Source organism: Mesoplodon bidens, assembly GCF_964165515.1.
Source record: "Mesoplodon bidens genome assembly, chromosome: 1".
NCBI classification, from domain to species: Eukaryota; Metazoa; Chordata; class Mammalia; order Artiodactyla; family Ziphiidae; genus Mesoplodon; species Mesoplodon bidens.
This window is the reverse complement of record NC_138176.1, coordinates 50,833,008-50,904,388: the sequence shown is the minus strand read 5'-3', so window position 1 is coordinate 50,904,388 and position 71,381 is coordinate 50,833,008. Positions and strand designations below refer to the sequence as shown.

Sequence of the window (71,381 nt, the reverse complement as noted above, 5' to 3'; positions counted from 1 at the left end):
TTTATATATAACTACTATAAAATAACAAGTTCCCTAGTTGACATAATGTTACATATTGTAGGCCTGGGATTAAAATACCTACATATTTCGTCAAAAGATGTTTTTCGTAGCATTTGAGAAGTTTGGAGCTCCTAATGGTTTCTCATGTCGCAAACATTTTTACAGGCCCTGGAAAAACTCAGAGGACCTGCATTCTGGGCTTGCAACAGATGAAACAGCCCTGCCAGCGTTCTCAGGAGGATGGTGGGGACCAGGCTTGCTGGGGGAGGGTCAGCCGATGCCCACCACACAACAGGCAGGGCATCATGCCACAAGGATCGGTTTGTTGAGCACACCAACAGCAGGACTGAGCCACAAGCCCCCAGCGAGTGGCCAGTGAGCAGGGCACAGCAGGCTACAGCATCTGGGGTATCAGCGGGGTGAAATCCTGGCTTTGTTGCCTTCTGGCTTTGTGACTTTTGTCATGTTACTTGCCTATCCTGATCCTCAAATACTCTAAGGTCTTTTTACCTTTAGAACCTTTAGGACCAGAACAGCCATGAGGCTCTGGTTTGTTGGTTGCTGCCCCTTATTTAACTCCTTTTCTCAAATATGGGCGATTGGGTTGGCTTAAAATGGGACATTTCTGGGCACTCTCCTCACCCTGACTTGGAGGCTGTGAGGAAACCCACTGTGCGGAAGGAATGGGGGGAAAATTGAGGCTGGACCTGTGTTTTATTGGCAAAGGGAAGGGGAGATCGGGTGCTTGAGTTTCAGAGAATGAGGATCACACACCTTTTCTTTTTTTTTTTAATTTTTTTTTATTAGTTTCTGCTTTATAACAAAGTGAATCAGTCATACATATACATCTGCTCCCACATCCCCTCCCTCATGCAACCTTTTCTTATATTAAAAACATTCCTGAGCTCTTTATCTGCCCTGTTGCAACTCCTAAATTGCTAAAGCCTTATGCCTCCAGGTTGGCCTGATGTGTGGTCTCCATGCTGGTCGGGGTGAGTGAGCCTGAAATGTTCCTTGGCTGAATGGAAAAGCGAGGCCACCTGGGACCTGCCCAGCATCTCACTGTGGGGACTGACAAGCGTGGGCATCGTCAGTGAGCACTTCCTGAGACCCAGCAGGGCAGCAAGGGAGGCATGGGAGCTTCTGTCTGCTTGGTACTGGGCTGGCCCAGTCGGGGCTTGGGAGGGCCATGCCCAAGAGGGCTGCACCCTGGCCGGGAACACGCCCAGCCTGCCAGCACTCGGCCCAGGGGAGAGGCCAGGCTGGCACAGAAGGGCAAGGCCATGGGGCAGTCATGGCCTGGGGGCCCTTCCTAGCAGGTGAGTCCAAGCCAGGGGTTATTTCTCTCCTGAAAGTGAGGTCCAAATATGGGTTTACTATTGTTATTGCTGTTTTATTATTGCTAGTGTTGGAAATACACATTGAACAATGTTGTGAGCATTGGAGATTAAACATGAATGACGCAAATTCCTCTCTTAAGAGGCTCACATTCCAGAGGGGGAGACAGATACCCTTCCCCCTAATAAACAGACAATGGCTACAAAATGTAGTAATTTCCCTGAAGAGAAAAACCAAGGGACAGAGAGAAAATAATGGTGATAGGGTGGGTTAGACTTTAGGAAGGGAAATGAGGAGTGGTCCCCGCACAGGAGTAAGGGGGAGGAAGCTGAGGCTCAGAGAAGTAAAGTTACTTACCCCAAGGTCACTTCCTGCTAATGGCAGGGCTAGTGGGCTGTCCCTCCCCACTTTTTCCTGCTCACCATGTCAACATGTTGGGACCAGGGTCTGAGCTGGGGCAGAAACTATGGCACTGCGGGTGTGTGGCCCCAGTGGAGAAGGTTAAGGGGCCCCATGCAGGCCAGAGCCTGAGCCTTCTGTGCTCAGCCTTCAAAGGAATAACTCAAAGTCCTGCATCCTGTCCCTCTCCCAACTCTCCAGGCTTTTCCTGGCTCTACTCTGGTGGGCTCAGGAGTTAAGACCTATGCTGCACAAAATAATGACTGAGAAGTCAGATTTTAAAGGAGAACTTGGAGAACACCACCCTTATTTTATGAAGGAGAAACAGGTCCAGAGACAGTGGGTGATTTGCCTAAGGTAACACAGCTGACCTGGAGTAGTCTCCCAAGAGGTCCCTCAGTGCTCTTTCCCCTTGTGTGGTTATATTCCCTTCTAGGAAACTTACAAGGACCCAAAGGAATGCATCACTAATGGTGTGATTTTGTGGAAGGTGGGAGTGAGCTATAGGAGGCATGAACACAGCCTACTAATAGCATAATATGAAATTAGCACACACTTGGCACATGGTAAGCCCTCCATGATTGCTCTCTTCTTCTTCCATCACTTGGTTAAGATGTGATGTCTGAGTTCTGGGCCTTGCACATTGTTGGCACTCTACCAAAGTTTGCTAATTGACTGCATGAATGCTGAGGTGTGGGGACGTCTTCCTACTTTCTCATCCTCAAAGGACACTCTCTAATACTCAGGGTGGGAGAGGTGTAGGGGGAGTCAACTTTCACCGATTCATGCTAATTATATGCTCCTGCATGCACATGTGCACACACACCCACACATCCACACACACACACACACACACACACACACCAGACTTCTCAAGCTTTTGGAGCCAGCAAGGAACATAGCCAGGCCTAAGATAATATTTGTTGGCCTTTTTTTTCTTGTGCTTTAACAGAAAAAAACTATCCTCCAAACCCACGGCTGTGGAGATCTTCCTGGGCAGTGCTCAGTCTTTAATCACGTTCTGGAGGACAGGCTGATCCATGACTCAGGAATCTGCTTGGTTGATAACTCAATTCTGCCACTGGGCCACATTTATAAGCAGTGATAGCGCACCCCACGGAAACCCAGAATCCAATTAGGGCTAAGGGCTGCATCATTTCTCATCCCTCACTCTGCCTTCCACAGCCCCTGACCATCCATCTTCCTTGGCTGAAGGCGCCCTGTGGTCTGCAGGGCAAACTTCTGACCCTCTCACTGGCTGCTCATCAGGCTACTCTCCCAATACTCACAGCAGCCACAGGTATTGGAGTCAAATCTTGAGGGGACAGGCTTTTTTTGGTCTCTGGGACTGGGGCACACAGGACAATTCCGAGCTTTCAGTGAGTGAAGGCATTTCATTACCTCTATCTGTTCTAGTCTTGGAGGTCCTGGGTATTTTCAAAAGCTCACCCAGCCTGAGAGCCGTTTGCGTGAAGCTGCGTGGATTGCTTCTTGGCAACAAATGTTGAAGCAGAGACTGCTAGAAAATCAGACGTTAGGATTTTAGCAATACAGAAAGCAGACCCCAAAGAGTTTTAATCAGCTTCATTTATACAAAAATGCAAATGTGCCATTAGATAAGGGCTACATGGCTTTGCATCAGGCCATAAGATCAAAAGTTTCTGAATTTTTCTGAGATTCATACTCACTTCTCAATTCTAGGACTATTAAGGTCCCGCCCCCCCCAACCTCCACGCCCCCAGAAATGTCTGAAGGACTACATTTGTCCCAAGGGCTCAGTCTCCTCATTTTATGAACTATTTAGATAAGGAACAACAAATATCTTTCAACTTGCCTGTCCGCTCCAATAGATTGGTGGTGGCTGCTCTAAAAGTTGGGTCTAGAAGGATTCTGAGTCCTAATTGGGCACAGAAGGGAAGAATGCCACGTTCAATTAGCAAAGCCCTTTCTGCCTGCTGGAGGGTGAGAGGTGGCACATGCATCACAGGATTTGCTATCTTCCCACTGAACCACTGTAAATTCTGAAAGGGGTTTTTAAATAAGATAAATAGATCCAGCCCTCAAGTTGTTCTCAGGATAACAGGCTGAAGAGCAGCAAGTACTCCGAGTCAACAGACGATGCCTTTGTTGAGGCAGATGTAAGCATCAGCGTGCCATACTAGCCAATCACATGGACTTGGACAAAGCCTGCTTCTGACAGTTAACTGCTGGGTGGCAGTGGGCTAATCATCTCTATGTTCTGAGCCACAGTATTTGTAAAAGGAAGATAATACCTATCTCACAGGGTAGTTGTGGTCACTAAATGACATCAGATTTTGAAGCATTAGATGCTTACCTTTTAATTATCATTGGTGTAGAACCCCAGGCAGGTCTCTAAACTTTGCCTTGGGTACAGAGAAGATTCCACAGAGAGGCCCTGTTCTGAATTTCAAGTGGTGCACGGCAACCTTCAGCAGAAGAAGACAGAGGCTATTCAGCACAGAGGAGGACATTCTGCCCCCTTGGTTAGGGAAATCTGAACTAGGGGTTAGAAAAAAAATTAGGGTTAACATTCAAAACAACTTTCCTGAAATAAAGGAAGACTTGAATGTACTGACTGAAAGGGAAATTGATACAGAGTGGTCAACACTGAGACAGATCCTAATAAATGAATATTTGAGTTTAAAGAAAAAAAAAATTCTAAGGGTGTCCAGTGAAAAACCATCCCTTTAAAAGCCAAGTTAAAAAAATCCCCAAAACAAACAAATGAAAAATCACATAAAAATTCAAACCAAGAGAAGGACTTCCGGAATGGCAAAATAAGACCTCTGAAAATATGCTCCTCCATTAAAGCAATGAAGATGCTGGCAAAAATTGTTGAAATCAACTTCTTCAGAGCTCTTGGAAAAAAACAAAGGTTTTCAACAATCTGAGTGTCATTTATTGAAGTGAAATGGCTGAATCATGATAAGAATAGCAAATTTTATGGTGTTTTAACTTGCCTTATTCCCATCCTCCTCTCAAACTCCACTGTAGACTTGAAAACCAAAGGCCTCACACCCCTGGTAGCTGTGGAAACCAGCAGCTTGGCAGCCCCTGAAGAGGACAGAATGGTTTGGAACTTTCCAAAAAACCCCATCCCCAAAGAATTGTCAGTATTCGATCTGACAGCTCCCTGGAGAATATCCCTTCTTAGGGATTACTTTTATTTGACATGGCTCAGAGCTTACTCTGTGCAAATAGCCCTAATCTGGGGACGTTTGTCAAAAACAATCAGCGACCTGGGGTGACAATACCAGCTGGGGATAACAAGAAACTGATCAAAATGCTTAAAAGGAAAAACTGGGGAATGAGGTATTCATAGGGGTTTGGAAAAGCTGGGGCATATTCCCGGAATTCTAGAAGGCCGCATGCATGTGCTGTGTTGTATGCATGCCCAAGACCTGCATAGGGTTTAACCTCCAACTGACCTTGAGGCACAGAGAAAGCAGGAAGTAAAGACGGAGGCAGAGTTGTAAGTGCAAGACTTGTATACTGAAACCCATAAAACACCATTTAAAAAAATTAAAGAAGACGTAAATAAATAGAAAGACTGCCTATGTTCATGGATTTGGATGGGTTAATATTGTTAAGACAGCAATACTTCCCAGCTGGTCTACAGATTCAATGCAATCCCAATAAAAATCTCACCTGCCTTTTTCTCAGAAATTTGCAAGCTAATGCTAAAATTCATGTGGAAATGCAAGGGACCCAGAATAGCCAATATAATCTTGAAACAGAAAAACAATGTTGCACACTTGCTTTTGTTAATTTCAAAACGTACTACAAAGCTATAATAATCAAGACAGTGTGGTACTGGAAATGGAATAGAATGAGGATCCAGAAACAAAACGCTCACATATATGGTTAATTGATTTTTGCCAAGACAATTCAATGGGGAAAAAAAGTCTTCAATAAATAATGCTGAGACAACTGGATGTCCATATGCAAAAGAATTAAATTGGACCATTACCTCACACTACATACAAAAATTAACTCAATTGGATCAAAATTCTAAATATAAGAGCTATTAGAAGAAATTATAGGACTAAATTTTCATGGCCTTGAACTTGGCAAAGGATTCTTACATATGACACCTAATGCAAGAGCAAGAAAACAAAAGCTAAGTAGACTGGGTATCATCAAAATTAAAAACTTTTGCTTTTCAAGAAAGTCAAAAGATAATCCACAGAATAGGAGACAATATTTGCAAATCATAAATATGATAAGGGACTTGCATATAGAATATATAAACAATTTTACAACTCAACAGGAAATGACAAATAACCTAATGAAAACGTGGGCAGAGGATTTGAATAAACATTTATCTAAAGAAGATATACACATGGCCAAAAAGCACATGAAAAAATGTTCAACATCATTAGTCAGTAGGTAAATGCAAATCAAAACCACAATAAGATACCACCATCCACTCGCTAGGATGGCTTTAATAAAAGAGACAGATAATAATAAGTGTTTATGACGATGTGGAGAAACTGGAAATATTATACATTGTTGGTGGGAATATAAAATGGTTCAGTCATTTTGGAAAACAGTTTGGCAGTTCCTCAAAAAGTGAAATGAAGAATTACCATATGACCAAGTAATTCCACTCCTAGGTATATATCCAAGAATTTGAAAATATATGCCCTCACAAAATCTCTTATCGGTATATTCATAACAGTATTACTCATAATAGCCAGAAAGTAGAAACAATCCAAATGTCCATCAACTGATGAAGGGATAAACAAATGTCATATTCCATTCTGGTAGTGGGAGAGAGAATTAACCAGGGAAACATGGCTAATTCACTAAACTCACTAAAAGGAAGAAAGGACGTGGGCTGACAATTCATATGAAAACAAGTACAAAAGGCTTTTTATATGCAAAAAGCATCACGTGTTCAAAACCACTCGTTGTAGGAAGACAAATTAAAATGTCAATTTATTACTTTACTCACCAGATTAGCAATGATCAAATTTTGAAAATTTACTGTGTTAGTGCAAGGGTTAGGAAACTGGTACTTTGCTTCTTTATTGATGAGAATGTCAGTTTGGGGGCAATTTGGCAAAATTTATCTCAGTTACCATTCCACATGCCCTTTGATCCATGCACTATATTTTAGGAGTCTATCCTATGACTGTACTGTATGAAGTCATACGAGGATGTTTATTGCAGCATATTTTCAATAGCAAACAACCACAAACATCCTAAATGTCCATTGAGCAGTGACTTGCATTTATCATATTACCCAACAACTGCATTCCTGGAAATTTATTAGAGAAATTAAAATTTAAGTCCACACACAAACTGTATTCAAATGTTCATAGCAGCTTTATTGATAATATTTCTTTGATGACTAGTTCACATACAATGAAATGCACAAATCATAAGTTTTACAATTCATTATGTTTGGCAAATGCATGCACTCCTATAATCCACTCTTTATAAGACTTAAAACATTGCTAACATCCCAGAAAGTTCCTTTGTTCCCCTTCCAGTTAATCTCTGCTATATCACAGCATCCCCAAATCCCAGGGCAATTAGTAATCTGATTTCTTTCATCGTATATTAGTTTTCAACCATAATTCAAAAAGAGTCATGTGCCACAATGTTCATTGCAGCTCTATTTACAATAACCAGGACATGGAAGCAACCTAAGTGCCCATTGGCAGATGAATGGATAAAGATGTGGCACATATATACAATGGAATATTACTCAGCCATAAAAAGAAAGAAATTGAGTTATTTGTGGTGAGGTGGATGGACCTACAGTCTGTCATACAGAGTGAAGTAAGTCAGAAAGAGAAAAACAAATACCGTATGCTAACACATACATATGGAATCTAAAAAAAAAAAAAAAAGGTTCTGAGGAACATAGGAGCAGGACAGGAATAAAGATGCAGATGTAGAGAATGGACTTGAGGACACGGGGAGGGGGAAGGGTAAGCTGGGACAAAGTGAGAGAGTGGCATGGACTAATATATACTACCAAATGTAAAATAACTAGCTAGTGGGAAACAGCCGCATAGCACAGGGCGATCAGCTCAGTGCTTTGTGACCACCTAGAGGGTTGGGATAAAGAGGGTGGGAGGCAGGCGCAAGAGGGAGGAGAAATGGGGATATATGTATACGTATAGCTTATTCACTTTGTTGTACAGCAGAATCTAACACACCATGGTAAAGCAATTATACTTCAATAAAGATGTTTTAAAAAAGTATATTAGTTTTCATATACATGGAATCACACACTGTATATTCCTTTATGTCTGGCTTCTTTTGGTCAGGAACATGTTTCTGAGATTCTTCTGTGTTGTAATGTACATCAGTAGTTCATTTCCTTTTTATTGCCTGTTAGTGTTCCATTGTATGGATACACCACAATTTGTTTATTTATTCCTCTGTGGATAGATGTTTGGATTGTTTCTCATTTTCTTCTTTTATGAATAAGGCTTCTGTGAACATTGTCTCTAAGTCTTTTGTTAGAGATGAGTTTTCACTCCTTTTGAATAAAAACCTAAAAATGGAATTGCTGGATCATACAATAGGGAATATATTTAAATTTATAAGAAACAACCAACTATTTGCAAAAGTCTTTGCATCATTTACTTTCTCACTAGCAAAATAGATGAGCCTATTTGAAATTTTTGATGATTATGCAGTTTTTATGTGAGTATTGGCTATATTCCTTTGTGAAGTGTTTTTCAAGACTTTTGCCCATTTTTAAATTGGGATTTTTATTATTGAATTGTAGAAATTCTTTCTTTTTCTCCAGCTTTATCAAGATATAATTGACGTATAACATTGTGTAAGTTGGAAGTATACAGTTATGTGTTGTAAAATGCTTATCACCATAGCATTAGTTAACACCTGTATCACATCACATAATTACTGTTTGTTTTGTTTCAAGAACATTTAAGATCTACTCTCTTATCAGCTTTCAAGTATATAATAAGCATTAAAACCACAATCACTCTGCCGTACATTAGATCTCCAGAGATTATTCATCTTATAACTGGAAGTTTGTACTCTTTGACTAAGAGTTGTACGAATTCTTAAATATTCTGGCATCATGTACTTTGTTTGGTATGTTTTGTGAATACTTTCTCCCAGTCTAACTGGGAGATGGATCATTTTAAAAAAAATTATTTATTATATTTATTTATTTTTGGCTGTGTTGGATCTTCGTTGCTGCACGCAGGCTTTCTCTAGTTGCCGCGAGCGGGGGCTACTCTTCGATGCGGTGGGCAGGCTTCTCCTTGTGGTGGCTTCTCTTGTTGCGGAGCATGGACTCTAGGCACGCGGGCTTCAGTAGTTGTGGCACGCGGGCCCTAGAGCGCAGGCTCAGTAGTTGTGGCACATGGCCTTAGTTGCTCCGCAGCATGTGGGATCTTCCTGGACTAAGGATCAAACCCGTGTCTCCTGCATTGACAGGTGGATTCTTAACCACTGTGCCACCAGGGAAGTCCTCTATTCATTTTTTTACTGGCAAAGTTTAAAATTTTGGGGAGGTTCAATTTATCAATGTTTTTCCATTGTAGTTACTGCTTTCTCTGTCTTGTCTAAGAAATATTTTCTTATCCTAAGGTGGTGAAGATATTCTGTCTATTCGAGAAGCTTTTAAGTTTATTTCTATGATTTATCTCTAATTATTTTTTTTACCAGATGCACATTATATTTAATATTTAAAAAATAACTAATTAAAGAAAAACATGTAGGAGTCAGTAGGAACATCAGTGGCCTTGAAGTCCAAGGTGTATCTTTATTGTGTCCAGCCAGGTGGCCTTGGGCATTTCCCTCCCCAGGGAACAAAGTGGGCTAAGGAGATGAGTGCAACAGTGACCCACTGAGGGTCAGTACAGGTAAGTTTTTTTTTTTTTTTTTTAACGTCTTTATTGGAGTATAATTGCTTTACAATGGTGTGTTAGTTTCTGCTGTATAACAAAGTGAATCAGCTATACGTATACATATATCCCCATATCCCCTCCCTCTTGCGTCTCCCTCCCTCCCACCCTCCCTATCCCACCCCTCTAGGTGGTCACAAACCACAGAGCTGATCTCCCTGTGCTATGCAGCTGTTTCCCACTAGCTATCTATTTTACGTTTGGTAGTGTATATATGTCCATGCCACTCTCTCACTTTGTCCCAGCTTACCCTTCCCCCTCCCTGTGTTCTCAAGTCTATTCTCTACGTCTGCATCTTTATTCCTGTCCTGCTCCTACGATTTTCATAACCAAGTGTTTTTGAATCTAATTGGAGAAGCTTACTGCTCCGCAGTGAGGACACTCCAGAAAGCTGATATATAAGAAAACGTGGAACTCCCCGTACCCAGTGCTGATGAGGGCCAGGGATCCCCCTCCACAGTGCCTCAGCCCTCTCTGTCTGGGCAGTGGGTGTCCACCCCTTTCTGCTAATTCGAGTCTAGGCTAGCTTGGGGCTTCCTGCTGCACCCATGCAAGGCTGGGCTCTTCCTGCTTGTGTGAGGGTGCTATTTGCTCTCTGGGGGGCGGAGGAGGCTTTACAATTCACATACCGTCACACAGGGAGCTGGGGAGGAGGGCAGAGCAGTGACTTCACCTAAGGTGTGGAAATGTCTGCCCCTGCTGGTGTGTTCCTTCAGAACACAGATCTAGGAATGGGAACAGAGGAATAAAGGCAGCCTAGGAAGGGGAGGAGGGGCTGAAACGAAGGGCAACATGGGGCAATGGGCCCCAGTCAGACTGGCACAGGGAGACCCAGGGAACACGGCAGAGTCTGGCGTTTGTGGTGAGTCAGTTCACCCTAGGTTAATCAGTGAGGGCCTATGTCCCACCAGGCCAGGGGCAGAGCTTAGATGACTGACTTCTGTTTCAATTAGGATCAATTTATGACAGGGTGGGATGGAGGTGAGGGAGGGGAAACTTATCTGTGAGGGGCTGCAAACAGCAGACACAGGGGCAGTGGGATAGGGCAGTCATGACTCACCCATGGCTAATCTGGTCTCTCTGGCAGCAAGGCTTTCTGGGAGTAAGAGAAATACTGAGTTCTGGAGAGGAAGGCTTGGCTGTAAAGCTGTGGTCCTATGTCGGAGCTGACTGGCCCAGACAGAGTGAGGCAAGCGTGTCCAGTCAAAACTGAGTGTCAGGCACCCCCAGGCTTTGGGTCTGGGAGACGCTGATGGGAGTCTAGCTCCAGAGCACATCACAGAGGTGGTGTAAGCCCTAATCTCCAAGCTGGTAGCCCCAGAATTCCATCATAGCACAGCCCCAGGGCCAGGCCCAGAACCAGGAGCAGGCTGGCAGGGGAATAAAGGTATCCCAGGCCACCGGCGTATCAGACAGGTCCACTTCAGCCCAATCCCATGAGGGAACTTGGACACCTACTCAGGGCCATGGAAGTCCCCAGAACCTCACACTCAGGCTCAGGGCTCACAGAGCTATTTCAGAATTTATGGGCTGATGGTGAGAGCTATGGAAATCAACATCCGCTCCTCACTACGGGGACAGAGATGCAGTGGCCTGGAGCTACATCACAACTACATATAAAGATTTCACTTCCCAGGATCAGAACAGAGAGTGTCCAAGCTTAGCTTCCCTCTTGGGAATTATCTCCCGGACCACAAAGCACTAGGCAGGAAGGGTGGTGGGAGTTGCTGTCGGTAGCTGCAATAGCTTCAGCTCTGGGCTCCCCTCCTCCAGACTCACGCAGGCACACTCACCTTTGTAGCGCTGCAAGGAAATCTTACTAAGTTCCATCCCAGATGCCCCTTGCCTGAGCCCTGAAAGGCTCCGGTTGCCCTGGAAATAGTTTGAGCTTCTCAGCCTGATACCTCCCTGACTTGGCCACTGACATTTTTATCTTTTGACTTTCCCAACATTCCTGCAGTCTGATAGAGACCAGACTTCTTGGATGTTTTCATTCCTCCCTCTGCCTGGAATGTTCTTCCCTGTCCTGTCTAACTGATAAGCACTGAATCATCCTTTGAGACCCTGCTCAAGCATCGCCTTCTTTATGAAGACGTACCTGGCCAACTCCAACCTGGTTGCAGTTAGAATGCTTGGCTGTAGTAACAGACAACGTAAGGTGTTGACCACAAATCTATTCCTCCTTTTGCTTCTTACCAAAGTATCCTGATTTTGTCCAAGTAGTCAACCCTCAGCAAAATGACCCCTTGCTCAAGGAGAAAGTAGAAAGAGGCCAGGCCCAGCATGCTAGCCCTGTCCCCCTGGTGGCAAGAAGCTAACACTGGTGGGCGTGTGCTCGGTTCTGGCCACTGCCTGAGTGCCCCATGGGATGGTGGTCAGGTGTGACGAGCTCTTTTTTTTTTTTTTTTACAACTTTATTGGAGTATAATTGCTTCACAATGGTGTATTAGTTTCTGCTTTATAACAAAGTGAATCAGTTATACATATACATCTGTTCCCATATCCCTTCCCTCTTGCGTCTCTCTCCCTCCCACCCTCCCTCTCCCCGCCCCCCCACCCCTCCAGGAGGTCACAAAGCACCGAGCTGATCTCCCTGTGCTATGCGGCTGCTTCCCACTAGCTATCTACCTTACGTTTGGTAGTGTATATATGTCCATGCCTCTCTCTCGCTTTGTCACAGCTTACCCTCCCCCCTCCCCATATCCTCAAGTCCATTCTCAAGTAGGTCTGTGTCTTTATTCCTGTTTTACCCCTAGGTTCTTCATGACATTTTTTTTCTTAAATTCCATATATATGTGTTAGCATACGGTATTTGTCTTTCTCTTTCTGACTTACTTCACTCTGTATGACAGACTCTAGGTCCATCCACCTCATTACAAATAACTCAATTTTGTTTCTTTTTATGGCTGAGTAATATTCCATTGTATATATGTGCCACATCTTCTTTTTTTTTTTTTGCTTTTTATACATTTGTGCTTTTTTATTGTGGTAAAAAATAGATAACACAAAATGTACCATTTTAGTTACTTTAAGGGTACAATTCAGTGGCGTTAAATACATTCACCATGTTGTGCAACCATCACCACTGTCCACATCCAGAAATTTTTCATCATCCCAAACAGAAACTCTGTTCCCATTAAACGGTAATCCTCCTTCCATCCTCTTCCCCACAGCTCTGGAAACCTCTAATTTGCCTTCTCTCTCTATGAATTTGACTGCTCAGGTATAAGTGAAATCATAGAATATTTTTCCCTTTTGTGACTGGCTTATTCCCCTTAGCATAATATTTTCAAGGTCCGTCCATATTGTAGCACATGTCAAAATCTCATTTCTTTTTTCCTAAATTTATTTATTTTATTTATTTATTTTGGGCTGCATTGGGTCTTCGCTGCTGCGCGTGGGCCCTCTCTAGCCGCGGCGGCCGGGGCCACTCCTCGTTGTGCTGCGAGAGCTTCCCACTGCGGTGGCCTCTCCCGCTGTGGAGCACGGGCTCCAGGCTGTGCCACATCTTCTTTATCCATTCATCCGATGATGGACACTTAGGTTGTTTCCATCTCCTGGCTATTGTAAATAGAGCTGCAATGAACATTTTGGTACATGACTCTTTTTGAATTATGGTTTTCTCAGGGTATATGCCCAGTAGTGGCATTGCTGGGTCATATGGTAGTTCTATTTTTAGTTTTTTAAGGAACCTCCATACTGTTCTCCATGGTGGCTGTACCAATTCACATTCCCACCAGCAGTGCAAGAGTGTTCCCTTTTCTCCACACCCTCTCCAGCATTTATTGTTTCTAGATTTTTTGATGATGGCCATTCTGACTGGTGTGAGATGATATCTCATTGTAGTTTTGATTTGCATTTCTCTAATGATTAATGATGTTCAGCATTCTTTCATGTGTTTATTGGCAGTCTGTATATCTTCTTTGGAGAAATGTCTATTTAGGTCTTCTGCCCATTTTTGAATTGGGTTGTTTGTTTTTTTGCTATTGAGCTGCATGAGCTGCTTATAAATTTTGGAGATTAATCCTTTGTCAGTTGCTTCATTTGCAAATAGATCACTCCCTAACACCATACACAAAAATAAGCTCAAAATGGATTAAAGACCTAAATGTAAGGCCAGAAACTATCAAACTCTTAGAGGAAAACATAGGCAGAACACTCTATGACATAAATCACAGCAAGATCCTTTTTGACCCATCTCCTAGAGAAATGGAAATAAAAACAAAAATAAACAAATGGGACCTAATGAAACTTAAAAGCTTTTGCACAGCAAAGGAAACCATAAACAAGACCAAAAGACAACCCTCAGAATGGGAGAAAATATTTGCCAATGAAGCAACTAATGAGCTCTTACAAAGGGGCTTAATCAGGGGTTGATTCTGCTGGGTTTGTTTGTCACTGCAGTGTCAGAAACTGAAACAAGGCCCAGTGCCAAGTAGGTGCCAAATGAGTTGCAAGAAGCTGCCTTCCCTGTTAGATCCTTTTCAGGACTGTTTTCATTGGGTTGGCTGAGCAGGCATCCCTCCTCGGGGGAGTTCACAAGGCCCAGAGTGTCTTCTCAGAATCAGAGAGGATGAAGGACTGGCTCAGGCTCGATGGCTATTGGGTCTTCTGTCCTCCCAAAGTCCATGCTCTTGTTTGTTGTTGTTTGTTCAAAAATATTCACGGAATGCTGGCTATGTACCAGCCACTGCATGTTCACAAATGAACAAAACCAAGTTCCTGCCCTCAAGGGGCTCACAGCTTTTTGGAAGGAGACACATAAGCAGATAATTATCCTCTGATGTCATAAGGGCAGTGATTCTGTGCAATAGAGAGACTTCTTGGTTGCTAACAAGAACATTCTCTCTGGATAGTATAAGCAGAAAAGGAATTTATGAAAGGTCATTTGATAGCTCACAGAATCCAGTACCCAATGAAAACGATGTCTCAATCACGTAGTAGGACAAACTCTGAACTCAGCTGACTAGAGCAGTGTCTGCCCTTCCTCACCAGGCATTGCAACGGAAGAAAATGAATCCACTTTCAGAGAATGGGAAACCTTGGATCTGAGGATATCGAGGAAGTCCATGAATATATAATGTATCATAGAGAGTGAGAAAACAAAACAACATTTTTCGTTATAGAACCACGAGCAGGGCACACATACCCTCTCATTTTCCTTCTTTGCTGAAATCAAACTGACCAGACCCCCGACTGCAAAAGTATTGGACTTTAGGAAAGGGTCTGTTTCATCAGAAGTACCCCTAAGCTCATTCCAGCAAAAATGATTTGGAGGTAGAGGACACTATCAGTGTCCTGGCCAGGTTCCTTTGTCAGTCGGTGCCCCTTTCCCCCGCAGTGGCCACAAGAGTCAGCTAATAACACCTAGCTGGCTCCTTCTCTGGAGAATGCCCTCAGCTAGACAGGAGCCCTCTCACAGGGAGGGCACATGACCCCCCAAGCTGCTCTAGCTGTGACCCCGGGAGGAGAGAGCATCTCTCCAATCTGAGGAGACCTGCTGCTTCCACCCTGTGGGGATACGGGGAGCTCCACTGGGAGTGACAATGAACTGCACGGCTCTGCTCAACAGATTTCCTTGCTGGGCACATAGTTGGACATCACCACATTTCCTAGGCCGTCTCTTTGGCTGTAGGTTTCTTGAGGTTCCTGTTTGGACATGTCAAGCCAGTTTTGGGGTGGGTCGCCAGGGAATCTTTTGCCCAGAGAACCAGCATTCCAAAGGATTGCAGGGTGGAGGGATCTTCTAAGTCCTTTCTAAAGGGCTTTGGCTGAAAGTGACTCAGTGACTCAGCACTGGAAGAAAGTCCAGGGAGGGACTTGAACAAAAAAAGAAAAAAGAATCATTACCACCCGAGAGCCTCGCCTGAGGCCTGACAGACAGCACTGAAACCCAGCAGTAAGGATTGAGGCCTGGCCCTGCAGGGGTCCCTTAGACCCTGCTCCAGCCCTACAGACAGCAGCCATGCACATGGGGCAGTTGTGCTGCATGAGTTGTTCAGTATTTTAAACTACTTGTTCAGAGTTTAAGAGAAGAGCCACCAAATTCTTTGACATTTGTCCCATTGACAGATGGGGACTGCGTTTCCTTCCCTTGAAGCTGGGCTGGATTGTGATGACCTTGACCAATAGGGCATGACGGAAGTGATCTGTGTGAGGTTTTGTCACCGAAGGAAATGCAGCCCTGAGCCTCCACATAAGGGCTTCCACTACCCTGGGCCCCAACCCTGGTGAGGTCACATGTAGGAGTGTTAGGGGACAGTTCCAGCTGAGCCCAGCCTTCCAGCCATCTCACCAGCACCCAGCATGTGAGTGAAGAAGCCTCCAGATGATTCCAGCATCTGCCCTAGAGTTCTCTTGACATTTGGGTCTTCCCGACAGAGTCTCCAGACTTGCTGGAGCAGATACAAGTTATCCGCACTAGGCAACAGGTCTGAATTCCTGACCTACAGAACCCAGGAGCATAATAAAATGATGGTTTTCTACCACTACTTTGAGGTGGTTTGAAAGCAGCAATTGCAGCAGGGTTTCCACCTCTGCAGGTAAAGGTAAAGAATCTGAGACTCAGACACACACACACACACACACACACACACACACACACAAAGTGATTAGGTCAGAGTCACAACAGCCAGTGCAGCGCAGAGCCAGAATCTACCTCTCCTCTGTGTGAGCTCAAAGCCCCACTGATCTGCCTCACTCTTTGCTCCCAGGTATTTCTTCCCCAAAGCTGCATATTAATCTGCCCTTTAATAAAGCATCATTGTTATGTGATGACCTGCATGGGGAAAGCCTGGTTCTGCCCTACAGACCCCTGGCAGGCGCTGTGATGAGATGCTTGTAAATGAATTGAAGTCCCGCCGATGTGGCGTGACACCTGGACCTGACATGGACATGTATAAACATTGTCTAGCCCTGAAAACAAACAAACGATTCTCAGAGTTGCACTCTATAAAAGTTTCTAGTTTGCAAACTAGAAAATGTTTGAAGGAGCTGGCCCCAAACCGGGCTTTAAGAGGGACAGTTGAAGGGACTGGGGACATTTAGCTTTGACAGAAGAAGTCTTGGCAGAATATGTGGGCTGTCTTCAGAGATCAGAAATGTTGTTAATGGGAAAGGATAAGCTTTGTAGCCCTAGATGGCATAGTCTGGAGAGTAGGCTCTATGGGGTAGAATTTGGCTAATCAAAGTGGTTCTACTTTGGTCACCTCTAAAAATCCAAAGACACTTAAGTTCCAATGTACAAATCTTTATTGTTTTGAAAAGCACAACACAGGTATCTCAGCTTCTCCTGCAACCAGTTCCCATTGCCATTTGGTCAGGATTAGAGATTCTCCAGGCTTGCGTCATGGGAGGAAGGAGCAGCTATTTTGATCAAGGACTAGAGAAGCCCAAGCCTCTTAGAACACAGTGTCCTTGTGTCAGGCCATTAATTTTCAGCTTTCTCTGTTGGTAGGATGATGAGAGAATTTTTCTTCTACTTATAGCCTAGTATTTTAAAATGAAGCTGGTGAATGAATGTTGGTGATAGCCCACTTGGCCTGGATATATGTGTTCCTTTCTCAGCTGCCCACAAGCATGTGCTCAGAAACAAACAAGCTCTCACAGCCTTCTCTGGTTGCCTGAAAGTGAAGCATATCAGCTGAGACACTTATTAAAATTCCATATTGTCTGGTCTATTCTCTGCAGATCTCAGATTAGTAGATGGGAGTGGGCTGAGAGCCTAGGGGACTCTGTGACCAGTCAGGCTTGGGAAGCTCCTGTGTAGGGAGAAAGAAATCATCACGAGTCCCTGTAGACCCCTTCATGCTGAGGTATTTGTCAGATCAGATATATGCTAAGGTTGGCAATGTGCTCACACCTGAAAATGACTTGGGAAGACAGTGGAAGTAGGAGCCCCAGGCTGATCCTTACTTCTGGGTCAGAGAAACTGGCTGGAAAGCACTGGAAGCTGGGAGACAGAGGACTGAAAGCTGTGCTGTTGCTCCCCCCACCCCCATCCCCATCCATGGCCAAGGTTGAGCAAGCAGGACCCAGTGGCTCCACATGCTTGACCTTTGCTCTTGTCCTTCTGAGCCTTCAGGGGTCACTGCCCACCAGGTTCAGCAGGGCATTCTTGTAGTCGCTGCTTGTGTCTTCCTGAGGACAGGAGGGATGTGAGAATTAGAAGGGGGGGGTGGTTTGTGGCATTGGCTTGACTTGGAGTCACCTGCATCAGGAACAGCTGCTCTTATTACCAGGAGTTGTGCTTCTCTGCGGGAGACCTGGAACATTCCTCTACAGGTTCCTATGCCACAGGCCCCTCACTGTCACCCATCTTTCTTTGTTTTCCATTTCAGGCTGTTTCTATTGCCACTCCCAATCCCCTACCACCTACTGCCCCATTCTGAAACATCTTAAAGCAGAAACATCTTTTTAACATATTGTAAGCTATGTGTGTCTTGGAAAGTGTAGTGAACAATGGACACTTGTAGAATAACTAGAGGCTTGACTTAATAGCCAGTGAAGACTTAGGGATATATTTCTCATGACTTGACTTCTGTTAATGAAGCTGTCAAGGCCTCATTTGGTATTAATGGCTAGAAGAGCTATTTCTCTTGAAGTTATAGCAGTGTGATAATCACTGTGTTTTCTCAGCTCTAGAACGTTCACTAATTGGAATCAGGTTAGGCAGCCCACTGGAGCTCATATGATTTATGTCCTTAAATTTTTGCTGTCAGGACTACCTATATCTGTATTTGAATGCTACGCCTCGACTCCGACTAAACTATTTACTCTCACTGACTCTTCAGATATGGTTCCTTCTGCAAGGATTCGGTGTGTCATTTTCAAAGGGGCAACCATAACTCAAATGCAAAGCTAACTTTCTGGGTGCAATGTACAGGGGCCTCCACTAGCTACACCGACCTCCTTGCTGATCCCTGTATGTAGCACATAGCAATGAATGCAAGAGTGTGATACCCACTGAGGAGGGACGGACACGTGTGACTTATGACATTGGTCACAGCATTCAGGTTTCCCAGTAAGGTCTCTGTTTAAAACTGCTGTTAGAAATGGGAACTCGGGTTTCCCTGGTGGTGCAGTGGTTGAGAGTCCGCCTGCCGATACAGGGGACACGGGGGTCTGGGAAGATCCCACAGGCCGCGGAGCGGCTGGGCCTGTGATCCATGGCTGCTGAGCCTGCGCGTCCTGAGCCTGTGCTCCGCAACGGGAGAGGCCATAACAGGGAGAGGCCCGCGTACCGCAAAAAAAAAAAAAAAAAAGAAATGGGAACTCATGGCTCACCATGATCATGCTGCTGAGGGTCTTGCCGTACATCTCCCTGAACTGACACTTGATGAGATTTAAGTCAATCTCACTCCTTGAAACGATGTTTCGTATCAGGGTCCCATCGTGAGTTCCTGCTCCCTGGATAAGACACAGCAGTCAACCATCACTTCTTGCCTTCCTGGTCCATCTCTGTGATAATGGACAAATCTATGTTTGGTTCAGGGGGCTTTCGTAGGGGATGGAGGTACAGGAATAAGCCTCCGCTTTAGCAGTGAAGCACTGAGAGGGATGCGCTAAGGGATCCCTTGATCTCTTCTCACTCACTGCTCATGTCTGTCTCTTATTAGACGCCAAATACCCCAGATAGCAATGTGTGTTTGATTTGCTTCATCAGATTCTAGACACAAAATGTTCACTGCTCCAGGAATAAGGCCTCTTCCTAGGGCAGCAACATCATGAAATCAGCTTAACTGGCCAATTCACATGCAGGACCCTCCTGCTCACTTTCATCCTTGATCACTCTCATGTCAGAGGGAGCCACGTGACCAAGGGAATCCCATGCCCTCTCTCACTTCCTGGCCAGATGTAGCCAGAGAGCTTGGGGTTCTTGCTTCAGGTGATGTTAGCAACCATCAATCAGAGAAGGTGGGCTGACTTTAATCTCCAGGAATTACTTTCACTATCTATCTTCCAGTGTGGTTCCAGATACCAGAGCCTCCCTTGATATGAGTGTCTTGAACATCTGAGTGGCCAGTGCTGCCTTCTGGACAACAGGCAAACCCAGATGGGCACCCTGGCACACGTAGTGTTGTTGAACTGCTGTGTGTGGCAATCTCCCTCTTAAACATGCCTGTTCAAAGGATGCCTTGACCTCCTGGCAATCCTGACCTGTGCTTTGTCAAGGAGGCCACGTGGACAATGATGCATAAATAAAATCAGAATAAAAAAGACAATTGCACTGGCTTGGACTCAAATCAACACTTTGCCACCTACTAGCTGTGTGACCTTGACCACAAGTCTTGGTTTCACCCCCTCTGGGAGGGCAGATTACTACATAAGTTTCACAGGATTGTGGTGAAAGTTCAGTACCATGCACACCTGTTGAATGCACCTACTCAAATTCAGCCTTCAGGAGCTGTGGCTTCCCTTCCCTAGCTTGGTTTGCCCTCTGAGAACTAAAACCCTTCTGGTCCACAAGAGGCTGGGATAAGAGGAGACCCAAGTGTCGGAGACTTGGGTGGTGGCTCTGAGCTCCTTGGCTTTGCAGTTGTGCTGTGTAGGACTGAGGGTCAGGCACACAGAAGACAGAACAGTTACCTTCATGGCATAGTAAAGGCGCTCTGCAAAGTAGCTGTGGAGGTTCCGGGTGCATTTCACTGGCAAACAGGAAAGTTCTGTTAGCAACCAGAGGTTGTAGGCGACATTGTATACATGTTTATTTATTTATGTCTTGCTTTGGGTCTTAAGGGTTAGTGTTGTGCAAGTCTTGGCCTATTTATCTGTGCTCTGCCTAGTCCTAAAATGAGAGGCTTTGTGTCAGGAGGGGTGGGGCAGGGAAGGAAGCCCAGGGCACTGGGCACAGGTGCAAAGGCCGAGAGTAGGCAGACAAAAGGGCAAGGTGTGAAATGCACTGGGACCCACAGGGCTGGTCTGGCTCATCAGAGCACAGCTCCACCAAGGGGGTCCCTGGGCTCTTACATTCCGGACACAGCTTCACCAAGAATCTAGCCACACAGCTCCATGGAGGAGCCACCGTTGTGGTGACCACTGGCCTCTGAGTGCCTGCTTTACATGTCACCTCTCAGAGGGCCCCTGCAGATTGAATTCCCTTGTGACAGATGGGTTTTGGACCCAGAGTAAGAAGGCGCCCAGGGCATCTGGCCCTATCCTCGCTTTCATGGATGCTGTTTCAGAGACTTGGTGTCTGGGTGGGGAGGTTGGTGTTTTAATCCAAGGTGGCAGAAAGAGCGAGGGCTTTGAGGGAGGTAGGCATGAGTTTGAACCCTGCTTGATGGCACCAGGTGCCTAGTGACTTGACCTCCCTGCCTTGCACCATCCTCACATGTGAAGTGAGTGGTGTGAATCTTCAAGGATAAACAAACAGTAAGTGCCCAGCACTCCAGGGCCCGGCATAGCCTTGCTTTTCCCTGCCTGTAGATTTTTTTCAGTTGTTTAAATTGGATCCAGGGGCTGCCTTTGGAAGCTGAGACTGGAGCAGGAGGCATGCTTAGATGCTCCGACATAGACTGGATTTATCACAGCAGTCAAAGGCAGCTGGGAGAGTCAGATGCCCCAGTTTACCCCCGTGGACCAGGACACACTGTGCAGCTCCCCTGGCTGCTCGGCACCCAGTGGGCACAGCCTGGTGTGGAGGTGACCTTGGCTCCATCATGGGAGGGAGGAGGGAAGTCCCTCTGCCCTGGGCCTCAGTTCTTTACTCTGCAATGACTCCTCTCCCTGTCACTTTGCCTCTGGACCCCAGGATGTGCTCTGCAACCTGTCCGCCTACATGAATCTGACCTCATGCTTGGTGGAAGGTTCTCAGTGTTCCCCTAGTGTCAGACCACCAATCACTCAGTTTGGATTCCAACTACACATCAACATTTCTTCAATCAGCAACTGAGGCAGGGACCAAACCCCTGGCTAAAGTCCAGCTAGGTGATTCCTTCAGGGCTTCACAGTCAGAACCAGAATGTTCCTTGTGTGGCTGCTGTGGGTGAGCACAGGCCCTGGGTCCGGCACAATCCTGCACATGTGTGCATACACACACATGCACACACACAACTCGCACGCTCGCACACGCATGTGCGCACACTTGTGCGCACACTCTCGCGTGCACACTCACACTTACGCGTGCGCGCGCGCACACTCACGCACGCACACACGCATGCACACACTCACATGCACACGCCCACCCACTCATGTGCACGCACATGCACTCGCACGCAAGTACACACGCACACACACGCATGCACACACACATGTGCACATCCAAGCGCACACACTCATGCACACGCACATATATGATGACACACACGGCACCGGGCACCCTGTGGGCAGCACAGAGAACAATCTCTGGCAGGACACAGCACCTTGAGGACACGAGGGTCTCTCCTAGTAGCTCCAGTGTCCTGGGTGAAGGGTACATGCTGAGAGTGGCAGCTGGTGTGGAGGTTGGCTTTGAAGGTGAACATAGGGACCCAGCACTTGCTACTGTGCCCTGGGCCCTTCGCCCTTTGGTGCTGCCCCACTTCTGAGCCCCAGGGCCAGCGGACACACGTGAGCCTGAGCACGGAGCTCCGTCTCTTACCCACTGTGAGCATGGCCTCCTCCAGTGAGCCGTGGGTCTCACTCTTGATGCTGTCCTCAATGCTCTTGCTGGCAATTTTCTCATATTCCTCAAACACTATGGAGAAAGGCCTTCTCTTAGGGGACATGCGCATCTCAGCGTGACACCCCCCAGCATCTCAAATAGGAGACTGCACATCTGTGCACCACCCCTGACCTCCACTTGGCTGCTGGGGAAAGGGTCCAGGGCTCCTTGGCTCTTTCCCCAGCTCCATGATTTGACAAGGCCACACATTGGGTATTCAGTGTGAAGGGAGAGGACCTAGAGCCAGGGTGCCTCCCTGTCCCCCAGGACCTCCCTACCTCCCCAGTACCTCTCATCAGGTGTGCCGCACTGCGCGTGCACAGGATGGTGATGAATTTCATCTCATCAGTCCCACAAATCTTCTCACCCACTGTGTATAGATCCTGCATTGGGACACCCACGACAACCAGTGAAGGCGAGCAAGGGGGGTGAAGAACAGCCCCCCATCCACGCTGCCAGGTTGACATTCTCCTCTGCTTGACCATCTTTTTGACTGGGAGCCTGCTATCCCCGTGGTTAAATTCTCTTCTCAATACCGGGCGGCTCTAGGAACTGTCCCGCCTCCCCTCTGGGGCTTTGCTTTGCCTCTGGGTACCTTCAAGCGTTCTGCCAGCAGGCAGACCTATAGAGAGCTGAATGCACACATCTGGGCCTCGGAGGCCCAGCATTCCCGGGTTCGTAGGCTGTTCCTGCCCGGGCAGGGCTTCAGTGAACCCCACCCAAATCAGTCTCCTTCCTCCCCTCCACCCTCACTTCCCTCTGCAGACACCAGAGGGTAAAGGCCTGCAGAGAGCTGAGCCAGGGCCCAGCCTAGCATCAGAGAAAACCCCTGCGGGCAGAGGGGCTGGGTGAGGCTTTTAGGCTTCAGCACCCCGGAGTGTAGATGGCAGAGGGTGGGACTGGGTGGCCTGCAGGGCAGAGCTGCTGAGGGGTAGCCTTACCTGTGCATCTTTCAGGGCCAGTCCTGGGTCCACGAAGCCACCCAACTCATCTCTGCTGCCCTAGGAACAGAAGAAGCGGCTCTGTAAGGCAGGCTGGCTGAGCAGAGCAGCCGGGACAGAGGGCACAGCCAGGTAGGAAGGCAGGCAGTTATTCTCTCCAGGCCTTGGACTCTCATCGGTAAAGGGAGAGTCATAAGGAATGCCCCATAAGGAGCTGCAGGACTCAGTGAGCAAAAGTAAGCAACGTGCCTGGCATGGGGCCTGGTGGGAGGGACCTGCTCAGTGACGGGCCCTCTTCTCCTACTTTCTGGAGAGGTGCAGGGGCTCTGCCATGAGAACACTCCGAGCCCGCTGGGATGTACCCAGTGAGCCCACGCCCCAGCGGCTGTACCACACCCTTGCCCCCCACCCCACTTCAGTAGCTTTGCCCAAGAGCCACTCTCTGATGGGGGATCTGTGGGGATCCCCCAGACAAGGGGCTCTCGGGACCCTGGGCTGTGATACCTGCAGGAGGCACACCAGGATCCTCTCCAGGTAGCCGCTGGTGTCTGCTTGGATGTCTTCCTCCAGGCTGGACCCATAGTCTGCAGGGGATCAGGACCATGAGGCTCAGACCTGCTTTCCTCCTCCTTGCCCCATTTCTCACCCTTTTCCTGACTAAAGCCTTCCAGGAGAGATGAGTCCTTGGCACAGGGAGAGTTTGCTCTGTCCAGGTGTCTGAGTGGCAGAGGCTCCCTGCTTGTGGTTGTTCAGAACTAGGAAGCAACATGGGTTGCCAGCCAAGCTCAAAGCACAAAGATGGGCCAGGCCAGAGAGCCAGGGGCTGCTGATTGAGACTTATCTCATCACGTGGTTTGGCAAAGCCAGGAACTTCCTGTGGACTCCCCACCAGGCAGACATTGTGGAGGATGGGCTTTGCCTTGCAGCCCATGAGAGCTGGCTAGGGCTCCACACCCACCACTGCAACGGGGCCCTGCATGGTCCCCAGGGTCAGCCTGTGCCTGGCCAGGAGGGTGTCAGCCCCGCCCACTGCTGACACAGCCGGCGGCCCGCAGTGCCGCCACACTGTCAAGGGGCAGAGAACTTAATGGGTGCATGCCCTCCCCCGCAGCAGCCCATGCTCTTAGGGAGCTCAGAGATGGATCCTGACTCATATCCAATCTCACTGTCAGGCACGGGATTTGGCACACAGAAGGTGCTCAGCATCTGTGTGTGGAAAAACCCAGAAAGAATCCTTTCCAACGTGGCCCAGTACACGGCTTGTCTCTTATTTGCCGCTAGGCTGCCAAAGCTCATGGTCATTCCCAAGCTAGCCTTTAACTCAGGGCCCACATCCTCCCTCTTAGCAGGCCCCTTACCCTCCTCATATGCCTTCATTATCTCCTGCAGCTGGTTCTTGGTCCGAGAAGCCAGGATTTCGATGATGACGCCCTCTCTGGTTCCTAAGCCCTGTGGATAAAAACCTCTGCCTGCTCGAGAGCTCTGTCCACACCCTCCTGCTCTGTCCGCATTCTCTTTTGTCAAGAGGCAAAAGGAACAGTCCTAGGACGAACCAGTCAGTGCTCTGCTGGGGGGTCTCTGCTGGAGGATGTTACTGGGGGAGATCACGTGCATTTGTCTCCAGTGGTGGATACTTGTGGGCAAGTGATGTGATGGGAGGTCTGTGTCTCAGCTCAGCCCTCTATAGCTGGGTGGTCCCAAACAGGTCACTCCACCTCCCTGAGCCTGAGGGTCCTCATCAGGACACAGGGATAATAAGCCACCCCCACCCCGAAGGTGGAGATAATAGATGTAAAATGCCTGGCAGGTCCACACAGTAAGTGCCCTTTCAATTTTTTTTTTTTCCTGCACTGTGCAGCATGCGGGATCTTAGTTCCCCAACCAGGGGTCAAACCCGTGCCCCCTGAATTGGGAGCATGGAGTCTTAACCACTGGACCACCAAGGAAGTCCCTTTTCAATTTTTTTTTTTTTGGAGTAAGTACACTTTCTTTCTTTTTTTTAAAAATTAAATTAAATTAAAATTTTTTATACAGCAGGTTCTTATTAGTTATAAGTGCCCTTTCTTCTTTTTTTTTTTTTTTTGCGGTATGCGGGCCTCTCACTGTTGTGGCCTCTCCTGTTGCGGAGCACAGGCTCCGGACGTGCAGGCTCAGCGGCCATGGCTCACGGGCCTAGCCGCTCTGCGGCATGTGGGATCTTCCCGGACCAGGGCACGAACCCATGTCCCCTGCATTGGCAGGCGGACTCTCAACCACTGCGCCACCAGGGAAGCCCTGTAAGTGCCCTTTCAATGGAGATGATTATTATTACTTGGTCCTGACTCCTTCTTAATCATCTTCGAATGCAAAAGGAGCAGTGGGAAGTAACAGGAAATTGGGGGACAAGGCACGAGACAGCAGAGGCTGGTTCCTAATTCCTGCACACCTGGTCTAGCAATGTCCTGAGAAGGATGAATTTTGGTTCCATCAAGGCCAGATGATGGCGGAGGCCAGTCTGTGTTTGGTGGCAGTCTGAGTGATAGGGACAGAGTAAAGGGACAAAGAAGGTGATTAAATAGTTAATCCCACTTGGGCATTGTCAGTAGAGAAAAAAAGTATGGGAGACCCCTGTAAGTTAATGATCACTCAAGAAACCAGGTTTGCTTAACCACAAAACCAAGCAGGCTTGCTTAGCAACAAAACCGTGCAACAGGAGCATGGCCCCCAAACAATAAAACAATGGTGGAATGAGACCCACATCCTGCCCAGTGAGCTCAGTAAGTTAATGATTCCTAGAACATGCTCCTCTGTGCACACTAAAAACAAAAATATAAGGAAAAGGTGATATTATACTGAAACCTGAGATGATTTACCATATTTTAGTATACGTCACAGCCTTTTTGCTCATTTCCATTACGCCATGACAGTCCCGGTTTGACCATGAAACAAGAAACAAGGGACAAGAAAACTCCCCTGCCCGACATGGAGGAGGGAACTGATGATAGAAGCGTGAAATCTACTCAAGAACGAGGAAAAAGGTGGTCTTCTCCCCCTCCCCACTTTTCCTTTGATTACAAAACAGTAGGGCTTCCCTGGTGGCGCAGTGGTTAAGAGTCTGCCTGCCAGTGCAGGGGACGTGGGTTCGAGCCCTGGTCCGGGAAGATCCCACATGCCGCGGAGCAACTAAGCCCGTGAGCCACACCTACTGAGCCTGCGTGCCACAACTAATGAAGCCCACGTGCCTGGAGCCCGTGCTCCGCAGCAAGAGAAGCCACCGCAATGAGAAACCCGCGCACCGCAACGAAGAGTAGCCCACGCTCGCCGCAACTAGAGAAAGCCCATGCACAGCAACGAAGACCCAATGCAGACAAAAATAAATAAAAACAAAAAAACAAACATAAAAACCTGTAGCCCACTAAGTTCTTGGGGTGGCACCCTCTTGCCCGCCTACTTGTAAGCCCCACAAGCGTCCTATTCTAATAAATCACTTCTTATCTATCACTTTGCCTCTCACTGAATTCTTTCCATGCTGAGATAGAAGAACCTACGCTCTACCAAGTCCCAAAACATCTTGTATGATTTCATGAGCAGCAGGCTGCAAGCTCGCTGGGCTCATTCCAAACAGTGGCTCAAGGGGAGCTCAGAGCCCCCTGTGCCAGGGTCTCTGGGGAAAGCAGTCCCGGGCATCGTTCCCCCACCCAGTCCTTGTAAGTGTTTCTGAACCCCCTCACCCCACTTGCTTGGTTACCTTCATGGAGTCGTACAGCTCCTTGGCTTCGTATCTGTATGGAGGGTACATGAGGGCTATGATGAGCCTCTCGAACTGGCTGCTCAGCTCCGACTTCAGCGTCTCGATGAGATTCTAAGGCAGGAGCAGGGAAGGGTGGTGCTCTGTGTGCTGTGTCCACTGGAGTGCAGGCAGCGGGTGCTGGCTGGGCCCAGGGGCTCTGGCTGGATTCCCACGTGGGCTCTGCCACGCGCTGGTGCTGGTTGGGGCTTCTTGGGCCAGCAACTCAGCCTCTCTAAGCATCCTTACCCTTTTCTGTGAAATAGAAACCTTGGTGCTCCTGCTTCATACCATTGCTTAGGGGATTGGCGGAGAGATGTCGAAATCGCTCTCAGAGCAGTGCCGGGCACACCATAAGCCCGAAATACAAGTCCGTCATTAAGCTCATCAAGTCCCTGTCACTTAGCCCGTAGACACTCAATGAATGAGTGAAATGAATTAAGGAATCTATCTCACATGTGTCTCCTTCTAAGGGCACTTATATTTGCAAGAAACCACAAGGCCACACCGAGCTGATCTCCCCTCACAGCACAGTGAAGGACCAAGGGCCTTGTCAGACCTGGATTTAAATCCCAACCTTGTTGCTTACAGGCTCTGGGATCCTGGGCAACATCCTCCGCCTCTCAGAACATCAGTTTCCTCTGACGTCGAACGCAGAGAATAATGCATAGTTGTGAAGGTTAAGAGAGATAAATTATTTTTTAGGAGAGAACATTGGTTTCTCCCATGGAGTGTTTGGGCTTCATCATTCATCTTCCTGGGTTAAGTGTCCACATTACCAATGTGTGCTAATGGAGGCTTCCGGCCACTACGGCTCTGTGTGCATTTATTCCTGTGCTTAGCTAGGATGCCGATGCCTCGCTCTGTCCTGGGGGTGGCGGGAGGAGGGACAAAGGGTCCAGGCGGTGTGCTCCCTGCCCTTGGGTTTCGCCTGTGGCAGGAGGGAAGGGGCACTGGAACAGCAGCTCCAACACGAGGAGACAGTCCTGCGGCACAGCACAGAGCAGAGCCCGGCCTGCATCTCTGGCATGTGGGAAAGAGAAGGGCCTTCCAGTCTTGGGGAATAGGACAAGCAAAGCATAGAGGCAGGGAAACAGCTCAGGGATGGGGCCATGGAGCAATTGTAAAGGAGCAAGTGAGAGAGAAGGTGGGAAAAGAGGTTGGGGCCAGACATCAGAAGGCTGGACCAAGCCAGGGCTGTGGGGAGCCATCAGCAAGTTTTCAGAGTTAAATCTGATTTTCAGAGAAACAATGCATCATGTTTTCAGTGTATGTCCCAAATGCCCCATGTTGCCAGTGGGCTGGGCTCTAGACCAGCTGGACCTCGTCCAGCAAGGCCCTGCCTGCAAGGCTGTCTCTGGCAGCAGTGGTCCCTACAGCCCCCCGAGCACAAGTGCCCCACTTTACCTTGCCAAACTGAGCCTTGAAGGACTTGGCGATCTGCTGCCTCTGTGCGTTGCTTCTCTGTGTGAGCACATCGATGATGGCCTGCTCGTTGGTCCCTGGAGGGGGGCACAGTATGAGCACCCTCATTGCCCCTGGGGGACTGATGAGGGCTGGGGAGGAGGGAAGGCAGCTGCTTGGTGGCCAAGCAGTGGGGATGCACCACCTGGAAGCTTCCAAACCTGATGATTTTCATGGTGTAGACAAGACAGAAAATCCATCTGTCCCCCCATCCACACAATGTTGGGGTGCAGCCAGGCCCAGCCTCACAGCGATAGAATCTGAGGCCCCTCTGGTTTTCTGCTCTGCTCTGGACATCAGCTGGAAACTCCGGAGCTCAGGCAGTGAGACCTCCTGCCCTGACCTCCCTTGTGCTGGTGGCCATGGGGGAGGATGGGGACAGAGGGTCCAGAAAATTGGATCTGAGTCCTGGCCCAGCAGCTGGGTGAGTAGAAGGCTCACCTCCCCAAGCCTCCACATTTTTCTTTGGGAAATGGAGATAATTATAAAGATTTCACAGGGAGCAGAGGACGGAACATGATTTCTCAGCTTGTCTGGGAATGGCAGTTTTTGTTAATGCCCCAATTCACCAGTCAGAGCCAGTTAGAGGGTAAATCCTGCCTGGGTGACAGCATGAGGGCTGTCTGGGCCGGGTTATCCAAATCCCAGCGGGCCTCCGGCCAGCCCTTTCCTGCTCACAGGAAAGCAGGCGCTGGAGACAGGACGGTCAGCTCTGCACATCTCCCAACCTAGTCCCATCCGAAATTCACAGTGACACGCAGGGTCCACAGTTGTCGGGGCCATTTTATGAGGGAGAAAGCACAGACTGAATGGGGAGAGGTCTCTTGCACAAGGACTCGCAGGAACACACAGCAGATGGCCTCCGCCTCCCCACCCCCATTACTCACAACTGCCCTCCCCCCTCTCCAGTCTTGGGAGTCTGTGTAGACCTGTTCTGGGGAATGTGGGCCCTGTGTGATTCTCTGGGTGCCAGAGGATTATGGGGAGACGTTCACTCCCAGGGCTGTGAGCAGAGGGGTCTTGAGCAGAGAGGGCAGAGCCCCAGAGAGTCACGGGGTTCCCGGGTCAAGGCCACTCACCGATCCCCTTCATAGCTTTGTAGAGGGTCTCTGCATCGGGGTCTGGGTTGAAGTGGGGACTGCTCTTCACCGAGACACCCTCCTGTTCAATCTGCAAGAGAAGCCACGCCTGCTCAAAGCGGGAATGTGGGGAAGGTAGCGCCCCTGGCAGCCAGCCCAGCAGGGTGAGCACCAGCTCGGCCCCTGCAGACCAGCGGCTGAGCCTCCATCCGTCCTGGCCCTGCCCATCCATCCAGGGTGAGGGGAGGCCCAGGAGAGGCCTCAGCTTCTGGACATGCTAGTTTCCATCAGGTCGTGCTGAGGAAGGGGCACCTTTGTCCACTTTGCACTAGGTTGCCATCTGGTCCTCTCAGGTCAGGGCTGCAGAAGACCCACGTGACTATTAGCCCCTTGGCCAAGGGGAGGCCTGTCCTGCCAGCTCGGCCCTCAGGCTGGAAGGAGGGGCCTCCTGAGGAGGAGTGGGTTGGCGCCACCCGGCCACACTAAGAGATGGAATCCCAGCTCTCAGCCCCACTGCCAGAGTTGGGCTTGGGGAGTTGGGAGTTGGGGCTTGCAGGCTCAGACGGTGTAGGGAAAGACCTCAAAGGTGGCTGGTACTGTGGCCACTGCCAGAGCCTCCGTGCTGACTGTGGGGCAGCAAGAAAAGGCTCTAGAGACTGGACTCCAGCCTTCGGTGTTGGGAGCTTCATCTGTCTCCTGAGTTTCCCACGGCCAGCAGCCCTGTGGGGACCACGCCTCCACCCCCTCCTACACACCCAGCAGCCCCAGGCCACGTCTCCTCTGTAGCTCTGGGTCCTTAGATCCTCAGTTGGCCATTTGTTTTCTCCTTACTTGCACTTCCTGGGTTTTTGTGACGATCAATGGACTTTAAGGAAAAAAATAAAAACAACCAAAAAATTTGGAGAGATAGAGTTGGGGTAGGGGGCCTGGCCTGAAAAAAGATCAGCAGGGGTTTGGGGGGCCGCTGAAGAGGGAGAATCCTTCAGAGTCCAGTGATGCTTTTACTGCGGTGACAGGGCACAACAATGGAATCTCCTAGGAGATCTGTGAGGCCAGATGACCCAGGGGCTGTTCACTCCGAGGCGTTAGCTGTGTAGGGAAGGGTACCCCCAGAGACAGAGGCCTGACCGTGAGGGATTGCTGGTTCCCCTTGGGGCTCTGTGGGACTGCCTTCTCTCCTGTGCAGAATGGCCTCTTGTTTTAACAGGCTGGCGCCAGCCAGAGCCACAAAACCTCTCCCATCCCTGCCCCATCCTGGGGCGTGGGCTCTGAATCAGGCTGCATCTCTCCCAGGCAGTGCCATCTGAGGGCAGGCAGCAGGAAGGGACAACCCTGCTCAAAGCTACAAGGACAACGATCAAGTAAGGAAAGGCTTAGTGGAGCTGAACATGCTGCCTCCCTACTCCTTCTATCCACTCCTCATCCACTCATCTACTCTTCCACCTATCCACCTACCAATCCACTCATCCATCCATCCATCCATCCATCCAGCGAGCCAGCCAGCCAGTCAGCCAGCCAGTCAGCCAGCCAGCCATCCACCCATCCAATCACCACATCCATCATTTTTTCCTCCCTTTCTTCCTTCCTTCCTTCCTTCCTTCCTTCCTTCCTTCCTTCCTTCCTTCCTGGCCCTGGTCAGATCCTGAAAATACAGAGCAGCTTCCCATCCATGGTATATCTGTACGGATATTTCTTTTGAGTAAAAAGTAAGAAGTCTTTCCATATCCTTTGCTTGAATTTCAAATATCTGGTGACAGATTTTCCTACTTTATTTCTTAGCACCATGTTTCACAGAAGAAATTACGAGAAGTAATTCCCTGTGCAAATTTCATCCAGAGAGCCTTTGTGGTCCCAGATGTTGCCCAGCTGCATGCGTGCATCTATTGCATCCCTTTTTTGTGGAGTCATGAGCAGCTGTTACTACTGTTAGTGATTTGAGCACCTCCTATGTGCCAGGCCTTGTGTGTTAGAGGCTTTAGGTGCTTTAGATGCAATGCTCTTCTCCTTGCTGTCTCTGCCAGTCACACTAGGTAGCTATGAATGCCCCATTTCACAGGCTGGGCTCGGAGCGCCTGGCAAGGTTACGCACCTAGTAAACGGTGGTGCTGGATTTAACCCACAGCCTGACTCAGAAGCTAAGCTCTGTCTGCCGCCCCCCTGCTCTCAATGACTCAACCTTTCCCAGACATTAAGTTTTCCCAGTACCCTTCGCTGAAGGAAACCTTGCTCACAGGAATGCAGGTCGTTTGTGAGCATGAGGTCATCTCAGATCTCAGTGTTAAGATCTGGAGGCCACCCAGGAGGGGCTCTCCCCCGTCCCTTGCCCCAGGCTGGCACTCAGGGGGCTGTGCAGCAGTGACTGACCAGGCCGTGTGTGCCAGTCACCATGGAGTGGCCTATTCAGCGGGTCTGAGGTTGGGCTCCGGTGGTAATGTTTGTAACTAACTCCCTGGGGGTTGTGATTTCATTGCATTGAAGAGCCCCAGCCTTACCTCCCACGCTAAGGTGTTAGGGGGAAAAAAGACAAATTTCCGGGAATCAGACCCCTGCCTAGTGGGTGGTTCTACCTACTCCCCACCCCATGTTGGAGGAGGGGTCTGCCTAGGCCCTTGCCGGGTCTTGCACAGAGCAGGCTAGTCCCGACAGGAACATTTTCACTGAAAAGGTGACTCAGCCTGGCTTGTGACTCTGTTACGTGTCTGTGAAGGTCTCAGGGGAGCTGCCACGCCTTTGCCTTCCCCCATCACAGGGCTGCCCCGGAGAACTTGGGAGGCAGAACTTCAGCTCCACAAGAGAGGCACAGACGGGCCCCCCTCAAGCTGATCTTTCACACCCCTTGGCTGCCCTTGGCTTGTGGGTGGCCGAACCCCATAGAGTTTGAGCTCTGGCGTCAGGTTGCTCAGAGTCTAACCCAGACTCCAACACTTCGTAGTGTGGCAACTTTGGGCACCGTCTTAGTCTCCTTGTGGCTCTGTTTCTTCATCTGTGGATAAGGATATTGGCATCTATATTGTACTGCAGAGGTGTACAGAGGCTCAAGTCAGATATTGACAGAGGAAGGTCCAGGGCACAGTAGGTGCTCAAGGAATGTCATTGTTATCCTGCCAGGTTGTCATCCAGCCTCCCTGCAAGGAGGCTTCTGCCTGCCTGGCTGGGTGGGCCCTAAGGATGGGCCTTTGACCCACCCCACTGGGAGCAAGGCCCAAAGTCAGGCCACCTTGGGCAGCAGCTGACTTTGGAAAGTGCTCAGCACTGGACTCTCCCTGCCACGTATGCCTCCTCAAAGCCTTGTTCCGCATCAGCCAGGATGAAGCTGGAGGCCGCCCTGGCCCTTGCCCTGTCATGGCTGTTTCGCTGGCGCCAGATGGCTGCAACACCTTGCCCCTGGTCTCCTCTCTGTCCCACCTGTCCAGGCCCAGCACGTCTGAATCTGAGGGCCCCTGAGTTGTGACGTTTGTGACAAAGAGATTTCCTGAATTAGGATAAGCCCGGGTCACCCACTAAGACTCACAGAGAGCCTGGGGGCAGGGACAGAGAGAGACCCCAGTTCACACTAGACCCCCACCTGCTAGCTGTGAGACTGTGCAAGTTACTAGATATGGCTGAGTCTTAGTTACCTCATCTGTGAAGTGGAAATAGCAGCCCTGATATCCCAGGGCTGCCTGGGGATGAAATGAAGGAAGGTGTGCCGAGCACACAACATTGTGCCTCCCCAGGGGACATCACCTGCTCCTCATCTTTGTCCCCCTTTTGTGTTTTCAACTCCTTAGCATGAGACAATGTCGGACGCAAACCCAGATGAAACACTCCTGAGAATCTGTTCATTCACTGGACATGGGAGACTTGGGGGCAGGATGTGCTGTCCCCCTAACTCAGCCATCTGTCACTCTGTAAATTTCACTCATGGATTTCAAATGTGGAAGGCCCCTGTGGCCCAGGTCGTCCTCCCATCCCCTGAGGAGAAGACATTGATGAGTCCTCTAACATCAGCCTATTCAATCAGGTTACTCTCCAGCTCAAGGTCCTTCAATGGCTCTGCACTGCTCTCAAAGTGGAGCCCAAGCTCCTTAGCCTGCCATGCACAGCTCTGTAGGACCCGGCCCTGCCTGCTTCTTTAGGTGCATTTCCCCCGACCCTCAACCCTCCCATCCAGGACCCTCAAGCTTACTTCTCTTTAAAGCCAAGCTTCCCAGTCTTCTGAACCTTTGCATATACTGTTCCCTCTTTAAGGAAACATCTGCCTGATTCTCCCTAAACACACGCATGTGCATACACCACACACACACACACACACGCACACACACACATGGACATATGACTCAACCATGACTCCCCCTTGTTTCCAGCAGCCTGACCCCTCCCTTTGGGCTCCCCCAGCTCCTCAGCTTCCCCAGGTGCATTTCAAGGTTTCTTTATCTGCCCATCTCCCTGTTCCCATCCTGGCTGCCATGAATGCCTCTGGGACTGGGGCAGTATCTCCTTGTCTTCCTCCCCAGGGGGCAGCCCAGTCCTGTGCCTGGCCTGGCAGGAAACAGAGTGTTGCCCGAGCTGACCTCTCTCTAGACCAACACCATGAGGGAACCCTCCACCTCTGCTTGCTCTGCACTTACCCAGGCTTTCCACCAGGACATCTCGTTTACCTCGCCGCGCCTTTCGTCAGGGAGATGAAGATACACTGGTCAGCCCTCCCTCCACTCTGAGACTCTGCACACTTGGCTCTGCTGCACTCAGAAGAGCAGGCGGCTTGGGGTTGGGTGTGGTGGCACCAGCATGCAGGCCCCAGGCCCCACCCAGTACCACGCCTGCACACACCCCCCTCCTGCCCCCGGGCTCTGGGTTCTTCCTGTGGCTCTCAGGCCCCACCCTGGCACCAGCCCAAATGCCCTGTGGAAACACACCGCTCGCTGCCAAATGTTTGAGCTGTGGCTGTTACACAGACTGGGAATGCTGAGCTCCAACCTGTGAAAACCCCACTTAGCAAACACGGGTCTTCATTCAGTCTTTGCTAGACCTGATCTATAAATAGGAGTCTATTTATTGCACGGCTTCTCCCCAGTGAACAATGCAATGGGGAGCTCTGCAAAGGACATAAAATAATAGCAGCCTCCGCTTGTTTGGGTGTCTCTATGCCTAGATCCCTCTTTAATCACTCTGTGCACTCTATCCTCTTTAATCTTTGCCACAAAAATTAAATGGAAACTCCAAAGTTTAGATAATTTGTATAAATCACACTTCTTGTGGGAAAAAGCCACGTGATCCACCAGGCCTCTTGGACTTGCCTGCTCTGCCATGGGCCCTGCAGGACAAGCTGGCTGCCAAGGGAGAGAGGAACCTCTTGGAAAGAGGTTAATTTTTTCCTTACTGGAGTTTGCTCTCCTTGGGGCCCCTGCCTAGAACATTCCTTAGCACCACTCTCCCCATGCCACCCCTTAACCTGCCCTTCAGGGCAAAGACCTTGTCTCAGCGACTACCCGGTAACCCCTCCATCCTGGGGTTACTTCCTCAGGGCTTCCAGAAACCCCACTGCTCCTAGAGCCCCAGAGAAAAACAGCCCCACCCTGGTGTGACTTGTATTCAGTGAAACGTCTCAGGGTGTTGACGAAAAATTAATTGGTTGATCTAAGAAACAAATGGAAAATTTTATTCAAGCCAAATTTGAGGATTATTACCAGGGAAGAGCATCTCAGAAGGCTCTGAGAACTGTTCCGCCTGTTAGAAGTCAAGGCACAGCTATATAAGTTTTTTGAGACAGAGGGCTGTACATTAAATGACGTGTTATTAATAGTTCACACAATCCAGATCTAAGCGCCATGTGACCCCTTACAAGATCAAGAAGGAATGTTATCTTTTAATGAATTGTCCGGCCTGTGCTAAGAGAATGTTGCTTTTTATGATGGAACAAGTGTTTCTGCCCACGGGAGGTCTGGTTGATGCCTAAGGCAGACACACAATGCACAGTGCGGGAGAGGGGAGGCCAAAGGGCAGAGAAAATTTTTTATGTTTAAATTTTTCTTGTCTTGCCATAAAATATGAATTTTATTTCTAAGGGTAGTAGGTAAGAACTGTACCCTCCGGATTCCTGACCCTGGTTCCAGTGCTCCTTTCTCTACACAGTCCCCAGGCTGCTCCTTCTGGAAGTGAGGGCTGGGCGGGTGGGGAGGGAGCTGGGCCAGCGTGCAGAGGGGAGGGGAGGCAGCTGGGGCGGGGCGAGCAGCCGCTGCCCAGGGCTGCCGTGGGAACTGGACGGTCATCACGCAGTGCTGTGGGATGCCACCATAAGAGGAAGACTGAAGCTTGCTTCAGGTCACACGGACTGAGAAAGGCCCTGCTTGGGACCCCAAACTCCCCACCCTCCTTGGGAGCCCTTGGGGCCAGAACCAAGGCGTCCTCACTGGTGATTCTTTCTCGGGACCTCAGCTGCTCACAGGGGCCGTGCCCACGTCATGCCATGAGGATCAGGGTCTGGGGAGTGCGTATCCTCCAGGGGGTCTGTCCAAAGTCAGTTATGAAGACGACCCTAGCTAGGTCACCGTAGTGTGGTGGCCCTGGGCCGAGCCCAGAGAGAAACTCTGGACTCTGAGACCAAGACAGGCCACAGAGCTCGATGCAGAGAGAACGTCAGACAGGGTTCTGCCCTCTGAGGGTCCACAGTGCACAGCGACCCAGTGAGGTCGCAGGAGAAGTCCTGCCCTCTGTGACCTGCTCCCTCCAGCACTTGTGCCCTCTTCTCAGGCCCCGCCCTGACCAGCTCCTGCAGGCAGGACCTCACCTTTTATTTGAAACTCTGGTCTTAGCTTCTAGGATGGCCAGCACTCCTGGCCTTTTTTTTTTTAAAGAAGATGTTGGGGGTAGGAGTTTATTAATTAATTAATTAATTTTTGCTGTGTTGGGTCTTCGTTTCTGTGTGAGGGCTTTCTCTAGTTGCTGCAAGCGGGGGCCACTCTTCATCGTGGTGCGCGGGCTTCTCACTCTCGCGGCCTGTCTTGTTGCGGAGCACAGGATCCAGACGCACAGGCTCAGTAGTTGTGGCTCACGGGCCTAGTTGCTCCGCGGCGTGTGGGATCCTCCCAGACCAGGGCGCGAACCCGTGTCCCCTGAATTAGCAGGCAGATTCTCAACCACTGCGCCACCAGGGCAGCCCCTGGCCATTCTTTTTCATCTCTTTTCTGCAACCAAACTGCCCCCTAGGACTCCTCCCTGGGCTTCCGTTCTTCCCCCTTTTTGTTAGTGGTTCTGAGGCTAGGTTGCCCTTTGGGCTCACCTGGGTACCTCCTACTCCAGAGACGAGAGCCCCAAGGTCCGCACCTGCTCTTTTGGGATGCCCTTGGCTCAATGTCCCCATCCCAGAATCATCCCCTGACATCATGTCACTATGGGTCTCTGACGTCCTGTGTCATCCCCACGTCCATTCTGGAACCTCTCACCCACCCTTTTGTGCCCATAGCCTGCCCTTGTGCCTGCTTCCTCCTCCTGAATGGCCTTTCCTCACTCCTGGCTGGGCGTGGGCAGCTCGCCAGCCCCAGCTGTGAGCCTCTGCCCAGCAGAGTGATCCTCTTCCCCCACGTTACCTGGCTGGGATGGCCATGTGATGTCACAGAGTCAGGCAGGAAGAAGGTGCCCGAAACCATGGGGCTTGCTCAGCCCTGCTGAGTGAACCCTGGCCTGGCGTCAGGCAGGGCTAGGTCTGGCTAGCCGCACCCTGGGGTGACTGAGCACTCTGTGTGAGTCCTCATGGGTGAAATCTTTGTGGTCTGCCCTTCCCACTGCTCAGACGGGGACTGAGGACCACACACAACAATGAGGCTGGCAGAAGCTGGCCTGGGAGGTGCTCAGTACCTAGCCAGGCCAAGCTAGAGTTCTTGTGAGGAACGTTAGGCTCTTCTGATCGGGGAGGGGTCTCAGGATCTCCAGCCTCACATTTCACTCATGGCGCAAAGAGCAATGGCGCTGCTGTGTTCCCAGCGCTCAGCTGAGAGCGGGCCGTGCTGAGCCTGCAACCCCAGCCCGGGGGAGCAGAGACTGTCCACAGAGCCCTGTAAGCTGCAGGTGAGTGGCAGAGAGGAAGGCAGAGGATGCTGTCGGAACAGACAGCAGGGCAGGGGATTGGGTCTCATCTGGATCCCCATGTCGGGAGGCTGCTCTGAGGAAGCGATGTTTCTCTGGGCCCTGATGAATGGTTGCAGTTAGCCCTGGAACAGGGCTGCAGGTGGGGTAGCAGACAGGCAAAATGGAGGTAAGGGATGCCCATGGTGCAGTGCTCATGTCCAGGTCGGGTGTGTGTGCCCGGGGCTAACTACCCATTAGAACGAGGGAGGGACACATGGGAGGGTGTGGCCTGTTCAGGATGAGAACGGCTGCAGTCACCAGGGAAAGTAACGGGGACTACACAGGAGCCTTGCAGGCCGAGGAAAGGGTTTACTGCTTCGCCTGAGCACACAGAGGCAGTATGGACGGCGCACGAAGGAGAATGGCATGATCTGGCCCAGAGTCTGGAAGCCTGCAGCTGTGTGGAGCCAGCTGGGGGGCTGGAGACCAGGCAAGTGAGGAGGAGGGGACATGGGGCTGCAGACAGACAGGGGAGAGATGGAAATGGCGGCAGGATGCGGGTGTGAGCGACAGAGATGTCTCGCAGTGCAGGGAGTTGGAGGCCAAGAGGTCAAGGATCCAGAGGTCCTGCGTCATCCTGTGGATGTTGAAGTTCCCGGGGATAACAGTGGGCTTTGGGCTGTGGGGCAGTGTCAGCCAGGTGCCCGAGTCTGCAGTGAATGAGGAGTAGAGGATGCCCGTGGGGGAAAGGGTGGAGGACGGCAGAGCGGAGGGGCCAGCCTCTTCCATGGGGCCCCAACAGCATGCGGGGCCCTTACACTTGGGCCCGCTGGGCTCTGGCAGAGGGGCTGGGGCCAGCCCGCTGGCACAGACCCAGCTGCCCCAGCCATGAGTCTGCTGTTCATCACAGGAAGCTGCACATTTGGTGGGAAGCCTGTGGGTGGGACAAGGGCATGCTGAGGGCTTAGGGCAGGGTCCCCCCAACCCCCCTAGTACTCTGCCATCTCTCTAGGTTTTCAAGCAATATCTCCAGTCTCCAGAAAGGGGAAAAATAGCTCTCACCATTGACAATGTGATAGAAGGAGCCACATAATGGGCATGAAATCAACTAAGAAGTGAAACAAAAGTCTCCATCATGCTTGTTCCATGACTCTGCTAACAGTGACGTTTTAAAACTGATTTTTAAACTGGGCTAGTAGACAAACGTAAGCTCTGAACACTGGAACAGTTTACCACATCGCATCAGCTTCCTGTCATCCTGTCCTCAACAAGGCACCTGGGCACCCAATGCCTGGAGCTACAGGACAGGAAGGCCCCTGGGGGGTGAGGGTGGGACCATAGGCAATGCCCATTAGCCCCCTGTGTCTTCTGCCCCCTGGGCCCCCAGGGTTAGACTGCTGCTGATTTAGGCCCAGCCCATCTCTGAGACAGTCCCCAGCCCTGCCCCACCCAGGGCAGGGCCCCCGTCCCTGGCCTCCTTCCCCTTTATGTCCTTCTGCCTGCATGATGAGCACCTCCTGTGGCTGGCCATCTGCTCACTGAGCCAGAGTTTGCTTCCTTGGGATGCCTACCACCCATGGGTAGCAGAGAAATAAGGAATGAAAATTCTGGATTTCCAGTTTCAAGTAATTGTATCTTTGGGTTGAAAACCCCTTGTCATCTTTGGGCTCATGAGCTGCAGTGCTGGGCATCCTGATGTCCCCTGGAGCCCCAGAATCTCCACAAGGATCATAAGCATGGGGCTGCAACACATACTTCCTCAGCTCTTCACCTGTCAAGGCCCTTCCTGATCTTGCAGCAAGTGGGTCCTGACCCAGCATTGCCTCAAACTGCCTGGAACTCATGGTGCAGGAGCTGTCTTTGAGGGGCCCCCACTGCGTATGTGAGTGCAGGGAGCTATGTACACAGTCATGTTCTGTCTTCACACAGCTGGGGACACTACGGAGGTGAGGGTGACCTGCCTGGGGTCATCCAACTTGTCCATCACAATGAAGTTGAGCAGGACCTGTGGCCTTTTTGCCTCCAAAGCTTGTAGGAGTCTTTTCCCAGGATCCCTCTCTTCCCCAGAACCCACTACTTGAAAAAAGGTGCTCCTGATAAATGGCTATTATGGGCCGAGTTGTGCCCTCCCCAAATTCACCTGTTGAAGCCCTAACCCCCAGGACCTCAGAATGTGACTGGAGATATGGTCTTTACAGAGGTAGTTAAGTGAGGTCATATGGGTGGGCCTAATCCAACATGACTAGCGGTCCTTATAAGAAGAGGAGATTAAGACACAGACACAGACAGAGGAAAGACCATGTGAAGACAGGGAGAAGACAAACGTCCACAGGCCAAGGAGAGAGGACTCAGAAGAAATCAACCCTGCAGACACCTTGATCTCAGACTTCTAGCCTCTAGAACTGTAATAGATTTCTGTTGTTTAAGCCACTCTGTCTGTGGTACTTAGCTTGGGTACAGCCCAAGCAAATGAATAGAGTGGCTTTGCTGTTAACTGAACCCACACTGCACCACCCCCTGTTTCCTGTACCTAAGGGTGTCCCCTCTCCACGTCCACTGCCAAGCCAAGCCCTGTTCTCCCAGCCGTCACAAGCCCAGTCTGTAGACTGGAGGCAGCAGGCAGGTGTGGGACCTTCATAGAAGGGGCAGGGGCTGGGGGCAGGGAAGAGCAGACACGAGGGGTCTCTCTTGCCTACATGGCCCAGCTTGCTAGGGCGTCAGGAGGACAATGTAGGTGGGAGAAATGAGTAGGGATGAAGAATGTAAGGTGACAAGGGCAACTCATGGAGAGACAGATGGGTCAGGCTCTCTAACATGTTGAAAATACGTTGGAAGTGCCTGCTCAGCCCACTGTCAAGACACTCAAAACTGCCCCCAGGCCCCGTGCTGGGCCTGACAGCAGCCGTGTTTGTACATGACGCTGGTGGTTGGACCAGGCATGGACATCTTTCCCCCAGCGATGGGGCACTGGGGAGCAGCCAGACAACCTGAGCGGAGGACCAGCAACCAGGAACTGTGCACAGGAAGGCAGAGATGGGGGAGAAAGAGCAGACGCACAGAGAGGGGGAGGGACAGAGGCCAGTGACGACATGGTCCAGAGAGCAGGAGATCCTGCAAGAGAAGGCCAAGCATGGACCCCATGGAGTTGGCAACATCTGGTCCCACCGGGGCCTGGCTGCCTATCCACCCACGTGTAGGTCAGGACCCACAGCCACTCCAGCCCTGTCCTTCTGGCATCGGCTGTGGACCCTGCCTCTGCACAGCTTGGAAGCAGGTCAGGCTGGGCTCTCTTGTGTGGAGACTTCAAAGGGCAGGATTTCTTAAACTTTTCCATGAAAATCCCCGGTAGATGGAGAACATGAGTCAACTGGGCCACATTTTGACATGGTCTAGGAAATGTGTGCAAATTGTGTGCTTCCCCTGAAAGATTCATGGTTTAAAAATGGGCTCGTTCATATTTACGAACGTAGTTTCCGTATGCTCCGAGAGCTCCTCCTTCTCCGGGGCTGGGCCAAAGTCCTGCACGCAAAGGCCCCTGATCAGTAGTCCTTGTGGCTGCCCCTGAGTCACCCAGGGCCCGGCCTGCATGGGCCCTGCAGTCCTGGTGGCTCTGGTGAGGCTGGGTCCCCAGTCCTGCTCACCACCCAGCCACCTCTCTGGAGCCCGGTGACGGGCAGCCCCGTCTGACCCCAGACCTCTGTCTCCTGCCCTCTCCACTCTACTCCCTCACTCAGGGGCACAAAGCGTTGCCCCTCAGGAGCTTCAGTCTTGACACAAGATGGAAAAGAGGTTGACTTCGGGGCACTCGTTTCCCACTGCAAACATCCAGGCAATACCAAGGGCCCGGCTCCCTGCTAGGAACGTGGGAAGGAAAGCAGAATGAGAGCATGACACAGAGTGGACATGTGTGCAGATTGCCCAGCACAGCCCAACTGGGCGCCCTGGGCAGTGCTTGAGAAACGGAATTCCCTTCTGCCACCCCGACCTCCTCTGCATCCTGGGCACACTCGGGGTCCTGATGCACAGACAAGAGAGTGGGAGGACTGCTGTTAAGGCCACAGCTTTGCCAGGTACCCAAGTTCCCTCGCAGGGGTGCATGTGCATGGCTTCTACTTGTGTGCTTGTGGAAGAGGCTTGTGGCTGACCCTGCGGGGGTCTGAGGGAGGTTTCCGGCTTCCAGAAGCTCAAGCCTTTGGCCCAGGCTTGGAGGTCCATCTGAGTCTACAGAGGCTGCTTTACACGACACCAAGAGGCACTCAGAAAATGTGCATTTTTGTTGCCCTAGTCTAAAATAAGGAAGAAGCACTGCCCAGTATATTCCTCTGTGTACAGGTCTCAGCTTGGGGCAGCTCAGATGTGAGACCTGTTACCTAAAGCTATCCTGCTCCATGCCAAGACTCAGACAGAAGGGGGATCTGGGACAAAAGGCTGCCCTACAAGTCAGGTATCAGCTGAGGGCTGTGCCCCCTTTCCTCTTTACTAGGGTGAGGAGCCCCTGGTTAACGCCAAACCAGAGGGATTGGATGAGCTAGAAGGAAGGAAGGCAGGGGGACAGAGGGGCCCGGGGGGAGACTGCCAAGGAAACTCCCTTTTCCTGCAGTCTCCTGTTACAGTCCACCGCAGAAAGGGAGGCCGGGGTCAGTGGGTGTGGGTGCCGAGCTGTGGGCTTGTGTCCCTCCCAGATCTCCCCTGACCTGATGAAATTGATGACTGCCTCCCTCCTCAGTTCAGGGGTCAGGAAGGAGTGGTGGGCCAAAAATGAGAAGGCTCTCAACATCCATTAATATACAGACATGCGGATGTCAGCCAGGGTCACATTAGGCTCGTTATTAAATCACAGATACATTTCTCCATTTAGGGTCACAGAGTCTCAGAAGATGGGCATGTACTATTTTACAGGTATACACAGACACATAGATATAATGTAGGAGCACAGAACCAGTTTCAGAAAAGTGTCCCTGACCCTTTCAGGCCCGGACAATGCTTTCACCACTTACAAACAATCTAAAATATTCCACTTCCAAGGAAGAGATAAAATCTCTCTATAGGATTTCACATTATTTAAACCCCCTTTCTGCCTAAAAAAAAAAGTTTCACACATGTTCCTTGGTATCGTGAGTACATTTTCTTTTTTTGAACATAGGGAAAGTTATGGTCATCACTATCCATCCACTTCAATCAGTACAGATGAAAAACCCAAACCTGACATATTTTTACCTCTAGTTGTCTTACAGAAATTCAACTGAAAGGCATAAATATAACATTCAAGGAGATGGGAGTGAGGGTGGAGAGTCGTTCAACTTACTATCAATACAGATTAGGGACAACTGGTTATTGTCCCCAGGCCCCCAACCCCAGGGGACCCCTCCTTGGTGCTCCCGTGGGCTGTATGCATGGCGTTGGAGTATCATACAGACCCCCTGGGTGGTGGGGAGGACATGGCATGCTAAAACATCTCTGTCGGGAGCACGGTTTCTTCTATGGTGGCAGATGGCAAATAGGAGAGGTGGAGCTTTATGGAAATGGAGAGACTCCTCTAAAATTCCCCTGGGCCTAGGGACCAGTTGGTTTACCTGGAAAAAGAAGATGCATTTCTGGAAGATGCACTTCCAGCTGGTGAACTGTAGAGGGCCTCGTCTCTTTCTGAGACACATTCGCAATGGAGGTAGCCAAAAAATGGAAACCAGGAGCATGGGGTGAAGGAGGTGAGAAATTCAAGTACTTCTCTCTGCATCAGATTAGGGAAGGAGACACAGGATACTATTCATGTTTCAAAGACGTTTTGGGCTTTGTTCAAAGAGCAGAATTTGACTAAAACCTCATGTGTCCCAGCCCTTGGTGACAGATGAAGACCAGGCTTTGGGGAGTGGGACTCATCATGTCTACATCCACAGGACGCCGGGGTGCTTTGTCCTGGCAGGAGCAGTATAGATACGTCTCACCAGGTAACAAACTCTGATCAGCAACAAATTCCAACTCCTTTTGACTGTAAACAAAGTCTCAGTATATATGTCTAATTCAGCAAACAAAGGGGCTCTTAACAATCTTGGGTTCTTGGTGCTTTAGAGGTTGGGCTAGGGGGGCTGGAGTGACAACGTGGCTCCGCAGCATGGCCAGGCAGGGGGAGAGATGAGCGGCTGCATCCTGGAGGGAAGCCTGGAGGGAAGCCTGGAGCACACAGCGGGGCGTATCAGCACCCTGAGCAGCAGCTGTTGACGGAGAAGCACTCCCGGCTGGATTGAAGGCAGACCTTAGGGCTGCTGTGCAATTGCCCAGAGTGGGGCTTCATTAGGGCGAAGTTGAGGCACTTCCCCTGCAGGGGACAGAAGAGAGAGAAGGTCACTAGGAGCCACTGGAATTGGGAGCAGAAGGTTGCAGCTTCCCTGGCCTCTGGCGCCTGCCGAGCTCCTTCTCTGTTTCAAGCCCAGAGTTCCCTGATCCCCCTGCTGGGTCTGTCTGGGCCTGTTGGTCCCTATAGGTGCTCCACGTGGCGTGCAGACTTCAGGCTTCCGTGAGCCTGCCACTAGGAGCCACTGGAATTGGGAGCAGAAGGTTGCAGCTTCCCTGGCCTCTGGCGCCTGCCGAGCTCCTTCTCTGTTTCAAGCCCAGAGTTCCCTGATCCCCCTGCTGGGTCTGTCTGGGCCTGTTGGTCCCTATAGGTGCTCCACGTGGCGTGCAGACTTCAGGCTTCCGTGAGCCTGCCATTCACGCGTGAAGTATTACCTTGAGTGCCTGTGAGTGACAAAGGCCACTGAACGCTGCCTGCTCCTCCTGAGGCTGTCATTTTCATCACCCTAGGTTTTAAAATCCTTAGTAACCCTTTAGAATGATTGTGGTTTTCCCTGGTAATGTAGCCACATTAGGAAAAGAGAACACCTAACCCCCCTTGAATTTGAAAGAATGTTCTTAACAAATCTTCGACACCTTGAGCCTGACCTTGTCCTCTTCCACATCCACAGGGATGTCTGACCCGATGAAACTTTCAGGAAATGCACCCTGCTTTGGGACCTGCACCCCTTGGCGCAGAGCAGAACCAGACCCAGAGATGGGAAGGGATTTCTCGCTCTGACTTCCCCCGGCATGACAAGCCTGAGACAGTTTGGTAAATGTCACTTTCTAGCAACTTTCTATGTAAAATCATCTTAGGCTTCCATAAGTTAATATTTTCTCTTTTACAGATAAACATTTTTACTTTTCCTGATTATAAAAGTAGTACCTGCCCATTATACAGAACCTAAGCAACACAGGGAAATATTCACGGGGAAATACATGCTTCTTTTCCAACCACCCACAATAACCACTATGAAGAGGATCCTGAACTCTTGGCAGACAGCAACTTCTTTGATCATTTATCAGCAATTCTCCTTTTCTGATCTCCATCTCCAGCTGGCTGTTCTCCCTTCCAGACGCACGGCCCAGGCTTGCCCTCTCCTGCCACCTTCCTGCGGGTCCTGTGTCGTCCAAGCTCACCTCCCCTGCCTCCTACTCTGCAGGCCTCTTCAGCCTCTAGGTCCCCAGGCCCAGCCTCAGGGCCCACTCTGCCCGAACCTTGTCCTGAGCCACGAGTGTCTCCGGCTGCCCATCCGTGCTCTGCACCCACTGCCTGTCCAGGCCCTCAGCTCCCTTCCTAGGCCGACTCAAGTGTCTCCTCTCCCCTGGTCGCCTGGCCCTTCCCCCCGCCCCCCCCAATCCAGGCCTCACGGAATCAACTTCCTCTGGCTTCCTCTCCCTCAACTCACACCTTCAGCTGTGCTTCCTCACTGTCTGGGAATCCAGCCCCAGTGCCCAGGCTGGCCCACCAGGCCACCCAACCGCCGGCTCCTGGCCCATTGCCAACACTGCCCGCACGCACCCGAAGTGTCCGTGTGTCTCAGCTGCACCCTCCGTGCTCCTGTGCTCCAGGGTTGTCCTCCCCACCTCTCCGTTTCCCATATTCAGGCTACCCATCCTCTGTGGCCGCCTCTGCCCTCGCGCAAGCCAGTCTGGGAGCGCCTGGGCCACACGGCCCCCAGGGCACTGGAGCTGGTTCCCTCTTCTCTCAAGCCCACCAGCAGGGTCTCCCTCACTGGCAGGACCGTCACCCTTCCTGCCCTAGGACTGCACCCCAAATTCCTTAACTACTCTTAACAGTTCATTTACTCAGGTGAATTTTAGAATTATTTTGATAAAATTCCCTAAAAACACTCATTACAATTTTCACTAAAGCAGCATGAAGCCCATGAATTCTTTTGGGAAAAGCTGACATTGTGGTCTACGTTTTTGTATTTTCAAGTCTTCTTTTATAGCAAAGAGTAAAGTTTTGTGGTTTCTTTTTATTACAGGTTGGCACACATTGTCACACCTGCGCGTGGGTAAGTTCTTTTATTGCTACTATGAATAGACTGAGATCTTCTATTTTTATTTCTAAGCTCCTTTATTTCTGCTTATTTATCCAGACCGTGACCGTGAACAGACCGTTCTAGGACCTAGTGTCTACCATCTGCTGTGGGACCCCTTTGATTTCCTCAGAGCACGAATGCAGGGCACCTGTGTTGAGGCCTGGCTCCTTTGCCTCACCCGCAGCCCGTCACTGGGAGCTGCAGGGGGACGTGTACGTGGGCTGAGGGAGAGAAGCGAGTGGCTCCAGGTGGTGCTGGAGGCCCCTGGCTAGTGGCAGAGCCCCTGAGTCTGTTGTGTGATCATAAGGGGGTGAGGGAGGTGACTAGGGGCTGAGGAGGGTCTCCCTCCCCTTTGGTTTTCTATTAATGAAGAGATCTAAGCCAGTGACCAATTACTTCTTTTTTTTGTTTGTTTTTTGTTTAAGGTTTTCAAAATAACATTTATTTCTTAAAAGTTAACGTGCATAATGGGAAACCAAAGAACACAAGAAGCAAAAAACAAAGTCATCCATCATCACAAGCAGTTTACCATCTGATGTGTCCTTCTAGGTCTCGTTTGTGTATTTAAACACAACTAAGCATCCATTTTTAAGTAATTAAGATCATACAGTTATGTATCATGCTTTTTTACACATCATGAATATTTACCATTTCAAAGTCCCAAAGCTATGAGTATTTTGATAACCAAAAATACACTACACCAACTCAATCTGGAAGGAAAAAAAATGTAATCCTTTCTTGGCGACAAAAGCTTCAGAAAAGACAAAAATGGCAACAGGCCTCTAGATAAAGATATTGGCAGAGTTATGATTAAAATACTACATTCCCTTAAAGTTCAATTAAAAATGAGACATAAAGCAACACAGTACCCAAAGTATAATGCTTTTAAGAGGATTCATTATCTGATCTAAACTATTAAAGTATTAGCAAGGAGGTATGTTTCCACTGAATTACTTAACAATGTATTCCTATAGTACAGCTAAGAGATGCACACACATCAATGGTTATCATCAAAATATAAAAAGGAACACATCCACATACTTTCCTCCCTTTTATACTTCCTTCTGCCCCTCTGCTGCCAACCTAATGAACAAGTCCTGGTGTACATTTCTCAGATGGTTTAACAATTCCATGTCCAAGATGCTACTATTTTACCAATTATAACAAAGATATTTACAAATTGGTTAATTCACTAGCTCTACTTTTTATCATACATTGTCACCTCAGGACTCCTAAAAAGCCTAGATGTTGCAAAATAATGAATGAACCTTGTCCATAATAAGCATTGGTACTTTACAAAAATGCACATTTAGACCTATGGTTATAACCTAAAACTGTCTTCTAGATATGGAGGTATTAGCTAAGAGCCCTTCCCTTCACCCTTCCTCTTACCCCTCCTCCAGCATATCAGCGACTAAGTACAGGACTATATCTAGCTCCAAGAGGTGGATTAACATAGACACTCCCAGAAGACACAGCCCTTCCTAAAAACCAACAAAAGGGCATTTATTAAGGGGTTATTTTACTACCTCTACTTTTAATATACTTTGGGCATTAGGACTTGCTTATTCTTTAATACACAGCAATAGTAACTAAAACACACAAATAGAACAATGGTTAGACAATCTGAACTTGTCTAAAGACTCATGGGCACAGATCCCTTCTCTGTACTTCCTTCCCTGTCCGCTCCACGCCTCCCCACCATCCAGTGAATAGTCACCTTACCCTCCAAGACTCAAGTTTAACAATTTCCACTCCCCCAATACAACCATTCCTATGAATTAACAGAAAAAAAAATACTTAAAAGGTCTTACTTTTAACTCTCTATTTTCAACATATGTTGTGCACTTTTACACACCTAGAAAGATTAGATGTTTCAAATACAGATTTAAGTTTGTCCACTATGTATACACGTAGTAGCACTGAAGAAACTGCACATAAAGGCTATAGTCACAAAGTGTCTCCTAAACAGGAACACTCTGGCCTAGAAGCTTCCCCTCCTCATCTCTATCAACCCAGTGGACAAGAATAATAAGCATCTGTAATGCTTAGAGGGGATTTTGACAATTTTACTTCCTCCAGTTGTTTTCAGAAGTCTTTCCAATGAATTTTAACACAAAGTTACACAGTGTATTTATCGGCTCTTTTTGTCATACACTGGCGACCTTTTTAACACCCGGGAAGACGAGATGTTGTAAATTTGGACCCTCTGTCCTTTATGTACACTATGTACACAGCCAAGTAAAACAAAACGCAGAGACACACCAGACAATGGTTAGTCTTGGTATAAAGCCCTTTACACTTTCTTCTTTCTCCCTGAACCAGCACAAATAAAATAACGTGTACTGCTCAGAGAGGTGATTTGATCATTTTGATCACTCCATTTCTAAAAGACAGTATTTCATATGAATTTTAACAAAAGGATATATCTACAAAACATGTTACTTCACTACCTCTACTTTTAACATACTTTGTGCACTTCTAAACATCTAGAAAGACTAGATGTTTCAAATAAGGACTTAAGTTTGTCCACTATATACACAGTAGTGTTGAATAAACTGCACACATGTAACAATGGTTAGATCTGAAAGTGTCTTCTACATAGGAACATTCTAATCTAGAACACTTCGTTTCTCCCAGTACCTCCTTTCTGCCATCCATCCAACATTGGGCAAGTACAGGCACAGGTGTCACTTAGATGTGATTTACAATTTCACTTCCAAAGGCCCTTTTCAGAAGACGGCCTTTCAATGAATTTTAACACAAAGTGTACAAAATGTGTTAGTTTACTAACTCTACTTTTGTCATACATTGGCAACCTCTTTAATATCTAGAGACTAGATATTATAAAACTGGGACCCATTGGTCCAGTATATACAAAATATATACAGTAAAGTTAAACAAAATGCATGTAACATATAGAGCAATGGATAAGTTGAAATGTTCTAGTACCTGCTAGCAAAACATCTTTTGCAACCTTTCCCTCCCACCTCCCTAAACCCAATGAACAAGCAGAGAGTATACTGTTCAGAGAGGAGGTTTAACAATTCCATTTCCAAAGACAGTATTTCCCATCAGTTTTCAAAAGCTATTTACAAGAAGCATTATTCTACTAAAACTACTTTTAAATACATCGAGCACTTCCAAACATCTAGAAAGAATAGATATTTCATATAAGAGCTTACTTGTCCACTATGTACACAGCACTGTTAAATAAAATTGCACACATGTAACAATGGTTATAATCTGAGGTATCTTCTTCTAAATATGACCATTTTGGCCTGAACCATTTCCTCCCTCACTTCCTTCTCTCCACCGCCAATCCAGTGGACAAGTACATGCATGTGTAATGCTTAGAGGTGGTTGAACAAATTCATATCCAAAAGGCATTTACAGAAGACAAGCATTCCTATGAATTTCAATAAAGTATACAAAATGTGCTAATTTTACTACTTTGTCATACACTGGCAACCCCTTTAACATCTAGAGACTAGATGTTGCAAAACTAGGACTCAATTTGTCCATTATATACACTATATACACAGCAAAACAAAATGAACATACAAAAAATGGTTTTGTCTGAAAATGCCCAGGTATGAACACACTAGCATATTACCTTTTGCAATTCTTTCCCTCCCTCCTCCAAACCACTGAACAAGTATAAACAATAGTGTACTGCTCAGAGAGGTGGTTTAACATTTAACATTCCCAAAGACTACTTCCTGTGAATTTTAGCAAAAAGATATTTACAAAGTGATACTTTACTACCTCTACATTTAACATACGTTGGGCACTTCTAAACATCTAGATGGACTAGATGTTTCAAATAAGGACTTAATTTGTCCACTATATACAGAGCAGTATTGAGTGAACTGCACACATGTTACAGCTACAATCTGAGAGTGTCTTCAAAATACCAGCATTCTAGCCATTCTAAGACCAACCCCCTTCTCTCTCTCCCCCCTCCACCAACCCAGAGGGCTATCATGCTCAAATTTTCAGAAGACAATCTTTCCTAGAAATTTTAACACAAAATGTACAAAATGTATTATTTACTAACTCTATTTTTGTCATACACTGGCAACCTCTTTAACATCTAGAAAGACTAGGTGTTGTAAATTAGGACTCATTTGTCCATTATATACACTATATACACAGCAAAGTGAAACAAAATGCAGGAACATAAAAAGACAATGGTTAATCTTGCCTCACTATAAACACACTGGCACAGAGCTCTTTGCACTTCCTTCTCCTCCCCCCGACCTTGAACCAGTGCACAAACAAACACAGTGCATACTGCATACTGTTCAAAAAGGTGGTTTGGCCACCCCTGCCCCCCCAAAACAACATTTCATACGAATTTTAACAAAAAGATATTTACAAAATGTCTTTTTACTACCTCTACTTTGAACATGTATCAGGCACTTTAGAACATCTAGAAAGACTAGATATTTCAAAAAAGTAATTATTGTCAACTACATATACAGTAGTAAGGAGTAAAATGCACACACAAAACAATGATTCTAATATGCAAATGTCTTCTAACTGTGACCAGTCTGGCACAGAACCTTTTCTTCCTCCTCAACGTCTTCCATTCCATGTCCTCTAACCCACTGAACAAACGTGGACCTCTGTGGCTCCTGATGTCGCCTCTAGAGGTGGTCAAACAACTCCATTTCGAAAAGTCATTTCCAGAAGACATTTCTTTTCTACGTTTTTTTAAAAAGAAACAAATGGGCATTTACAAGACATGTGACTTTAACTCTATCATACGTCGGCAACCTCTTCACATCTAGGCCTATATGCAGCGAAAAGTTTTCTTTCGAAAGGTTGGGGGGAAAGTTGAGAGCAGCTTTTTCATATTATATACAAAGGCCTTCTATAAACGGCAAGTAAATCTTCCCAAAGGGTGGCTGGCACTTCCTATTGGCCGCATGTGGTACGTTATTCAACCATTTCTGTCTTCCGACATCGAGGTCTTGGTAGAAAGACGACCAACCGCCCGATGACCCGCGAACGTTCAACCCGTCGTCGACCGGGGCTCCGCTCACTTCCCGGGCCCGTTAAGACCTTTGTCCGTCGTTCTCCGGACGAGGTGAGGTCTCGTCCAACTGGGGCAGAGAGGTCACCTCAGGTCCCGGATCCGCGCGGGCTCCAAGGCCTAAGGGTGGCTGAGCTGGCGTCCCCGTAGACGCCCCTTCCCGGGCCCTCGAGGCTCTAACGGCCCTCCGCGGCGTTCCAGTGGCCGCCATTCTTCTCGCCCTGCCACGCCCGATGCCCAAAGGCGCCACGTCCTCGGTGGCCTGCCGGGGGCTTCGCCTAACCCCTGCAGCGTGGGGTCAAGAGACCCGGCGGTGGGCGGGATCTGGGCTCTGAGGGGCCGCCGCCATTAGGTCACGGAGGTGGGGGTGGAGGAGCAGTTCGTTGCTGCTTCCAGGCTTGGGCCCTGTCAGTTGGCGGCTGCGGCGAGGGCTCTGGGGCTCGGCAAGACGCAGCCTGAGCCTGTCCCGGGGGCCCCCCAGTTCACCTGCCGACCAGAGGCCGGAGAGCCTGGAGGGCCCCGGGCTAGAAGGCCGCGATCCGCTTCTTACCGCACTCTCTGCTGGAACTCCCAATTACTTCTTACATCAACTCAGCGACTCCACAGTGAAGGGATGTTTAAGAGATTGGCAAATGGTTGACTGAACCTTAATCTCCAGTGTTTTGGAGCTTTGGTTCCATTTCTGGATTTCCTGCTTATTACAGAGGGAAGTGTGTGCGCACGTGTACGTGTGAGCGTGTTTGTATGTGTGAATGTGTGTGAGAGAGTCTGTGTGTGTGTGAGGGTTGTCGAGCATGGAGGAGCAGGCTGCCATCACTGTCCCAAAGTTATGATCTGGGACTTTCACAAAGGTCACTGTCTTGAAGGACATCTGTCAACTTGGGACTTCCTGGAGGGCTCAAGTCCTGCCCCAGCTTTATCACACGCACCTTGGTGCTCCCTCTGTCGGTGGGGTCAAAAGATAGGAACTCAGGAGCTCCTTGGCCATGAAAGCTTCATATGGCCTCTCTGCAGCTCTGATCGTTACCCAGGACAATTGTTTCCAGTAAATATTTATGTGTTCATATTTAGAGGAGGTCTGCAAGCAACACAGTGTGAAAATAAGAAATTAACATTCATAATTGTTTGCACATCTAACACACTGCACAGAGGAAGGAATTACTTTCCAGTTGTTTCCCTATCACCGTGATAGGTTACAGGAGCCGTAGCCTGGACTTGGAAGTGAGCCTCCCTGGGCTCTGTTCACAGCCCTGCTGTACCCCTCCAGAACTCTGTCACATTGAGCCCATCATGAAACATCAGAACCTCGGTTTCTTCAGCTTCAAAATGCTGATGAGTGATCACCTGGCAGGACAGAGAGGCAGCCAAGCACGGGGTGAGGTCTGGGCCCTGGGCTGTTGATACTGGCCTTACTGTTTCGTGGCTATGCGGCTGGGCAGGTGACTCAACTGCACAGGGGACAGCTTCCTCCTCCGCAGAGTGTTGGGAGGATGAAAAGAGTGAGACTGTGTAAAGTACTCGGTGTCTGGCGATCCCTACTCTGTATAAACGGCTGCTGTTGGGAGAATGAATGAGATCCTTGTGTAAAGGGCCTTGCATGGTGATGGCACCCAGGTCACCCTCTCTTGGAGACAGTTGTATCACTGTCAGCATCACATTCAGTGAGAAGTGGAAGTTTTCCCATTTTTACCCGATTTTCCTGACGGATCTAGGAGAACTGATTTCCATGAACTGAATGGGCTGCCCTGGAAAAGGCAGGGAAGGAAGAGAATCAGGACCTTGGATCGGGGGCAGGGTTTGGCTCAAGACTAAGAAACTAAACTGAGTCTTGCTGCGTCATTTTGTATATGTGTGTAGGGAGAGATGGTCTGGAAGGGACCATTATTAGAAAACTTCTTCTGGGGATGAGAAGGCGGTGGGGCAGAGAGACACGGTCATTTCACAGAAGGTTACAGTAAACAAGAATGACTGCTTCTGCTACAAAAACACTGAGATTTTTGGTCAACTGAGCCTTTGAGAATTTTCTGCATTGTATTGTGCTGAAGTGCAGAAACATGTGGATTCACTGAAACGAGAAGCTGACTGAGGTTTTAGAAGGCAGTAGCTCCTACAAGTGCAACCCCAGACTCCACTGTTCACATTCTGAGCACGTTCACATCCACAGGCCTGACTGCAATTCCAGTCCAGGCTGAGGAGTTTGGAAACAACCTCCCTGTGGATCGGGAACTGGAAGGAGGAGAGAGAGGCTGTGCACCTGTGCTGCTGGGAACCCCCTCTCCTGCGGCTTCTGTTTTCCAGCACAGCCTGGTGAAGAGGGTCTGGGCAAGGTTCTGTCTGAGCAGAACACGGGGTGGTCTGCAGTGAGCAGACGAAAGGCTTATGTCTGCACATTCAGGGCTGGGGTTGGGGGCCGACTCTGGTCTGCAGAGACTGTAGGTCCTAGCTGACACCCCGTCACTTAGACCAAGATTGACTTTAAGCCTGGGACCAGAGCACTGAGGGCTTCAAGAAAGGACTCAGGACTCACTCCTGCACCTCCTGGAATACTGGGGTACCCACAGAAATCCTACAACACTAGGTCTCCTGGACGAAGGTTGGGAGGGACAAGGTCAAATGGGATGGGGGCAGAGGAGGGGGAGGGGTCACGTCCACCAGGCACAGTTACGGGCTCCCAGCCCCTCTCAGGATGAGCAGGGCTGATTCCAGGCAGCTCTGGCTGCTGCCACTTACTCTCTGGGTGGTCCTGGCAACTCCCCTGATGTGTCAGGCCTCAGTTTTGCCTCCAGCGAGCACGCAGGTCACTGTGAGCCACAGACTGCTGGGCGGATTCGAGAGCTGGCATTGCAGGGGCCTGGCAGGGCCCTGGGCAGCTATAAGGCCCCCTAATCCATCACTCTGCCACTTCCCCAACCTGAGCTTCGAAGAGTGGCCCTGGGAATGGGACCATTTCAGAGAGGCGCTCAGCGCCCCTGCCCTTACCTCGCTGGGCAGGAAGGCCATAGCTGGCACCTTCCCTTGGTCCACCCTCTTGTCTCTTGCCTCCCTCTGCTTCAGCCCTCTGTCTTGCTCTGTCCCTCGTGATCCTGAGTGAGCATCTCTGGGTGGCTGTCTCCACTGTTCAGGGCATAAGGCTGGGGTGGGGCTCTTATGACTATAAAGGGGCTGGTTCTGGGAGAGGCTCCAGGAGAATCAGGTGGAAAATGGGGCTTCTGTGCAATCAAGGCTGGGACTCAGAGCTCGATTCAGACCCAGAACTGGGAGCTCAGTGCCCCAGCCTCTCCTGCTCACCCCGGCTGGAATCCAGGATGGAGCCTTGAGCTCCGCACCACAAGGCTGGGGCCAGGGGTGGTGGCAAGGTGTGTCCAGGGTGGGCAGAGCCTCAGCACTGTTCCTGGACTCTGCTTAGGGCTCTAATTGGTCTCTTCCATGTGCCTTCAGTGACACTTGGTTCACAGAGAGAGCAAAGGTTTGCAAGGCCTGGACAGTAAGGTGACCCCCAGGTGCTCTTTTTAGTAGCACTCTCAAGGCACTACCCAAGCCTCATGGGGGTTCAGCTCCTGGAGGTAGGGCTAAGGGCTCCAAGCTACCTGTGAGATGCTGCTCAGGGGCCTGTGTGCACAGGCTACCTTTTGGGCCTGCCTGGGGTGTTGTTCCCTTCACTTGCCTCCCCAGGGTGCAGGGTGTCAGGACAGCCTTAGATGCTAGAGCCTTACCCTGGTACTCGCACAGTTCCTGCTGGTGATGCTAACATTGTGGCTGATGAAGCTGACACCATGGTTCAGGCTAACTTCAACAAAGACCTCCCTAAAGCACAGAAGGGGCAGACAGTGACCACCAGGCCAGACAGACATAGTTCTTACACTTGGCTCCAATTGTAGCTTATAATATCTCCTGACTGTAATGACTTTGAACATCAGGTATTCAGGGCTACCAGAGAGCAGATAGCAGGGGTAAGGGGAGCTCATCCCAAAGTACTACGAGGTCAGCTTCTGCAGTGAAGGCTGACCAGGCAGTGAGGATCCCTGTGCGGGGTCATATATCCTCATGGCCATGAGTGAAGTGACCAGGGATGGCGGTATGATGTCACCATCCCGACTCCTCTGTATGTACAGAGTCTGTGAATTTAGCTCCAAAAGGCTGCCTGGAGCAAAGGTACCATCCCTGGGGCACAACATCTCCTGCATCCTACGCTCCTCAGCAGAGCCTGGGCCACAGCAGATCACTGAGCACCTCCGGGGACCACCAACCAGGGCAGGTGTGAAGGATGCCCTCAGTCCTCCTGGAGACAGACATGTGCTGCCCCAGTAGAGGTGGCTTCCTAAATTTTTTACACCTCATGGTGGCAAAAACTGCCCACTTGGCCCCTGGGCTGGGCACTTACTGATCTGGCTTCTCTATCTTGACTCCTGGGCATGTTATACTGCTATCTTTCACAGACTTGGCTTTTATATCTGAAAGACAATCACATGAGAAGAATGTCAGTGGACTTGTCCACCCATCCGCCCCTCCCCTTCTGCCTGCCCTTGGAAGCAGAGCTACCACTTTGGCAGAAGCAGCTTCTCTTCTCTGCCTTCTTCTGACACCTACTGTGCACCAGGCAGTGTCAGGGCTCTGGCGTTTAGTGGGAACAAGGCACGCAGAGGCCCTGCTCTCAAGGACCTGACATTTGTGGGACTGGAGAGGGAGACAGACAATAAAGTAACAAACAGTGAACAAAATAAATGCCAGAGTGAAAAGTGCAGTGACATTAATAAGTAAGGGACAGGATAGGGAAGGGAGGGGAAGAGACAGCTGCTTAGGAGCAGGTGACCTGTCCTGTCTTTTAGAGACTGAATTTCTCTTTAAGAGAAAATGAAATATTTATACAGGACATGATGGGATGTCTGGGATTTGCTTCACAATGATCAATGGTGAGAGTATCAGCACAACCAGATTGGCCAGGATTGGTAATTACTGAAAGTAGGGGAAGGCTGCTTCAAGGGCATTATACGATTTTTGCTACTTTTGTATATTATTGAAAATTATTGAAAATTCCCATTAAAGATAAGGTCTCTCTGAGGCGGTGTTCTTGGAGCTGAAACCGGATGAGGGGAAAGGCAGGGAAAGGTCTGGGGAAGAGGGTCTGGGCTGTGGGAGCCTGTTCCGAGGCCTGAGGCATAACTAGCTGAAGTTGCTGTGGGAAAGAGGTGAGTGAAGAGAGGGGGCGGGGCCTCGTGGGCCCTGGGGATGTGTTTGGGCTTTATTCTAAGTTCAGTGAGCCTGTTGCATGGCCACTATCCTCACAGTGTCCACAGTGAGTGGTGAGCAAGGGCTTCGACGGCCTAGCCGGCTCAGGGAATGCAGTGTGGTGTGGGAAGCGTGTCACTGGGCGGCACCAAGGGGGTTACTTACCAAACAACCGCTTGTCGCTGAACTTAAATCTACAAATAACTTCATCCTTCTTCTTTGCATTATTAAATCCTCTTCCAGAAATCATCAATTCATTTTCATCTGCAAGGGCAACACCCAAAGGTCTGTATTAGGAGGGGCTGAGTGCTGTCTTCCCTCTGATCTTGCAGTTATGACAGGCCACTCCATAACTGAATTACCAGGGACTCTGATGAGGAAGCATATGTGTCTGAACCAATATCTGTGTGCACACTGGGCCTCACCGGGTATCACAAAGGGTACAACTGAGATGGCTGGGCCTTGAGCACTCGGGGGCTTCTCACCACTGCCCCTGACCCATCCAACTCATTAAAGGCACCCAGTCTCATACCCTCCACAGGGGCAAACCCAGCCATAGGTTTCCGACTCTGAAGCCAAGGTCTTCCCTGAGAGGCGCAGGCAGTGCTCTCCAGCAGGCCCTCTCTTACGCAAATGCCAGGAACCCAGACAGCGCAGGCTGAAGACAGTCCTGACCCTTGTCTGAGCTGAGCACACAAGGCTGGGTGTCTGTGGGGCTTTCTGACACTAGGGGGTCTGCTCCTCCTCCGTGTCTCTCTCTCTGCCTATGGCAGGCTGGAGACCCCAGGAGCAAGGCCAGGACCTGGGTGAGGCACGGAGGAGGCGAGGACCCTGCCCCGGAGAATCCCCCATGGCAGGCGACGTCCTGTCTCAGCTGTGGGTCTGAAGTCTGCAGTGCGTGCTCTGCCCCGCCCTCTTCCTGCCCCTCCACGGGCCTCACACAGCCCCCCACGCCCACCACAGAGGTTTGCCAAGCACCTCCTTCTGTCAGGGTGGGAGATGCTGATAGGCAGTTCTGGGCCATAGGGGCTCCCCAGGCTTCTGGGACCCCACTGGTGCTTCCTGACAACTGAAACAAATACTAGGGGATCCAGAGAGGGCAGCTAGTGGGCCTGGCCCCTGGAGCTGGCCAGGATAAATGCAGAACTTCCTGCTGCAATCCATGGTCTTTAGCCTGCACCCCTGCCTCCTGGCTTAGGCTGGCTAATGCCAATCCCAGATACTTCATTGGCGCAAGGTCAAGTAACTTGAGAAATATTCCTCAGAAATGCCAGCACAGCCTTGGACCTGGCAGTGCTGATTCGTCCTGCTTCAGATCTTCCTGTGGTCCCCTCAGATCAAGGTGGAGTTTAGAAATTCTCTTTTGAAGGAAACAGATTCTTGGGCTGTAGGCAGAAGCTGGCCTGCTAATATGTTTTGATAGGCTTTTGGAAGCAGAAAGCTCCCATAGAGGACCTGGCAGTCCCGGCCTCATGGTGAAGGTTGGACCCAGCCTCCTCTTCCACGTAGCTGACAGGAGGGAGGGTGGCAGCCGAGGGCAGGGCCGTCTCATAGCCCAGCGCACAGCCCGTGCCGCATCCTCAGGAGCAGCGCACGCTACCCTCCGCCTGGACACCCTCCTTCCTCCTTGTGTCTCCTGCTGCCTTCAGCCCCACTCGGGTGCTGCTTCACCTCTGCAGCAGAGCCCCCTGTGCCCCATGCAGTGCCGCTCCCAAAGGGGGGCTTCTGAACTCCGGCAAGTCTCCAAAGTGGAAGGCAGGGTGATGGTTTCAATATTTCAGCAAAAGAGACTTCCAGGTCAAAGATTTTTGCTTTGTCCAGAAAGCTGCTCCTTTTGCTTCCCAAACCCCTCCCCCTGCACCCCAATTCCTCCAACAGTATCAACCACAGGAAGAAAAGGAAGTCACAGGAAGGTCTATAATAGGCTTGCAGGGCTGCATGTCCCACGTACAGTCCACTGCCCACCAGCTCTCAGGCAGCAGACAGACGAACAGTCCCGGGAAGGGAGATGGATCCTTTCTGGAACAGAGAGCTTTCTCTCTGGAAGAAAATTGTACAACAGGCCAGCCGGGGGCTCCAGAGAGAGGAGCTGGGAAGGCAGGCGTCTCCCTGAGAAGGCTGGTGGAGCTGGGCATGAAAAGGGCATCTAGCCTGCCTGAGACTGACACAGGTGCACAGGTGGATGTGACCTGCCCTGGGGTGGGCGGGTCTGGGAGCACCACATGCTGCTTGGGACAGTCACTTTGAGAGAAACTGGACACTGACCAATCCCTGGACCAACTGTGACCAGGGATTGTCTGGGAAGGCAGATGAGGGGACTTTCTGGGGGCAAGTGTAGTGCTGTGACTCTCCATGGGGTTTGTGGTTACACAGGTATTGCGTGCATCTGTCAGAACTCATCAAATGATACACTTAAGTTTGCTGAATTTCAAAAAGAGAAATCTTAACAAAAATTGTTTCCAAATTCAAGATATGTGGTGCGGTAGCCTGATGACTGTAATTTATTTTGGAATGCATCAAAAAACCAGATGGGCTGATGAAGACAGTGAGACAGAGAAAGAGAGCTAGCTAGATGAATATGAAAGAATACAGTCCGATATTAAGTGCAAATCCAGGTGGTGGAGGTAGGGGTGCCCACTGTACAATTGTTTCCACTTTGCTGCAGGTTTGAGATCACCCATAATAAAAGTTTGAAAGAAAAAGAATTTACTGATCAATAAAAAGAAAGACATGGACGCAGCCAAGCAGAAGTCATGGTTCCTACTGGGTGACAAGTGACGAATGACAGGAACAGAGCAAAGGCTGTGGGAAGCCAGGGGGCAAGCTGACCAGGAAATACTTTGGGGTTGAGGCACTCTGAGAGTGAAGTCTCAAAGGCTGGGTAGGCGGGACCCTGTAAAGCTGAGGAAGGTTTTTCAGGGAAGGCCGGTCCCCCCAGCCCCCAGGCTCTGCAGCAGGTGGGCTTAGAGCAGAGGCTGGAGCTTGGAGGGTCTGGTTGTCTGGCTCAGGGGCCTCAGCCTCCATGGTCAGGCTGGGGTAAGGAAGTGGCCTTCTCTGCCCCTCAGGCCCTGTGCAGAGGATGGGCTGGAGCACAGGCCTGGAGGCAGGGAGGCCAGCAGAGGCCTCTGCCTAGTCCTGGAGGGAGGCCGAGAGGCTGAAGAGGCCACGTGCCTTATGCTCCCCACTCCCGGCTTCCTCACACCTGGTCGACTTATTCAGGACGACAGCCTGATGAACAGCTTCTTCTACTTCATTTGGGGTCCAGGTTCCTGCCTTGAGCTTTCCTTCCGAGTGACAGTCATGCTGTGTGGCAGCTTTTGACAAGATGACATCAGTCGTAAAGGTCAGAGCAGCAGTGCTGGGCCCCGCCTGCAGAGGGCGTGCGGTGGGCACCTGTCACCTCAGCTGGGCCGCCACAGGCCATGAATGACAATGGGCATCTTCCTCTATGGTTTGACAGGCCTGTGTACGTCCCAGGGACATACTCAGAGAATTGAAGCTGTCAGGGTGCTGCACGGCTCAGACGTGACACCAGAGAAGCAGTGTCCCATGTCCCCACTTCGCACTGCAGGTCACAGTGTGGATTCAGGAGGAGTCACACGGCTGCCACCCACAGCGGACTCAGCTGGAGACGCTTTCATCCTGGTGGTTCTTTAACCACCTCCCTCCTCACCTTAGGCTCAGCCCGGGGGTGGGGGCAGCACCAGGGGTCAGTGATGGAAGTGTTAGTGCCAGCTCCTGTTGGGGAGGGCCACCGGCTTCTAGATCCTGTGCCAGTCACTGTGAGCTCCACTGTATCTACGTCTCACTGCAGACCTGACAGTGGGTGTTGCTGTTTCTACTTCTTGGCGACAAAAGTGGAGCTCGCAGGTCCTCAGCATTTTGCGCTGGTTTCATGCCCGTGGGCAGCAGAGCTCGGATATAAACACTGCTCTGTGTGACCCCATGGCCTATTGCACTGTAGTCTTGCAGTTCAGAGCACGGCGGCCAGGCCCAGCTTCCTGGGTCTGCGTCCAGCTGCATCCAGCTGTGTGCTGTTACTAGTGGGAGCGTGTGCTTATCCACCTACCTCAGCTCCACAAATCCCAGTGATGTGGACGTACGAGCCGGCACGCACCGAGCTCGCTGAGAGAGAGGGCTTCTTCCAGAAAAGCAACTGCACGGGATCCTCCCCACACTGATGCAGGGACCCTTCCGGGGGAGAGAGGGCATCCTTGTCAAGTTCCAGATCTCAGGGAGACGCCGACCCCGTTGAACCAGTGGGTGTAGTTTGGGCTGTGAGTATTTGTTGGATGTCTTTGTCAGACTTGAACCGTGTCCAACTTTTCTCTTCATCCATTGAGATAACCATGTTTTCCTTCTCCATCTTCCTGATGTGGTAAATTACATTGATATTTCATATACAGAATCAGACTTGCATTTCTGGCTCCTTACCTAATTAGTTTTGATGTATTATATTTTTTATGTGTTGTTGGATTTCATTTGCTAAGTATAGTTGAGGGTTTTAAAGTATATATTTAATTTTTAAAAGAAATGTTTGTTTTAGTTTTATAAACTAAATTCATTTTGGTCACCTTTTTGCAATATTATGCATTCAAGTCTATACCATTATGTGGTATACTTTAAATTTATCCAGAGCTATATTTCAATTACATGTCAATAAAGCTGGATGGTAAAAGTAATTACACATGCATATCCACACACAACTCCCAACATGCATGCATCATACAATGACACACTGACTTAAATATCTGCACACTCATGTGTTGGACAGATTTCCTTAAAACCTCCTCATACACACACACATCACACACAGACACCACACTCATAGACACCACACACACATACCATACACACTCACTCCACTCCAACCACACATATGACACACACACACAATCACACCACATACAGAAACACACCATGTACACACAACCCACAGTCACAACACCCACACGCCACCCAAATGTGTCACATACACACACATAGAGCCACACACTTCTGTATAGATATGTGACTCTGGCTCCTACCTCCTACACAGGCACAGTAAGTGTCCCTAGCCATCAGTTCCATACAGGAATTTTCCACCAGCTGGAACAGACAGTGGGGTGGCAGGGTCAGGGAGACTGATGACAGAGGCATAGGGAGAAGACACCCCATCTCCCCTCTCACGGTTAGCCCACACTCACCGAGGTAACAAGCTTTTCCAGGGACTTGAATTCGTCTATCCCATACATTTGGTCTTTTCTTTCTACAATATCATGCAGCTACAAGGGAATTGGAGATGGTGGGCACACAGCCAGGGCTTGAGGACACAGCAGATCCTGTCTCAGGAGACAGGCTCTTGCTTTCTGCTGTGTTAGACTCCAAGGGCCACATCCTGGTGTCTGCCAGCAGCCCACCCTTAGCGAGTGGAAAGCTCCTCCATCCACACCTCTGGTGTGTAGGTTTCCACAGCACTTGCTATTCATTGGCTGTGGCTACCTGTTCTCCAAACAGTCGGGGTGGGTAGAGGGCCATCCTCTGGGGGTCTCTGGGAGAGCTGGCTGCCTTTGAAAGCTTTCCCCATCTGGGTTCAAGAGTGGCACCTGGTTAGCTGAACACCTGGTTAGCTGTTCTGAATTACCTGGTATTTCTTATAGTCTTTCACACCCAGACAGTAAACTTTGGCCCCCATATCCCGAGCTTTTTCAGCCTGAGAGGGAAAAAAAGGTTTGAATAAAAATACCCCAATACATGGAGCACAAAGCTGGTAATGATGGACAGGACTCACTTCGCTCTTAGTTTCCTGTAATGTCATTGGCAGCAGTGGTCCAGTGGTCAGAGTGATAATCAGGCTGGAAGCACTGCTATCTGCAGAAGAAGCAGGGAGTGGCCTGGTCAGCAAGGCACCTGGAGTGACCTGCCTCAGGCTGCCAGGCCCACAGCACTGCTCCCACACCTCCTCCTCCTGCGGAGAGGCCACCCTGACATGAGTACCCACCACCCAGAGCACCGGGAGGGAGAAGGGGCCTCAGCCCAGAACCCACTTGACAGACGAGGAGCCTGAGACCGGATCAGAGCCCTTCCTAGTGGACCGTCACTATGGGCAGGTGGCACAGCCTTTGCCCTGAAAGGCAACTGCAGCTACTTCACTGGACGAGGACAAGCCTCTCAGGTGAGCACAGGGAGGAGCGGCTGACCGACTGCACAAGACATCCCCTTGGGTCCGGGGGGCAGTGGGCTCTGTCTTGGGCGGCACCAGCAGGCACTCCTGCTGGCTCTGTGGGTCCTGCTATTCAGAACTCGAGGTCAAGGTGCTTGGGCAGCAGCCCCCGCCCAGCTCCCCGCCTTTCCCCAGCAGCCCATGCATCCTTCCTGACAAGGGCTGCAACCCTACAGTCTCGATGCAGCTGGTCTGGGCCAAGAACAGCCATTTCCACAGTCGGAGGCACAGTCAAAGGATGAGAGTCAACCAGAGGAAAGAGGCTCAAGGGAAAGGAGGAAGAGCCAGAGCTGTGGTGGACAAAGTGTGGGCAGCCAGCGGGACACCAAGGTCTCTGTTCCCTAAACCGAACCCCGTCTGCTCGCGATCCCTGGAAGTTCTCTTTTCTTTTTCATGCAGCCCAACCATAGGTCAAGCACTTGATATCTAGTAAGAACCAGGAATGTAATGCATGATCCCATGTGGTTCTCGGAAGCATCCCTGGGGGTGGTTTTCCTCCTCACTGTGCAGAGGAGGAACCTGCAGCCCAGAGAGGATAGGGGACTCGCTCCAAGGTCAGCGCTAGGAATTGGCCGAGGGGGGTCTGCACCAGCCCTCGCTGAGGCCCGCGCCTGGCTCTGTCCCACCTGAGCACAGTGACGTCAGCAGGCAGCTTACCTCCTGAGTTAGCTTGTTGAATCTGCTCATTTGCCTGCAACAAAATGAAGGAATGTTGGGGGAGGGCAGTGAGATGACCCCAAAATACTCTAAGAACTTGACAAAGCAGAAGAAAGTCTAAGAGCTGTAGGATCTGTACCTTTTTAAATCCTTCCTGCATGTGTGTGGTTCCTGTAGGTACTATATTCTGAAGTCTGCTGAGACCATCACGAATTTCATTTCTGAAAAAAAACAATAAAGGGGGTTGAGGAGGAATGAGGGTTGACTGTTCCAAAACAGACCCCTTGACCTGGTGCCATTCTGCCCTGTGGAGACCTGCCTGGACCAGAGAGGACACAAGTGGCCCTGTGGTGACCTCTCTGCCTGTGTCTTTGACACTGACAGGCCTTGGTCAACGCTTCTCTGTCCCCCATTCAGCGGGTGTGGAGGATGCTGCTTTGCTGGTCCCATGGGTAGGGCCTGGCTTTCAATGTGCTCATCCGTGTCTCAGGCATGCAGACCTCAGGGGACTCAGCAAGGGCCCTGCATTGACCGTCCGTGGTGAGGGGGGAGCACCCATGGATACACACCTGTGAATTCAGCATCCCCAATGTGACTGGCGGTACTGCTGGCACCTAAGGGGTCCCTGGTGAGGGCACATCACCTTCCAACAGGCAAGGCTGAGTGTGGAAAAGTCACTGTGCTGATACCCCTGCCCTGTCCCCTCCTCCCCTACCACAGACCCCTGAGGTGGACTTGGACCCTCCAAGCCACTTCCCCCTCTGGATCCGTACTAAAGCAAGTAGTCAAGCTGCTGCAGTAGAGTGTAGGGCTCCTGGGCTTCATGTGCTCCTGAAGAAATAGACCATAAGCTGGAAAAGAGACCTGAGGCCTGTCCATGCAGGCGGAAGAGCAGTGACCCCAGGCTGCCATGGGGATGGGCTGTCAGCCTCTGTTAAAACAGATAGCAGGGGATGGGACTGGGACACACCAGGGTTGGGGCTTAGGTTCAGGCTAATGCAGTGTGATGGGCTGAGCAGTCACAGCAATTCTAAGGAGAACGTGCTCCCTGAAGTCTGGCTCTTGCCTTGCACAGAAGGGATTCTGCCGTGAGGCGCAATCTGAGAGCCCCAGGTCCTGCCCTGCCTGACCCAGCCCAGGAGCTGAGGAGGCTGTGACCCAGGTCCAGTGGAGGCCAAACCAGGCCCTGCCCACCCAAGCACAAACACCCTCCCCTCTTCCTGACACTGTTGAGAAGATTTGTTTTGCTGACAGCACCCCCAAGTATGCTGGAGCTCTCATCTCTCCCCAGCCTTTGACCTGGGACTGAGCTTGGCCAGGCTTCACTCCTGCCTGAGCGGGCCTTTTCCTTGGGCTGCCTGCCCCATCCTTACTCCCAGCTCTGTGCACTAGGCTGCTTATGCCCTCCTCAGGCCCTTCACTTCTTAAGATTCCACCCCATTTTTCACTCCCCTGAGCCCACTCCCACTTCTGACACCTTCCCTTGAGGAAGACTTCGTCACGTCCACCTCCAGAGAGGACCCCGGAGACCCTCAAGAGCCTCCCCACAGCTCCCTTGGTTCAGGCTCTGAACCCCTGCCTTGGAGGAGGCAGTGGTCCTCCTGTCCCCCACGGGCAGCTCCTCCCCTAGAAGCCCCCGCCCAGCCCCCGCCTCTCTTTCTGCTACCTGCCTGACAGCCCCCCACTGACTTGCTGTTTTCTACCTCAACCCCACTCAGGTCTCTCTGAAATGCAGAAGACAGGGACACACAAAACCACGCCTTCCCCTAGCTCACCTAACAGGAAGCACAGCCCCTGCTTCTCCTGGGAGCCAGGCATGGGGAGTGCTGAGACCACGCACTGGCACCAGCACACTCCCTGGGTTCTGATCATTTGCATCATGAGCATCTTAACCTCCCGGCTACTCAGGAGCTCCATATCTTCCCACCTCCAGGGCTTTGGGCACATCGCTGGGCCCTCGTAATGGCCCACCTAGGATGCTGGTGTGTCATGCTTCCCTCCTGCACCCCAGCCCACACTCATGGGCTCCCTTGTCTCGGACCCACCAAGGGACCAAGCTCCCCTCCACTGAAGCTCCAGCACTTCAGCACTGCCCACCCCTGCCTCCTGGCTCTGACTGTGCCTCCCCTCTTCCCCCACTGGCCCAGAGCAGAGAGTGACACACAGAGCAGGTGCCCAACACAAAGGGCCCACACATCTGTTCCACCAGGTCCCAGGCGTCCTTGCAGTGAGCCAGTTCTCAGAAAAGGGAAGAGCGCTGAGAGGACACAGGACAGGCGGAGGGCGGGGCTTAGAGGGGGCGGAGATGGTCTAGCAGTACAGGGTCTGCCAGGGCCAGCACAGCCAGGGCTCAGTGGGAGCCATGGAGCCGGGGCTGGGGGTCAGAGTGGACCCTGAGGGGAGCCCAGGACGGCCCAGCCTGCTCCCAGTGGGTCCACATGAGGTCTCAGGGAACCCCTCAGTTCCCTGTTTTTCCCTGTGAGCACTCCCACCAGGCCTGCTTTGGGGGATTCAAGCAGCACTTAGCTGTCTGAGGTGAGCTTCATGAGCGTGTGACCCAGTGTGGAGTAGGTGATGAAGGACACCCGCAGTTTAGGGCTGGAGAAGTATGAAGACAAAGTCAAGAAGCAACCAGCAAGCGGGTGCATGTGAATTTCCCTGCTCCCATTCCAAGTGTTTTGCTTCGGGGACTCGTTTCCTGAACACTGGAAGTTCCTATAACTTAGTAAAGGATTCTGAGGCCTGTGGAGGTGTGGGGCCTTCCTGCTCCCTCCTTATACTCGCAACCCCGCAAAATCTCTCTGTCTCTCTGTCTGTCTGTCTCTCTCTCTCTCTCTCTCTCTCACACACATACACACACACACAGAGGCATGCACAAGAAGATAGATACTCATGTACTTCTGCATGAGCCTCCCAACTGGCCTCTTTTCTACTGTAAAATTCTCTGAGACTCACCCCTTTTCTCTCCTTGCCCACCTCCCCATGTCCTGCCCATCTCAAAGAAGTCATTCTACCTCTTTCCAGCCTTTCACACATCCCTCCCTTTTCTCTCCCTCCACTGTCTTCTGCCCCATTGACCCTCATTATTTTTTCTCTCAGTGGCTACCATAGGTCCCTAGCTGTGCTCTCTACTGCTCTTGGCTCTTGTTGCAAATCATTTTAACCACTCTTATCAGACTTTACTACCTGGAGGACCTCATGTATCATATCAGACACTTGCTCAAGAATCATCTAGAGCTCCCAATTACAGCGGAATTCTAAGCCCCTTGGCCTGGCATTATGAGCCTCAGTGGTTTTGGCTCCACGGTGCTCTGTCTAGACTCATCTCTCAGCCTTCCCTGAGTTAACGCTACTCTCCAGTCAAATAGACCACTCACTCCACAAGAAATCTCCTTGATCATTCTTCTACCCTCTTTTCCCCATTCTTTAGGATCTAGTTCAAAATTCCACATCCCCTAGAAAGTCATACTTGACTTTCAAAAGATAAGAATACTTGCTTTTTCCTTAAAGTTACTAGAAATTCCTTTTCACTTTTCTTTTAGCCCTTGGCACAATTTAACTGGGTGTTTGGTTACTGGTTTGCCTGTTTATTAATCTGTGCGGTCCTCAAGGGCAGACTGTGCCCCCTACAATGTGGCCTGACCCCAGGCAGGAGCCAAGAAAGCTGCTGAGACCTGATGGAACCAGCGTGATCTGTCCTTTCTGCTTCAGAACACCCCCTGGACTCTGTGCTCCCGACCAAAGGGACCTCTGTGACCACCGAGTCTAAAGAGCTATGTACCCTGCCCGGCAGAAGAAAACAGTAGCTGTACTTTGTGTACTTCTCCAATATTTCATCCACTACTATGTAAATGTCCTTCCAAATATCGTTCGCCTTCTGTGACCTGAAAACAAAGAAGACCTGAGTCAGAGGGATGAGGCGCATCCATCCAGTGGGCAGTGTTTCTGCCTCTCGAGCTTCCAGCAGACACTTTGGCAAATCCTCCCCATCCCAGGTACCGAAAGGCTGCCACACTCCCTCAGTGACCTCAGTGGGTCACCCTGGTGGTGACTTTCATCACTGTGAGTGCTGGGGAGGGTAAACAACCAGACCCATGTGCAGGGGGATGAGGGTCTTTGGGTGGCAAACCAGGATGGTTGATCATTTTACTTGGGGCTTTAAGACAAGGAAAGAGGGAGAATTCATTGGTTAGAAACGCCTCCAGTGCTTCTGACACGTTGGCTCTCGTCCCTCACGTATGGACACCCAACAGGTACCCTGGCCTCAGGCCAGGGAGCATGTGTTACTCAGACTGTTTTATTACCGTTTTTTTCCTCATCAGCCTGCAAACTAGGCCTGGGACACTGCTGTCCTGACATCATGATACCCACCAGCAGGGAAAACTGCAGGCCCTTCCTGGTCTCCTTCAAGTTTTTTGCTCCCATTGTCTTTAACTTTAGTGCCAGGATGGAGACTGAGGAGCCTGAAGGGGGTGAGGGTGAGGAGTGTGCTGTGCTTTCAGATAAGCCTGGCCTATCCCACTGTAGCCATGCTCTAGGCTTACTCCTCACTGATGGCCTGGGGATGGGAAATGGGTGCATAGGGCCCATCCTTGGAAACCGTCAGCTCCTCTTCCCCTTTGCAGAATCCAGCAAGACTCAGTCCTGTCACACCCACTAGCCTCTGAGCTACTTCATCCAATGTCTAGGAGCTTTCCCCCTTTCCAGTTGATTGCATAAGCAAATACCTTCCCTACTTTACCTCCCAGAATGTTTTGAGGATGACAGATGTGCAGTAAAGGGCTCTGGGGACCGTAAAGTGCTTCAGTGATATTGGGAGCCATACCACTGTTACTACTGAATGAGTAAAACTTATTCTCAGCCCCACGGAGGAGTTGAAAATGGAACCTAGGCAATCTGTCCAGTCTGAGGACACGCCCCTCCCTTTCCTTCCTTGAGGGCCAGAAGGTACAAAATGCACAACCCAGGTGTCCCAAGGCCACAAGCAGACAGACCAAACTGTTCATCATGTGCACACAAATGGTAACGTGGCTCTCCAAGTTGTCAAAGAAAGAAGCAAAACATTTAGAACCAGCAAAGCAAAGGACTTTCTAAGCAGTGACACTAGGAGAATGCCTAACAGATGACATCAATGTCCCTGGGGCCCAGGAAAAATAGAAGTCATTCAGGTAAATAACAAAACAAAACAAACACCAAACAAACCCAGAAATCCCAGTGAGCTTCTTCCAAGTGCTGACAAGACAGCTTCTAGCAATCACCTGCCCGTCGAGCTGTTTAAGGGACGTGCAGGTCACAGATCCAGGTCAAGCTGATGGAGAGACTGACAACCATCCAGAAACTCTATGGTGCTTTGTTTACTTTCCAAATATAAATGTTCCGGGAACAAAGGGCTGGGGCACTAATTGTAACTCAGGAACAAGGAGGCCACAGAGGTGTGTTCCTTGGGTCTAATCAAGACTGTTCTTGTCTCCCCTCTCTCAGAGGCTGGGTTCCCTTGGACTACTTCCTGTCATCAGTGGTCCTGTGGACAGAGGTGCCCTGAAGAGCACCCGGGCCAGGCAGGAGAGCCACTCACGCGTCCACTATGAAGTACAGGTCAAAGGCACCCTCGCAGGATTTCAGCTTCTCCCAGTTGTTTCTGTGATGGCTGGTGCCCAGGTGGAAGCTTCTGTTGTTTGGGAGGTGGTGCAGGGATCTCCCTGGGCACAGCTGTAGAGGCTGTAGTGCCAGCATCAGGAAGAGCATGGAGCCCAACATCCTGGGCCCAACATTCCCCAATTTCTTGGCCAGCCCCCGTGGTCCCACTGGACCCTGGCCACTTCAGGCCATCTCAGGCTGGGGCATGTGCTACCTCCGCTGGTTCCCAGGAACCACTACTCCTCCAGCCCTTTCACTAAGGTGCACTGGTGCTGTAAGCCTCCCCTGGTATCTGCCCTCAGGGCAGAAGAGGCAAGAGGCTGGCCTCGGGGGATGTCCTCACTACCTGCATAATCCTCCTCTGTGATGTCCCTTATGATGGACAGGAAGGTTGGCATGGTGGCTTTGTGGCCCGCAGGTCTGCTCAGTGTCCTGCTGTTGACAATCCCAGTGGGGTGTCATGGGTGGGAGTGAGATGAAGCGTCCATTTGTTCTTTATCCCAATCCCTCTCAGGTGGCCATTAAATTCCTCGGGAAACCCTGCCTTTCTGTCAACTGAAAGAAGGCAGCTGAGGTGGCTTAGATAAGGCATCACTTTTGGGTTAAGGAATTGGGAGCCTAGAGTGCTGCAGTGGTCACTCGTGTGACCCAGTGGATGGAAGGGTCTACAAGTGGACGAAGGCCTGTAAGGATGTCAAAGTCCTTTGTGAATGCGAGACATTGCAGTTATCTTCTTCTGTGTAGCAAATCACCCCAAACTCAGTCGCATAAAACAAGAACTATTTTATTATTCTCCTGGGTTCTGTGCCCAGAAATCAGAGAAGGCTGAGTGGCAATGGTTTGTCTCTGTTCTATGTGGGCATACACAACTCTAAGTCAAAAGTGATTAAAAAGCCAAGACTGTGAATGTAAAACTTTTTAGAATACCTTAACCAATTGATTTTATTACCTTCATTTTTATATGCATAAAAGAAGAGTGATATATGCTAAAATCCTTCTCTAGTAAGCTTAGATATTTCAATTCGTAAACCATAAATTGGAAGTGATCTAAAGCATTTTGGGAGTGGTATTTAAAATAATGGAATATTTTAAATAAATGGTGTTTTGGAATTGAGACAATTAATTGGTGTACTTCTCCCAATAGCCTATTAGGTTTTCCTTGCTTCATATTCTTCATGACACTTGGTATTGTCCTATTTTTATATATTTTCCTATCGATTCAGCATCTCTTTTTGGTCTTAATTTGCATTCTTCTCATTACTGATGGGATTGGTCTTCTGTTCTAGAGACTTAGGGTCCTTTCTGAAGGAGGTAACAGGTGTCAGGGCCTGTTCCAATTAATTCTTGAGGTTTATGTGCTTGGTGAGCTTGGAATGTGAACCTACATGTGGTTAGCAGGCTTTTACAGAGAATGTTCGTGTATAGGAACCCCATGTCTTGGTACCCAGAGTTGAAAGTCCCAGTCATGACTTTTCTTACACCCCTGTCCTCATCAGACACTTCTTGATGATTCTGAGAGTCAGCTTCTCTCAGAAAAGCAACTGCACAGGATCCTCCCCACACTGATACAGGGACCTTCTCGGGGGGAGAGAGGGCATCCTTGTCAAGTGCCAGATCTCAGGGAGAAGCTGTCCCCATTGAACCACTGTGGGTAAGGTTAGCTGAGAGAATGTGTACGGATGCCTTTTGTCAGGCTGTTCCTGTTATGATGCTGGACTTGAACTTATGACAACTTTTTTCTTCATTCATTGAGATAATCATGTCTTCCTGCTCCATTTTGCTGATGTGGTCAATTACATTGATATTTCAAACCTGAATCAGACTTGCATTTCTGGGGTGATCCCTAATTGGTCTTGATGTATTGCCCTCTTTATACATTGCTGTATTTCATTTCTTAGTATTATGATCAGGGATTAAAAAATATCTTTTATTATTTCTTAATTATATTTTTGGTTTTGAGTTTTAAAAAAGTGATTAATTACTCCAGCTTCATCCCAGCTGGAGTCATACGTTGGTAGATTTGGAAAGGACTGTGGAGATAATTTAGCCCAACCCCAGTTTATTGATGGGCAACTGAGGCTGAGAGAGATGGAATAGTCAGTTCAGAGTCACTCACTGGATTGATATGGCCACTTCTGTCTCTTCTAGGAACATTGGCTGTCATTAATCTCTGATGTCAGTGGCATCTCCTTTGAGGAATCAGTCTGGACAGGATGTTAGGAGAGGCTCAGATGTCCCTGGTGGCACAGTTTGGACATCCTTTGAGGATAAAATGGCAAATGAAACCCAGGGTCACACAGGAGTGGGATGAAGGGTAACACTGGCATGTGCTTCCTCAGGAGCTGTTGAAAACTCAGAGGTTAGACATAGAACCTGACTTTTATTGTTTTTCTTTTTTCTTTTGTGTTATGCGGGCCTCTCGCTGTTGTGGCCTCTCCCGTTGCGGAGCACAGGCTCCGGACGCGCAGGCCCAGCGGCCATGGCTCACGGGCCCAGCCGCTCCGCGGCATGTGGGATCTTCCCGGACCGGGGCATGAACCCGTGTGCCCTGCATCGGCTGGCGGACTCTCAACCACTGTGCCACCAGGGAAGCCCTAGAATGTGACTTTTTGATGGGGTAAAAGTTTGGGAGAAGTTGGAAA

General features: G+C 49.9%; 1 protein-coding gene across 1 annotated transcript; it reads right to left on the bottom strand.

The window, feature by feature from the left end:
• Positions 1 to 16,892: 16,892 nt before the first annotated feature.
• On the bottom strand, positions 16,893 to 34,317 carry LOC308620667 (annexin A8). The gene is made up of 12 exons (XM_081240505.1): positions 34,163 to 34,317; positions 29,553 to 29,643; positions 28,417 to 28,511; positions 26,971 to 27,084; positions 24,602 to 24,692; positions 23,748 to 23,827; positions 23,244 to 23,303; positions 22,592 to 22,685; positions 22,240 to 22,335; positions 20,247 to 20,305; positions 18,945 to 19,067; positions 16,893 to 17,798 (listed from the first exon to the last, which is right to left on the bottom strand). The coding sequence occupies exons 1-12, from the start codon at positions 34,181 to 34,183 to the stop codon at positions 17,739 to 17,741; spliced, it is 984 nt and encodes a 327-aa protein (XP_081096631.1). The 5' UTR covers positions 34,184 to 34,317; the 3' UTR covers positions 16,893 to 17,738.
• Between the last annotated feature and the right edge of the window lie 37,064 nt (positions 34,318 to 71,381).

Excerpts from the sequence above, each read along its gene's own strand:
- LOC308620667 (XM_081240505.1), bottom strand. The coding sequence starts at position 34,183 with ATGTCCTGGTGGAAAGCCTGG. Across the intron at positions 27,085-28,416 it reads TCAAGGCTCAGTTTGGCAAG|AATCTCATCGAGACGCTGAA; the intron begins GTAAAGTGGGGC and ends CTCCTGCCTTAG. Across the intron at positions 23,828-24,601 it reads AATGAAGGCATATGAGGAGG|ACTATGGGTCCAGCCTGGAG; the intron begins GTAAGGGGCCTG and ends GATCCCCTGCAG.